This window comes from Phyllopteryx taeniolatus, chromosome 20 (genome assembly GCF_024500385.1).
Source record: "Phyllopteryx taeniolatus isolate TA_2022b chromosome 20, UOR_Ptae_1.2, whole genome shotgun sequence".
NCBI lineage: Eukaryota > Metazoa > Chordata > Actinopteri > Syngnathiformes > Syngnathidae > Phyllopteryx > Phyllopteryx taeniolatus.
In genome coordinates, this window is record NC_084521.1 from 10,135,683 (window position 1) to 10,207,771 (window position 72,089).

Consider the following 72,089-nt stretch of genomic DNA (forward strand, 5'->3'; position numbering starts at 1 on the left):
GTCATCTTGTGGTCAAATGCCTGTAACAGCAACTAATCCCGTCTCAAGAGTTTTTATTGAAGTACAGTACTCAAGAACAGAACCAAGACAATGAGCTCAAAACAGTACTGTAAATACGATCGCTGTGCTAAATATTCTGCCTTCACTAAGATAATGGTTGTTGGCTTTGATAGACATTGTTAAAAATATATATTTAGTTCAACAATATATCAAATAAATAAAATTCTATTTGCAGTGCAACATATTGTGATGTGTTTTAAACTAATAAATTATCTCATTGGGTAGTTTTCTCATTGGGTTGTGCAGGTGCACCGTGCACACAACGGACGAGTGAATAAATATAATAAATTCTTAAAAAATGTTTGTTACATAGCAGATTTCAAGAGACCCAAGGACTATAATAATAATAATTATTATAATAATAATAATAATAATTCAAGTTTAGACGTTGATATAATATACGAATATTCACAGATTCGCAATAGTAGGTTTCCTGTCAACAAGGATAGTCAAAGTCATCGTATGCGCGCAAACGCCATCCGGCCAACCTTCTTTCTATTGGCCTAGGCACCGAAGAGGAGGCTTTATTCGAGATCTGATTCGCTGACATAAGGGACAATCACTTCCACAGTCATTCAATCGATGCAAATGAGCGAATAGATGCGGAACAGGGGAGAAGGAGAGTCGAGCGGGCGAACCGAAGCAGAGGGGGCGGTGGACAGCTGCCCTTCACGGTCATTTCGGCACATTTTCATACAAACGCGGCCATTTCGTCGGTTGTATCGGAATATAAGAATAAACAGTGACGATGGCACAGTCAGACACCAAGAAGATATTCTTTGAGAACCTCTCTGGAGCGGGGAAAGCCATCGCCGTGCTGACGAGCGGAGGGGATGCTCAAGGTACTGTATACAGTGTAAACCGTGCTGTGACACTATCACGTATGGCGCCGCTGTAGCCAGGTTAAAGCGCCTCAGAGACAGTTCAAACACATCACATTCAATGATGGAATTATGTGCCGATACTGTAATATCAGTGAACTGTTTGCGCAGCGGCAAAATACAACGTCTGTCTTCCACTCATTCATTCTACTACTGGTTAGCATGCTAACGAGACATATCCTGCTATTGTTGACATTTTTGTCGCCTGGTCGCGTGAATAACAGCAGCTGAGGGAGTTCAAGGTCGTACAATACTATGATAATGAACGCTCACAAAGCACTCATAACTCTTTGTTCCTGTATTCAATAACGCGTCGAATGAGACCCACGGAGCATCGAGGGTTGTTGTGGTCGGGCTCAATCAGACATTTTCACACGGAGAATAAACAAAATAGCAATGTCAAAATGGAGCTTTTGTAGGAGATGACACTTGAGATTTGCAGTCCCCGAGTGGGCCTGTTGTGGAATGACCTCATCCGGTGTACGTGATGTGCCGCATACAACACGGCTCCTTCTTTGCTGACGTCCGAGAGGAAACCCTAATCACGTGGACACTGGCTTGTCTGCTAAATACCGTAACTCTTATAATTAACTGGAACTGATGAAGTCCAAGCAGAACAAAGGAGCATCTAAAAAGCTATTGCTGTAACCATTAAACAGTAAATCCTTGTAATGTATTCAATTTCCTTGCTTGCTTAATAACCACAATTCCCCATTGCCTCTTTCTAGTATTTGTTTATAGCATTTAAACTGCACACTACCTAAAATGAAGCGAAGAAACGAAGGTGTTCCCATAGTTTTACTAACGCTGTGAACTTAGTAACACAAAAGCAAAATTAACTTATGAGACCAACTGGAAAAAATACACCTGACTTATATGTGGGTTTTTTTTCCGATTAGACAGAATTTATGCCACAAACCATTTGCTGTGCCAACAACATCAAATAATTCTCTTAAATAGCCATGGATGGGGAATATCTTGCGTCTCCGAATCTGTTACACCATCGTCGTTAGTGCTCCCTGGTTCGTGTTCCACTACATAACAACGCTCCCTGTTTTTTTTTTCTGCCTAATAATTCCCAATGACGTCAATCAGTCGAGATCAAAGTTGACTACACCTCTCTTTTTTACATTGTGTTGCCATCCACGGAGATTGAAAAACAGTAACTATTTTGACAAAGTAAGGAGTAGAATGTTCAGATATCTGTTCTCTGTTGTCAAATGTAAACGTTCATCAGAAAAATGAGAACTCATGGAAAGTACAGCTACCTGACAAATCTACTTAAGTGCAGTTATGAAGTATTTGTATTTCGTTACTTCCCACCACTAGACATTGGCGTTGATATGTCACCAAGGATTAAGTTCTCTGCACTGCAGAGACAACAGTTGCAGTGTGTTGTAGATGCGTTGTTCTCAGCCCTCTCCCTTAGTTGGCCACTAAAAAAGAGGATACGCATGCCTGACAAGAGCTGAACGCCAGTGTCAGAAGGCATTATGTCAATGTGGCTTGGTTCTTTCACTCATTCTGCACTAGAAAGTGTCATTCATGCATAATGAGAAACCTTAACCTACTGTTTGAATGAAATGGTGACTGGTTTTCCTACAGTGTTTAAACTATCCGATTTCTCTTTTTCTGCCCTCTTCTGCCTTTAATGGCCTCAGTGTTGCTTAGTAACTACTGTACGAGCCAATTCCTGTCGGGAACACTTCCAGCTTGATTGTTTATATCAGACATTTATCCACCTTTCCTATTTGACTGCTGGGGGTTTAAACATTTTCCTAGCTGTGTCAGTGTTTGACTAACGTGCCGTTGACATTCAAGTCACAGAGCGACATCTTAGCAATTACTGAGTTCATTTGGATGCACCACAAGAGTAGGAGCTGAGAGACTGTAGAAGGAGCATTGAAGCATTTTGACCAAATATGGTTCTTTGCCACAGGGAGAAGATAAAAATGTCCTTGAGCAACACACTCCTAGCACAGAGAGACACAGACATGACCACACTGAATCCAAGCAATTTAACTTTTATAAAACTACTATCTTCAGATTGTCATAGAAGTGTTGAACTTGTTTTATATATCAACTTAGTCTTTACAAGTAAATTACCTGCAAAGAAAAGTTAAAGCTTATGGTTCAATTGGTCATGCGACACTAAAAGACACAACTGGACTGTATGACAAGGCTTTTTGGCCTTTTATTCGAATATCCTGGAAACCAGGCCTTTCTTTTTAATATTGACACACTATTTGATGCAGTAATTGGACTCGTAACGAATAACACACTAGTTATGCTGGTTGAGGCAAAAATAATATATTTTTTTACTAGTAATTATAGCCAAACCTTAGTGATGTCATGATTCACTAGTGCTTGGAGGCATAGTTTTTATTTTGTCTCTAGTAGAACTATCCATCCATCCATCAATTTTCAGAGCTAAAGCTTATCCCAGCTGACTTAATGCCAGAGGCAGGGTACACCCTGGACAGGCCGTCAGTCAACTGCCAGGCACATATAAAAAAAGGAGCTACAGATGTGTGTTTGTCTTCTTGAATTGTTTGACAATTGTCACCAGTTTGAAATGTCACCTTCAGGACAAATGGATGAGAAATTACATGAACATGCAGTGTGAGCCGTCAAGAATCATCAGTTCAGATATTTTAAATCCTGCAGCTGAACCCTGGTTTAACGTACCGTATTTTCACAACCGTAGGGCGCACCGTATTAAAAGGCGGAGTCTCAGTTACGAGGTCTATTTCTGTATTTAACACATACATAAGGCGTACCGTATTATTGGGCGCAGGCATGGTAAAACATACGCTAGCTTAAAACATACGGTAGGATGCATCCACGCTAAAACAATGTTTTTAAAAAGGCAGCGGGAGCAAAAAATAGTTCCGTTCTACTTTATTGAAGTATTTAACAATGTAGTCACGTTATTTTTTTATCCAGCCTCATCCACAAATCCATCAAAGTCCTCATGTTCTGTATCCGAAATGAACAGCTGGGTAAGTTCTCAATCAAACACGCCAGGTTCGAGTCAGTCTCGTTGCTGTGCGGCTCCTCAGAAATGATGCCAGCTTTTACGAAAGTTCAAACAACAGTGCAAGCAGACACGTTAGCCCAAGCATCCACAATCCATTCACAAATTGTGGCGTAACTCGCCCGGCGCTGCCTCCGAGTCTTAGTAACGCCGTGTTCACCATCTATCATCCATCGGTCCCACACCGCTCGCAACTTCACTTTGAACACCCTGTTTACACCGATGTCCAGCGGTTCGAGTTCATTAATCGATTGCTCGAGTTGGTCTTCCAACTCGGGCCACCTCGCCTTGTTTCCATGTTTTGTTTTTCTTTTTTTTTCCGCAGAAAGTCAGCTTCGTCTTCTTGACTTGGCGAAGCTCGTTTTTCTGCTCCCTCGAGTTGGTCTTCCAACTCGGGCCACCTCGCCTTGTTTCCGCGTTTTCTTTTTGGACTGCAGTCAAGCCAGCCTCCACTCGTAAAGTAGCAGTCAAGCCAGCCGCCCTTAATTTTGTTCATACTATGCATTACGGTAATAGGTCGCCAACTCGCGGCGAAAGCCACCTTCAAAATAAAAGCTTCCCAATAATACGGCCGTCAGTGCTCTTCGGTTAAGGAATGCAACTAGCAAAGTTAATTTGAATCTTGAGATACATTAAAAAATGTAGTTTATTTGATATCTTAGGAAAAATAAACGGTAAATGGACTGCATTTATATAGCACTTTATCTACAACATCACAGTGCCCAAAGCGCTTTACAAAGCCTCACATTCACACACACATTCATAAACCAATGGGCGACTGCTACCATGCGAGGCGCTGCCAGGCCCACTGGGAGCAAATTAGGGTTCAGTGTCTTGCCCAAGGACACTTCGAAATGTGGACAGTCGTAGCAGGGATTCGAACCTGTTCTACCTACTGAGCCAAAGCCACCCCAACATAATCCCATTGGTATTGCAAGACAAGTCCAGATATGTGTGACAGACCACCAAGGACTCCACTAAAAGAGGTTTGATGAAGATCTGATATTGTATTTCAAAATAAAAGTCTACAAAAACTAATAAACTACATTTTTTAATGCATCTCAAGATTCAAATTAACCTTGCTGGTTGCATTTCTTAACCGAAAAGCATTGACGTCCGTATTATTGGGAAGCTTTTATTTTGAAGGTGGATTTCGCCGCGAGTTGGCAACTTATTACCGTAATGCCTAGTATGAACAAAATTAGGGGCGGCTGGCTTGATTGCTACTTTACGAGTGGAGGCTGGCTTGACCGGCGCTATGTACCTACTGGGGGTGTGCCTTTAGCGTCCTCCTTCACGCGCACCCTTCCCCCTTTACGTCCGCATGCTGTCCTCAGCCACGTCCGCTTTTCCTCTGTATAAGCAGCATGTCGGCAGGAAATGCTCCCTGTCAGTCAAGCAGATTGCTCGTCACACAACATTTATAGATTTTGGAAATCGGTGCACACATAAGGCGCGCCGCATTATAAGGCGCCCTGTCCATTTTGGAGAAAAATTACGACTTTTAAGTGCGCCTTATGGTCGTGATAATACGGTAAGCAATTGTATGGCTTTTTAAAACATACGTATTGTATCATTTTGGGGGCGAGGTGGGCACTGGGCAGAGCGCTTTGCTTTTGGATAGCAATATAACAGATATGAGACATTTTTGCCACTGATGTTGATGACGTAATAGTGTAGTAATCTGCTATGGGCGCATACGTGAATTCACTGCTGCTGCTGTGCTGCTGGTAGTGCGTCATCAGTAGTTGTTTTGAATGGGCTGGAGGATTGAACACCACTGGCCAAATTGTCTGGCAAAAGCAGGCCCTGTGCAACCTTTGACACACAGATATGGACACATACATGTAAATAAATGTATATCAATCTTTTTTGTCTGTCGGTATTGGCATTATGGAATATGCATGACAACATTTGATTGTAGCAGTGAAATGATATTTTACATTGTGCAAGATTCTTCATTTTGTCCTCTACTGTTTGTTAATTTTGTTTTTTGTTTCAGGGATGAATGCTGCTGTGCGTGCTGTGGTTCGAATGGGGTTATATGTTGGTGCAAAGGTTTATTTCATTTGTGAGGTAAGTCAGTGCTGCTTATTGTAGGATTGCAATGTACTGTATCTGTCAATGCTCTGGTCTGTATAAAGTCTACAAGTTGTCTGCCTTTGTTAAAGACTGGGTAGTTAGTTTGCTATCACGCAGGAAACCATGCTCAGCACACACAGCCTTTGTTCCCACCCATCTGTGTGCGTGATGCTGCTCCTTGCTCAGCGTTTGTTATATAATTGACTTGATGCCTTGTTTGAAAGATTCCTCCCACTCAGGGACTCAGACCTTATATTAAGGCCCCTACAGAAGACTGTGTGAGGATAGTCTTACTCATTTGGTCAACATTATTGTCACGCATGATCTTTGCCAAAGGCTACCGACAAAACCAAAATATATATATATTTTTGGGGGGGATAAATACACACCAGAGTTTTGACAAAAAAAAAAAAAACACCTGCGTACCCCACCTACATAATTAATTTAATTTTAATCATGATCACAATTTTGGGTGCCACAGTTAAATGAGACTGATTGTCAACAATATTTACATTTAGAATGGGCACTCTACTGTACATCTAATCGAGCACTTTCTCAACCAGTAGTCAGCCAACCACCCAGGGGCGAACGCATGCGTAAGGCTTCATTTATATTGTTTTTATTTTTTAATTTATATGTTAAAACTGGGTCCCAATAACGGTGGCCAGAACCGCATATACTGTACTTTACAAAATTGTTGGCTTACATTTGGCTTGATTGGCTGGCTCCAACAAAATATACAACAATTTTGGGGTGCATTATTAAATTTTTTTTGTGACAAGAAAAAAAAAATAATAATAATAATAAATATATATATATATATATATATATATATATATATATATATATATATATATATATATATATATATATATATATATACACACACACACACACACACAGTATATATGAATGGAGGGTCAGGAGGCTTTATTAACTCTTCTTCAACACACCTCAAAGATTCTCAGTTCATTTTGGTTTATTCTATCCTGAACCATGAACCTCTCTTTGAGCCCAATGAATTGTGGCAAAGACAATTTGGAATCGGCAGTCTTTCTCTCCCGAGTTGTTTTCTTTGCTTGATCGAGGCCAATAATTTTACCCTTCTGAAATGTGATTGTTTAAGAAATGAGAAGCACTTCACTCCATTGTTTGCAATACATGACTTGTTAAAATAATAAAAAAATGATTGTACACAATGGAGCACCATTAACTTTCATCCTGTTCAGAAAAAAATATTTTTACATCACATTTACATATTGTTTTTAATCAGGGGTATCAGGGTATGGTGGACGGTGGGGAGAACATAACAGAAGCCACATGGGAAAGTGTCTCCAGCATGCTTCAAGTGGTAAGTAAAAACAATAGGTAAAAAGGGTCATGTTTGGATTTCTTTTGAAAGGACAAGAGACAAATACATAATAATAATAATTTTCACAAATGTCCTCAATCTGGATGATACAGAAATAGTGTTTGTATTAGCAACGAGGCCACAAGGGAAAGGAATAAATTAAAGATCCAAAACATGTTGCTGGACTGCTATTGTGTTTAGAGAAGTATTTCACAATCACCCCAACAGGCTCACTGTAATAATGTGCACCCATGTATAATACGCACCCCTAAAGTTGACCTAAAAAATCTGGAAAACCCTTCTACCTATGTATAATGCATTTTTACAATGCATGATTTTGAGTCTGCCCATATGATCAAAACATGAAGTATTATCTGTTTTTTGTTAGTTTTTTTAAAGAATTATTCAGAAGTTAAGCAAAGTTTGAAATTCACAGCCCTACTTTTATTTAGTAAATGAGAAAACACATAGTTTAAAGAAAACATGAAGGGCCAGGCAAAACACATTTAATTTTATTTTAATGGGATTCAAATTAAACTGTCAAGCATTTCAGAAAAGCATTATCATTAAACAAAACATAACCATGAAGAAATTAATGATGGTTGTTGTTCAGTCATCAGTTGTATTTAAAAATATATATATATTTCACAAATTCTGCTTGGGTATGTAAACTTATGAGCACAATTGTACATATATGCAGTCATATGTAGCCCTGTCATATTGGAATGAAAGTGTAGGCTGCACCTTTTTCATAACCTCTAGGTGGCATACTAGAATGAAAGTGTACAACTGTTTCATAACCTCTAGGGGGCGATGGCATATTGCAATGAAAGTGTACAGCTTATTCATAACCTCTAGATGGCGACATACATTTATAAAATGAGAAAGTCTTTTTAATTTTCCCCTATACCTATGTATAATGTGCACTATTGACTTTTGACAATGTTTTGGGGGGGGGGGGGAATTATACACATTATACACAAGAAATTACGGTATGTAAAAGTCAGTGTAAACTTATTGTTAACCCCAAAGTCCTCCAAATCGAATAATTAATGTTTCAGGTGACTGACTTCTGACTTATTATGTTTTTAAATCAACAGGGTGGGACAGTTATTGGCAGTGCCCGCTGCAAAGACTTTCGCACCCATGAAGGACGACTGAAGGCCGCTCTCAACTTGGTGAAGCTTGGCATCACCAACCTGTGTGTGATTGGTGGAGATGGCAGCCTGACGGGAGCCAACCTCTTCAGGGAAGAATGGAGTGGGCTGCTGGCAGAACTGGTAGAGCAAGGTACAGGAGCAGGCATCGTCAATAGCACAGAAAAAAGATGCAATGGTATGGCCTTGACTTGCGAGTTTAATTTGTTCAGTGATCAAGCTCGTAACTCAGTTTACTCACTTATCAAATCAATTTACCCCATTCAAATTAATTGTTAACTGTGCAGCACCCCAAAAAACACCACTATTTTTGTTACATTTTTAATAACAGGAAATAGAACAGTACTGTAAAATATAAAAATGAAAATCTCGCTTATTACTGAAATTTGGGCTTCAAGTCAAAGCAAAAAAAAAATCGACCAAGCAATGGCTCGCAACTAGAAAAACGAATTTGTTGAAACACTTGTAAGTCAAGGTACCACTGTATATAGTATACAGGAGTCCCATATGTACAGTATTTGGTAAAGGAAAGGGTATTGCACCTGTGTAAGAAACAGACTAAACCCAGTGATTTTTAGTATTGTTCTTGAACTCAGCAGTGTCTATAGCTCAGAGCTATGCGGCTTATTATGACAACAGACTATTTTGGAAATACACTGGGAAAGACAGAGGGACTTCGTTTGACCACAGCGTGTGTACTTCTTTTCAGGTTCTATTGAAGACCAGTCTGTTCAGAATTACTCCGCCCTTCACATTGTCGGGATGGTGGGCTCTATTGATAACGATTTCTGTGGAACTGACATGACAATAGGCACAGATTCTGCTCTACACCGAATCATTGAGGTGGTGGATGCAATTATGACAACCGCACAGAGGTGAGAGCTGGTTGTGTGGGATTTTGTTTGTGCATTAAGTTAGGTGACTGATTGACCCCAACTGAGTTTTGGGGCTTCCCCATATTTTTCAAGCCTTGGTACTCAAGCGAATAAATAATCTTTTCACATGTTATGGTCTTATTTTTCAGTCACCAGAGGACATTTGTTTTAGAAGTAATGGGCAGACATTGCGGGTAAGCGTTAGAGTAATCACGTCAGTAGCAGATTCCCTATCATCAATCATATAGCAGACAAAATCTGTGATTATGTTTTATATTAGCTACCTGGCCTTGGTTAGTGCCTTGGCTTGTGGAGCAGACTGGGTGTTAATCCCTGAGATGCCTCCGGAGGATGGCTGGGAAGAGAAGATGTGTCAAAAATTGTCTGCGGTAACACAGTCTTTTGCTGATCCCATATGTAAAATATTGCAACACCTTGAACTCAATAGAAATAAAAAATACTCTTGCTCCCATTTTTCATTAACTGTATTTCATCCTACATGCAAACAAAAAAAAAGATCCTCCTCAGGCGTGTTGTCCTGCTTTTCATCCCACAACACCGTCTCTAATTGCAGCATAATAAAAGGCCTGTGTGAAGCTTTAGCTCAGTCACAAGTGAAGGTGTTTATTTAAGATAAAGTGCACATTTTAGAGTGGCCTTTTATTGTGAGGCACACTCTATCATGTTATAATCCTTCACTTTAATCAGTAACTTGACCGCTCTCACTTGCCAGGTTGGTGAATTAGTCAAGTCAAAGTTAAGTGCTTACAATTGCATATGTTAATACATTTGTGAAGTTAACCAAATTTTAAATAAATATGACTTTTGTCTGCATGTAGGAAATTTCACATATTTTAGTTTAATTCATGGAGTATTGGATTTAAAAAAAGATGGCTTGTATACATTGATTGCAGAGTTTAGTATTTTGCACAATCTCTTCAATTATGTAAAATTTTAAATTTTTTCTCAGTGTTTGTCTTAATCATTTTAAGTGTTTTTCTGTTTTTGGAGAAATGACATTGTATGATTCAGACCCGTTCTAGGGGCACAAGACTGAATATAATCATAGTGGCAGAGGGAGCCATTGATAGGCATGGGAAGCCTATAACATCTAGTATTGTCAAGGATGTGAGTACATTAATGCACAGGAAAAAAAGGGGAAGCCAGAAGCATGGAGCCTTGACTGGTGGGAATCCGCTGAGATACAGTACATGAATAACAATCCAAATGTATCTTGTGTGTCATGATAAATTGCATCAATATGTTGGGAAAAAGAGCCTGCCAGAAGGTATACACTATGCTGTATAACTAAGCCTGCAATAATGTGACGGCAAAACAGCAAGCTAGGCAGGATATTGCTAATTTGTATAAGTAAACATTCTGCAAACGTTTAAGCTGTTACAGTGAAAGTGACAACTCCCTGTCTGGCCCCTGTGCTTCTGAAAGCCCATGTCACAGCCACAATCAGAATTTTTCTGTCATGCTGTCTCTCCGCCACACCTGTAGAATCGAGCAGGGATGAAAAGGCTGAATATCATAATAGTAGCCGAAGGGGCGATTGACCGTAACAACAAGCCCATTACTACTGACTGTATTAAGGATGTAAGTACAGTGCGTACACCGTTTGACCTCCGGCTGCCTCCTATGTGACCTCTACTACTTTGTTGCTGCCCTTGTGTGGCTTTGACTTTGTCGCTGTGTTTCTGGAATGCTCTGTCCGGCACTCTAGTAGGGTAAGGCACCTTTCACCACTGATCCTGCCGCTACTACGACAAGTGCTAATATTACTCTTGCCACTGTATTAGGACACTGCTAAAACACATGTAAAATGTAGCGGCATTTATACAAAACAACTATCCACATTATTGTTGGCTTTTTGTTTTGAGTCTGCACTATTGATGTGGAGTTCAGGTCCCTGCCCCTCACACCCTGCACATGACTAACATGACTGAAAAATTAGAATGGCTTGCTTGTGCTTTGCTGTTTCCCCTTCTCTCCATTATTATTTTTTTTAATTATGTGCTGTTTAAGTGCTGTTTGTGCTTCTGCATTATGAAGTACGTATTGTTTTTGTTCTTTTTATAACAGTTATTGAGATTTTTAGATACCATTTTAAATAAATCATTTACTGGTAGACATTTTATTGGAATATGCCGTTTCAGGAATCAGTTTATTTGTGTTTACAGATTAATTTCTACATTTAATTCCTCTAGCTTGTTGTCAAATGTTTGGGTTTCGACACACGGGTGACAATCCTGGGTCACGTGCAGCGAGGAGGGACCCCTTCTGCTTTTGATCGTATCCTGGTATGTTCACTGCATCAGTAGCTGCCCCATCTTGCTCTGCAATTTACATGCTTAACCAGCAATTTGACCTGCTACTGCTCAGAAAATCAACTTTCTTTGAACTCTTTGAAGAGTCACAGCGTCAGTTTCAACAGGGCATTATCTATTTAATCCAAGTGTGTCTGAAGAGAAGTGGCCTCAGGTTTCATGTTAAACCTATGACCAGATAAACACTGTATGTCAGGCTAAGAAGGACGAAGACCTTAACAGAAAATAAAACTAAGTTATAATAATAATACATATTGATTTGTATGAAGACCTTGGCTTTCTCAAATGTTGTTACAGGAGTGCCATTCATTTGTGTAATTTTGACTCTAAAGTTTTGTTTTGATGCATGTTTTAGTCCAGTACTGCTGGCTTAATGTTCATGTCAATAAACGGAATTTGTAAACTTTTGACCATAATAAGAATAAGAAAGAATTGTGATTAGTAGTGTTAGTGTTAAGTATGCAGCAATATTGTTCATTTTATGTTCATGCAGGCCAGTCGAATGGGTGTGGAGGCTGTTCTTGCCTTGCTCGAGACCACAGCCAACACGCCAGCCTGTGTGGTCTCTCTAAGTGGTAACCAATCAGTGCGCTTGCCTCTGATGGAATGTGTACAGATGGTAGGTACTCAATTGGATGGCAACACAGTCCAACATTTACAGTAAAAATAAGCATTCATCTTTAGCTTTATTGTTTATTGTTTGTTGCACTGCTTCATCCTTGAATTTCATAGTCTGTTGCATTGTATCTCTTGATATATGGTATGGTTAAAACTTGAGACATAAAATATATAAATAATAACTTTGCAGTGTGACTGTGGGATTAGTTTTGCTTATTAATGTGATTGTAGTCACTTGTTTGCTGAAGAGAATATTTTTTGACACCTGTATTCATAATTTGAATTACTATTCAATCCTGCTGTATCCCCTTAGACTCAAGAGGTGCAGAAGGCAATGGACGAAAAAAAGTTTGAGGAGGCAGTTAAGCTCCGAGGCAGGTAAGACAACCATTTTGATGTTGCATCACTTTCCTTACAATCAAGTTTCCAATATACGGTAGTTGGCTGGCAACCAGTTCAGGGTGTACCCCGCCTCCTGCCCGAAGATAGCTGGGATAGGCTCCAGCACTCCCGCGACCCTTGTGGGGATAAGCGGCTCAGAAAATGGATGGAAGGATGGATGGGTGGTAGTTGGTCTTAGAGACAAATAAAGCTGAACTATGTGTGAAATTATCGTTCTATATAGAAATATGTGCATATACAAAAATGTATAACAAGGAAACCCTTTCTTTTCACTTTAACTACATAATAATAATAAATATAAACATTTGTCTTATCAAAAATACTAAACTCTAGGTCACTGACATCGTATTGTTGTGCATCCAACCTGAGATCAATTTCTGTTCAGTGACACTTGTATGTTCCCTGCAAATGACTTGACCAATCCATTGTGGAAAATTTGCCTTGGTCAACTGGAATCGGCTCCATTTTTTTCCTGTGACCCTGAACAAGCTAAGCGCATAGAAAATGGATGGAATGAAACTTCTTATTTGTTTTTTTTTACTGCAGGAGTTTTGAGAACAACCTGAGGACGTACAAACTGCTGGCTCATCGTAAACCAGAGTCTGAACTGCCGACTGTAAGTCACAACAATTTGTCCTGACCTGATGTGTAGTTGTTGCTAAGTTAACTTTCTACCTCCAAACCCAAACAATAGCACACACTCACATGCATTTAATGCATGTTTATAGTTAAGTGCTTGTCAACATGTAATTATCAGGTCAGGTGTTCCGTTCTGTTACTTGTAGAAGACCCAGTTTATATCAGCAGCAGTGATCGAAGACACCTTTACGCCATACTGAGGGGGTGACTGTGCTGATCTCCCCAATGGGCTGCTGCAGCCTGCTGCTATGCCTCGCTATGGAGGCAGCTTTAGACAGAAAATCAGTGAAGTGTGGAGGCAGCATGCCCTGGCTCGTGCTGTGGCGTTCCCATCAGGGGCACTCCTGCATCTGTGGTAATGATCAAGGCAGTTCGAGCGTGTACCTTGGAGCAGAACATGACGCATATATTGATTTCTTCTGTAGTGCCTGTCCGTTAACTGTTACAACAAACCAAACGAACTTGGTGATATACTGTAGCTCCAGATGTTATGTTTCAAATATTTGAGAACTGTTTACTAAAAAAAATATTTTGTTTCTGATTATACAAAGGATTTTTGCTATGATTCTTGTGCCATCAGAGCAATTTCAACGTGGCAGTGTTGAATGTGGGCGCACCTGCGGCAGGCATGAATGCGGCTGTCCGTTCAGCTGTCAGGGTGGGCATCTCAGAGGGGCACAAAATGTTTGCTGTCAATGATGGGTTTGAGGGATTCTACAAAGGTCAGGTAAGTAGTGGAACACTTTCCCATTGCATGTCATTTATTTCCTCACAAACCATCACAACCACACTAGATTTTACTGTTGCAATGGAAATTAAACTAGAATGGAACACTTGATAGAAACACAGAGCTCTACCTTAAGAACAAATTGTACAACTTTAAACCTGTAAATACTTACCTTCTGTATATGCTTTATCCGTCTCTCCCTTTTTGCTCTGCTTAAACTAAACCTGGTGTAGTATCAAATTAATCCAATAGAGGTCCTCGTAGAATAACATACAGACTGCCACTGCATGGCACACATCCTGTGAATTATGATAACATCAGTAGATTTTTGTGAACCAAATTAGCAATTACTGAATAGTAAAAGCAGGCAGACGTATTGAGGTGATTATCTATCTGTTGTGTGACTTGGCCGTAATCCGGTAAATCGTGTTTTTTGCCTGTTCCTTGACTGGTAATACTGGTGGCACATCTCCTTTTATCTTGTCCTGACCTTTTCAAAATCAGTAACCTTAATTCCCTTGACAGCCAACTCTGGCAGATTCAAAGGCCAGCACATAATGAACAATGTGGCCATTTATCTTCACCAAACTGTCTCCAATACCAGTGGTTAGTTAAACATCCCTTGTGCACTCTGTGCTATCTGAAAACTGGCTGCTCCTATTGACCCGAAGAAAATGAGACCTGCAGGGAGTAATAGATTTCTCTACTTCAGTGCTCTACAGGTCCACTTCCTCCTCTTGTGAAAAAAGAAAGTGTACCAAAAAATCCCTTTTCATTTAACACTGTGACCCCAAGGAGGAAATGTTTTATATGCCGTAGACTGCAGCAATCAGTAGGACAAAAGTCACTCGAAGTAAAAGTAACTTGTGAAAGCAAATGTTGCTCCTGTTTTCCCTTCAGATTAAGGAGATTAAATGGTCTGATGTTGGAGGATGGACAGGACAGGGAGGATCTCTGTTGGGAACTAAAAGGTAACATCACCATTACTTGCGTAATTGTTTCTGTTGCTTTTAAAATGGGGCATGCAACTTGTAACAAATGATTAAATTGTGGTGACATCCATTGCATTGATGGATTTAAGTTTCATTACTGCAGCAAACATTTTTCAATTTAGGGTAATCTGAATTAATGTTTTCCTTCATAGAACACTCCCCGCAAAACATGTTGACAAAATTGCTGAGCAGATGCGAACTCACAACATAAATGCACTGCTGGTGATTGGTGGATTTGAGGTATGTGACAAACTTCGAGTGCGCTAACATCTTTCCTTTGTACCTATAATCTTACAAACTGCTTTTTCATTATGACAGCAATTAATGTATACAGTATATAAATTACAACAGTGATGCCATTCATTTCCCATGACAATGATTGGTATATTTTGTATTTTGTTATCTATAAATTATACCAGAATATCTAGAGTTATTTATTGTATTTCAAAAGTAGAATTTTGATGTCAAAACAAGTACCGTATTGATTTGAGATGAAATGTAACTATTGATGGTCTATATTGTAGTTTATTATAGTATTTTCTTTTTTACAATTGATTTCACTGAATTCAAGGGATTGTTTTTTTTTTTTTTTATTGCTGTGGTATTTGTTGCTCATTCCTGTCAGTCCTCTCCTATTTCCAATGTTTGTTTTTCTGTTTTGTATTCATGTTCATCATTATTTTTCAAACATTCTAAATTTGATTTATTTTGGGGGGAACTAATAGTAGTCAAATGTTACAGTTAATTTATTAGTTTTTGCTTTTATTTAATTTCATAAAATCCTATCTGTGTCATCTGCTTTGTCCTAAATGAGATGTTTACAGGTGTATATCGTATGTACAGATATGTATTTGCGTGTGTAATTGAGAGACTCGCAAATGTATGTAGAGCGGTATCTGTCTTTTCGCTGCTTTCCGTTGTGATAGGCTTGGCTCTTCCCCTTGGCACCCTCCACATTTGTCTTTTCCCTTCCTTGTGGCAAGTAGCACCCACTAAAAACCACCCCCCTCTCCCAACCCCACAAAAGCGCCACCCACCGCAAACACTAAAGCACTCGGCTCTGCCCTGCAGGCCTTCCTGTCGCTGCTGGAGTTGTTAACGGCGCGCGGGAAGTATGACGAGTTCTGTGTGCCCATGATCATGGTCCCAGCAACAGTCTCCAACAATATACCGGGCTCAGACCTCAGCATTGGGGCTGACACAGCTCTGAATGCCATTACTACTGTAAGTCATGAGCCTGGCAACTAGAGTAGCTGAGCAGTACACAAATACACTTAAAATACACACGTATGTACTCGCCGCACTTGTTGGAAGAATCAACCACTCAGAATATGTTGCTATAGAAAATGCCATCTGACAGCCACAGCCTCCCTATAGCATGACAAAGAGAGCAAGATGAACATTGTCATTCTCCTTTTGAGGCAAGACTCCTGTCCCTCTCAGGTAAGTAGTACAGTGACAACATGGAGGCATGGTGCAGGAAGACCACCGCTGCCTGACCATCTCAACAACTGGGTTTATGTTCTCCTGCACTCGCATCCAAAGGGGGGTGCAACATCATGGCTATGTTGTTGTCTTTGGCTCTCGATACACGCTAAATGCCCATTTTATAATGCATCTGCTCAATTTCATCATAAACACTTTCCATCAATATTATGGTGTGGGATGTCTTGAAGCCACCATCTGCCGCATTTGCTCGTCTGTTTCCTTCACTATGTACGCTATGCTGACTGTATCAATGCTTGCCTTGTCTGTACTCCCTTTGTACAGCAGCTATGGCAGTCTCATCGTTTGTGATGGTTCCTCACTTAATGCTGCAATGAGCTCGTCATGCTCCGTTTGTCTCATGTCATCTGGTGTAGTTTGACAACTTTCCACACCCCAACTTCTTTATCTTTTGTGCTGCTTTCTTCATTCTTCATTCCATTCTTCATGTTTGCTCGTTCATGTCCATTTTCACGCCACGTTAAAAGGGGCAATCACACGGAAAGAGGCGGAAGGGCAGATACCCTCTCGAAAACCGAGAGGGTTCTACCTCTCAGTTGGCTCTAACACATATTTAAACGCTGCCGCTTCAGGCGCTTGAGAGTCTGCTGCAGCTGTATGAGGCACGCGCTACCTATGAGGAGTTTTGCATCCCGATGTGTATGCTGCCTGCCACCATAAGTAACAATGTACCGGGTACAGATCTAAGTATCGGTGCAGACACGGCCCTCAATGCCATCGTGGAGGTAAGGCGGTTGACCCTCCACACCACCTTGTATAAATGTTGATGAGAAGAGGATGCAAATGAAGGGGTTAGGGTCGGGTTAGGGGAAGAGACCATCTAGCAGTATGAAATGCTTTAATGGGACTCTTTCCATTTCAGTGAGAAATTGACATTTTACTATTTTGAACAGCAATGTGGGAGTTTTGTTGTTGTTTTTTTTTTGGGGGGGGGGTGTCGATGAAAATTCATGGATAACAAAAATAATTATAATGTATCATTTAAAATATTTCAGTTGAATTAAAGAAACCAAAATGTTTTTTGTGATGACCAATGATGCTACTACTTTTAAGGCAAATGAGGCATAAACCTTAAATTGGGTGGTGTTCCAATAAATGTGTTAAGCATTGTAGCTCACTAACCTATGTGCACACATAGATAAAACATTTCTGTGCACATGAAAACTTATCTGTCTGCTGTCCAGTGCATGGAAAAGCAATGGGTGGCACTTGAAGTAATTTCCAGAAAATACATATCCATACAGTTCACCTCTTAATAAAAGGAAAACAACAACAACAACAAATTGGTTTACTAAAGGCACATGCTCACTATGACGTCATAGAGATAAGACTTTTTTTGTGTTTGCTTAAGAGTGTTCCAAAAAAAAAGCTTTGTTTGTGAATAAAAGGCCAGGAAAATAGTATATTTGTATTTATACCTGTTATATTTTGAACATGGCCTTGAAAGATGTTCACTAAAGTCTCTCATTATTTTTAAGGTTCTTTAAAGCTAACACTTATGTACTGGAATCTTGCACTGCCAACAGAATCCACTGATTAAAAAGTCATGCTAATGGATACAAATACTGCATAGTTTTAGTCTTGATAACATTTTTTTATATTCATTACTCAGTACTCAAACCAAATATGAATTGCATTTGAACTGTAATTGTGTTTAAAATCTGATGTGGTCTCTTATTTTAATGCAGGACTCCTGTCGATAGCGAACTGATTCCGAATGCTGGATTTGAAAGGAGAGAGCTATGCTATTGCCCTGCATTTTGTTGCATTGCATTCCATTTGTCGTGCATATGAAATACAATTACTGTAGTTCTCCTTCTGGCTAGCTACATTAGGATGTGGTTTGAACCACTAAATATTATATTAAGACAGAAGGTGATTTGATCATGTACCTGGAGACAGTCAAGTAGAAATTGCTAAAGTTAATTATTAGTCTCATTTTTATCAAAACATGTCACGGAGACTTGAGCAAGCACAAACAAATGAACATCTGTCTACTAAGTCTGCAAACCGCATTTCTGTATAACAGCCGCATTATACTGCATGTTGAATGTCCTTTAAATGTTACTTAATGCTCATTAGATGCTTGTTTGGTTATCCCCTTTTAAAACACTAAACAATTGCTTTCTATGATTTGTGACCCCAAATAACATTTAACTTGTGTAATACACAAGTATGCGGAAACATCGGTCCATGAAAACAACTCAAAGAAATTTGACCTTTTTTATAAAAAAATTATAATTATTAATAATATTATTCCAATTATGTGAATAAAGTAGAACAAATTTTACCCTTATTATTGCCTCACTAAAGAGTTTGCCTGCTAACATATTTAACAACAAACATTTAATTAGGGAAAGCTCAGACATCTGACCAGTGTGCAGTAATAAACTACCACATACTAACATTGCATATGTGCATGCATCAGACTTGCGACCGCATCAAGCAGTCAGCCAGTGGGACAAAGAGGCGCGTGTTCATCATTGAGACCATGGGGGGCTACTGTGGCTACCTGGCCACCGTGGCCGGTCTGGCTGCAGGAGCCGACGCCGCATACATCTACGAGGAGCCCTTTGACATCAGGGACCTGCAGGTGACCAATCATACAAATCCTAACACGCTAAATCTTGCCCTCAGTTGATTGTTAGTCTGAGTTTTTGTCTGATCTTGCTAAACATATTAATTATCATATTTATTTTGTATTCGCATGGAGCAAAGAACATTCAAATGTCACAGATTTGTTCTTGGGTCATCAATTTTTATTTAAATTTAGGGAGTCACAGAGTAACTGTAATTGTTTTTGCCAACAATAATTCAAACAACAGAGTTTGATATATTCTGAATATATATGACACAGACAGTGTCCTCCCACATATTCACCATATGCTCCTGGCAGATTGACCTATTTTTAGATTTTTGGGGTAACTAAAAAACTCACTCATTCCCTGAGTTTCATTTCATGCCTAAGCACTCAAATAAAAAAGTACTGTTGTGGCACCAGCTCGGTGCCAAGGACCTATGTTGAAGTTAGGTGTGGCGCTTCATTTCGACAGGACATTGCCCTGTCTAATAGAAAAGTAATGCTTTGCCGTCATCTTGTGCCAATTATTGTCAGTTCTTTGTGGATTTTCACTTTTCGCAGCAGGGCTTGGTCCCTTTCCCCACAAAAAGTGATTAAAAGAGTGAATACACTTTTCTCCCATAAAGTTTGCCTGAAATGTTTAAAGCTTCAGAACACACGCAAAGATGAACATCCGGGTAATAAGTGAGTCTCCTGTTTACGTCTCTCAGCCTCGATGACAGATCCTGATGTATCGGGGCTGTAAGGTGGAAGATAAAAATATGAAATGTCACCATATCAATATTTTGTCCCACTCCTCATTTCTTTTTTTTTTTTTTTTTTTTTTTTTTTTTATATAAACTTCAATGTTGTTACTTCTCATTTTATCCACCAGATAGCATCTTAGCAGATAGCTAATGTTACTATTTATTACTTCTTCCTCCCACAGGCCAATGTTGAGCACTTGACAGAGAAAATGAAGACAAGCATTCAACGAGGCCTAGTACTCAGGTAATAAAAACCATTGTTGTGTTGACAGTCGTACAAAATAATACTGAACTTACAGTAGTTTAAATATTCAAAAATGCATGCACCTAACCAAGCCATTGTCTTTCATGTTAGAAATGAGAACTCTAATGAAAACTACACCACAGACTTCATCTACCAGCTGTACACTGAAGAAGGCAAGGGTGTGTTTGATTGCAGAAAGAATGTGCTGGGACACATGCAGCAGGTAAGCTCTCAAACTGCCATTTGACTGAGCACAATCAGTGTTTATAGAGGAGTGTAATATCTTCTATATTTGGGGATTGCGTTTTTGTCAATAGTTTGCCCCGTTTCTCACAGATGGGCTTTGTTTTGTTTTCGACTTTGTGCGTCTTGAGATTAGCACAGATAAAACTGGATCAAACAGTGTTTTGGTGAATCCCAGGGGAGACATTGGCTTTTCTCTGCAGCAAGTGAGGCGATACAGAAACAAAATAATAAAGCACATTTGGGAATTAGGACCGTAACTAACAAGTGCATACCGTACATACATTTAAATATGGAAAACAGAGAACCGAGAGTTGTTGGTGTGTGATGCACCATTAGCTTCTTTGTCTCCTGTTTCTCTGCTGCAATTATACAGTCAAAGGTGCAGCTTTTAAACTTGAAACAGTTCAAGAATGTCAAAAAACTAATTTTAAAAAAATAGTCGAGGTAAAGGAAAATGAGAGCAATTCAATCTTTCCTAAGGAATTTTAAGGAAAATTTACCACTGATTTATGAAACAAAGTCTGCGAGGATGTATGCCTTACCTTCCAATATGTCATGTGTCGTGTTGGTCTTCAATTATATTATAATATAATAAAGCATAAATAAATTCAACTTAACCAACAGAATTCTTAATTTACTTCACTTAATTACTATGTCCGTCCGTACTCGAAATAATTGTTGTCACTACAAAGGAATGCCAACTCATTCAATGCTTTAAAAGGGGGGAGCTCCATCTCCATTTGACCGAAACTTTGGGACCAAGATCTCTGCCAAGGCAATGCAGTGGGTCACCAAAAAGCTGCTGGAGACGTTCAGACAAGGTGAGACCAGAGTGTCTTTCCTTATTAGAGAAATGATCTATGCTAGTCGATGGTCCCTCCCCAGTGAGGCGTGGTATTTATTGAGATCTGTCATGGAGTCGCTCTGCCTAGCATCTTGATGTATTTTTGTGCGCTGAATAAGAAATTATTTATAAATCATTTACATCAATTTGTGTCGATAAATGAAACATTTCCCTGAGCTCATGGGTAACACTTGCATGTTGAAGTATGATGAGTCTTAAAGCAACACATGCATTAAAAATTCCATCTAAAGTCCAAATTTCTCTCTTTTTTTTATATATTTCATATACGCATGGTGGATGACATAAGATGAAGGTAAATGTATGTTTTGTTTGTCAAGCTGGCTCCATGACATCTTCCTCTTTTTAGCTCCATGTCCTTGTCAGTTTGTCCCATCCATTGTACTACCATGACAAGCACTGTAGCCGCCTTTTGCTGCCAGTCTACCACGCACTGCATTTTTGTTGTAAACGTACTATACTGGTACACTGCCCATCCAAATAAATCACACACATTTACTGCAATATCATAACATTTATTTCCATCCAGTGTCTTTGCCAGCATGTCCCAAAAATTCCCAGTGGGCTCATGATCAATCCTTTAGTTACTCGTGTCACGGTTCATCAGTTGCAGGGTTTTCGTTAAAGGAAAGAAAACAGTATCCACTGAGCATTCACGATATTCAAGCATGCAATGCTAGCCATCTGTATTTAACATATTTTCTATATTTGTTTTACACAACCAAAAAATTGGTGTTGTTCACATACGTAAAGCAGAAATAGGAAATGTTTTGGCTTTTTAATAAATGTATTAGCCTGTCTTATAAGTGGCTCTTACATAGTTGTTTACACACAATCCCTTCTGTTCCCTTTGCCTTGTGTTGTAAAAAAAAAAAAAAAAAAAAGTATTATTTTCTCAATTACAAGTTATACAATTAGGTTTCACTATGAAGTAAGAGTATTCCTCTCATAAAACTTATACTTATTTTGTTTTCATCAGGCAGTGTACCAGTATGCGTCATACAATACCTCTTCATTGCTCTTCCAAAACCATGTGCAACATGCACATTTCGTGTAGCTTGGCAACCATTTGCTCAATGTTTCATTTGTCTCTTTGTAGTCATGCCTGTTCTCTCATCAGTTGCTATGCCACTGTTGACTATCTGCTGCCGCTACCTATAAATACAGCAAAGTCTATTTTTGACTTCTGTGATTTTTTTTTTTTTTTTTTTTTTTTTTTTGCAGGCAGAGTGTTTGCTAACACTGAGGACAGTTGCTGCTTGCTGGGAATGCGCCGTAGGGCTCTGATCTTCCAGCCAGTGGTACAACTTAAGGGGGAGACTGACTTTGTGTATGTATGATATATCATTTCATCAGTTGTATGCATGGAATCCTTATTCATTTGGATGATGAAGTGGCATGAATTCAGAATTCACTCCACATTTTTTTTTAGATAAGCTAAAGTCAAAGCCTTTAATGTCCAAGGACATATCAGCAAATCTAGCAAGACATCAGTTCAGTGAGCATCTAAAGCCTCAGTTGGCAAACCTTTTTGTTCAAGGGCTAGTTCATGTTTAAAATTGGCTACGCTATTCGTCAATTAGGTTAAAAAATAAATAAATAAACATCCATCCATTTTCTTTTTACTGCTTATCCTCATTAGGGTCGTGAGCTGCTGGAGCTTATCCCAGCTATCTTCGGGTGGGAGGCGGGGTACACCCTGAACCGGTCGCCAGCCAATCGCAGGGCACATAGAAACAAACAACCATTTGTGCTCACATTCACACCTACGGGCAATTTAGAGTCTTCAATCAACCTACCACGCATGTTTTGGGATGTGGGAGGAAACCGGAGTGCCCAGAGAAAACCCACCCAGTCTGTGTCTTTTTACACTTTTATGACAGTCAGCAATGTTAAAATGTTACTTTAAATTGCCTGTACAGTTTTTGAATGATAAAATTGTATTTAGTGTCTAAGTCTTCATTGGGTTTTTGAGGATAATAATCACACAAGCCAGGGAGTGACGTGCATCTTTGGTCCCGTGTTTGTCCACAGTCACAGAATCCCCAAGGAGCAGTGGTGGCTGAAGCTTCGTCCTCTGATGAAGATCCTCGCCAAGTACAAGACGAGCTATGACGTCTCGGACTCAGGCCAGCTGGAACACGTCGTACACAACAGGCCAAAAGACTCGGACGCTTCTGTGGCCATGTGAAGATGTCCGGCCGCAAAGACCAAGCCTGTGTGTTAACTGAGGTGTGAGCTCCACATGTTGTCTAAGCTCCAGTAACAAGGCACCCCTATGTGGACGTAGTCATTGACCTGTAACCTAACCTCAGAAATGTTCCTAGTAACAAATGCAATTACTGTACTCTCACTCACACACACGGCTTCTCTGACACAAAGATGTCCTGGATGTTTATTCATGTCATGTTTGTTTTTAAATTTTGCACTTTCCCTGGCTCCAGTTATGTAGGCAGCCTCTGAGGCCACAGCTGCACAAGGACACTGCTCCCAAAACAGATAACTTACTCATAAAACGTGAGGGATATTGGGCTTTGTGGTGGACATTTCAGGATGAACCTAAAACAGTTGGACATATGCATTCAAACTTCACCTAAAGTTATAGTGCATTTTAAGTGTGTCCTGAAATTTCACCCCAAAGCTTTATATCTTTTTGTAAGCAATGTACATTGTGTCTCTGTCTTTATTTGTAATTAGTGTGAGGCTCAACATGCATGTGAAAGGCATCACTGCTAACAACGCAAGCAAAGAGGAGTGCGTGCCAGGCTGTGTACACTGAGACCTAATATTTATCTTTTTAACATAGTTTATTTTGTGTGTCAACATGGGTATATCGTTATCATGAACTGTAGGCACTGCTGTAACTGTCTGACACAATGCACAAACTTGTTAGATGTGAATAAGAATAAACAATTTAACATGTGTGCCCTATTTATTAGTCACTGAGTTTTGTTCATTTATCACCTGTTTATTTCCCACTTGTACATTTAAGTACCATTAAATATCTTATTTGTTTTCTGTTAATGAGTCACCATCCCATCTGTTGTTGTCAAGCATAGTTTGTTTCTGTGTGGTTACATTATAAATGCACTAGAGGCACAAATACTGCCACACTATAAACACAACAAAAACAGTTTTATTAACAAAATGGATGATGATGTGAAAAAGTTTCATGTGAAAATTATGAAAAACTAAATATTTTAAATTGTGCCAATATTTTGATTTACAGTATGTGGTTGATTTTGTTTAGAATTGTACTACAACCTATTGAGAGTTGCTTCTAATAGTTTGCCGCTAAATAAAGCAACCAAAATCTTACGTCACTATGAGTGTATGGGCTCAGCTATTCACCACTGCAAAATACAAGCACTAGTAAATTATTACCTCTCTCTCTCTGACAGTCCATCCATCCATTTTTTTTTTCTCGATGGCTTTTCCTCACTCGGGTTACAGGTGAGCTTGAAGCTATCCCAGCTGACTGGGCAAGAGGTGGGGTACAAGCCTGACTGGTCGCCAGTCAATCGCAGGGTCTCCGACTGTCAGTCAAAACTGAAAATTATCTTTTTGAAGGCGAACCTTTGGATGATAGTGTATGGTACTTTTATTTTTATTTTTCTAAATCTATATTGATGTTTATTTTAAAGGCCTTTGGACTTGGGTGCTGGATAGAGTTGATGTATTGCTGCAGTTTGTTGTTAATTAATAAAGTGTGGTGGTGGGGGGGATCTGTTTCATTAGTTTCGGATTTTTTTATGGAAGGCTATTACACAAATCGAGTTACTGACTGTGTAGTGCTTTACTTGTCTGACTTCCGCAAAGGCAGTGTGGGTTCAGTTCCCACTCAAAGTGTGTGTCACGTGTGTATGATTATTTGTCGGTATACGTGCCCTGTGATCAGAGGTGGCTCATATTCTCTACTGGTACGTAAGTAGAAGTACTGATTCAAATACTGTACATAAGTAAAAGTTAAAAAGTACAGCTTGAAAGTAAAGTAAACCTGAATTGAATGAAGACGTCTAGACAGAAAATACTCTTATACTTTTATTAACTTGGATAAAAGGGGATGAAAAATCATGTCAGATTTTTTTTCTTTTAACAAAGAGGTAGGTATGTATATTAAAATTATTAAATATATCAATACAAGTCTGTTTCCTCTTTTTTAATAGAGAAATAAAATAAAAGTAATTATTCCAGTTTACCTTTAACTGTTCTATATCATTGGCTCAACCTTTATGCTCAAAGCAATGTGTTGCTGACTTGAAGTGTCGACATCATCCAGCAGTTCTTTCAAATGAGCCCATGGATGGGGAATATCTTGCTTCTCCGAATCTGTTGTATATGCCAAAAAATATGCATATTTAAATACATTATGGGGGAAAGCGTTATATAAAATGGATCAGTGAAATAAGAATGATTTTTTTGCCCCCCAAAATATCTATATACTGTACCAACCATGTACAAAAAAAAAATAATCCCCAATATTCTGTCGACACGTTCATGTCACAAACGGACAGCAGGTGGCGGCAGAGCACCACCACATCCGCTCAGCTTCCGGGTTCATCGGGTCCATTATGACACGGATTCCTTCCTCCCATCAGTCGCTGTCCACTTTGGCTCGGGACCATTTCTGAGATGAGTAGCTTATTCCCGACGCAGATTAACGGTGTGAGGCCGTGTCTGCTGCCACAATTAGGGAATTAATCTTATCATTTGAAAGAAAATTTCAATTTCCCACAGGCGTATTAATTGGGCTGCTTTCCCCTTATTAAACAGTCTCCCTCCCCTCCCCCCCATCCTAACTAACAGTGATTACATGCATATATGGTCAAACTCAGACCATTGCTTAGTGACAATGTGAAATGTAATTTGAAAGCGGTAAAAAAAAAAAAATTCAACCTGAATCACCTTTCCTCCCCACAGACCCTCCCAGAATAATTATACTTAACTTAAACCAGCATGCTTAATTTGTTTTACCTCCTCCGCCTGTGCACATAAAAAAAGACACCTTGTATCCCATCATTGTAATTTCCTCACACACCAATGGGTGCACGGTTCACTGTGACTTCTCTCCCCATCTGCATGAAATTAGTAAATTCAATAATTTGGGTTGATTTAAGAATGCATGGGGAGACTGAAAGGGTCATATGCACATAGGTAATCAATACTAATTACCATTTCATTTCTCCACCCTCACTTTCTTTTCTGCTGGAATCTGATCTCATTGGGCTGATTAAAGGTTGCAAATGAAGGCTCCTCACTTTAGGATTCTCATCAAATCCCCCGCCGAATTGTGAGTAACTTTATCTTCATTTAATTCTACATCATCTTCAGACAAGGCTGCAATTATAACGTCGGCATGGATATTCCAAACTCGTGTTCATATTGACCTTTTTAGATTAAAACACATTCTGAAGATCACATTCTGTATGGTTTCTAGATGTTCTGGTTGGATTAAAATACAGTAGAAATCCTCCAAAAGTCATCATTTTAAGTTAATTAAAAATAAGCTTAAATAGTCAAACAAAACCACATCCACATCTGTGTTTTGTGTTATTCATTTTTGTCTGTTGCTACCACAGCAGCCAGTGATGGCATAATGGAAACGTGATGATAACCGTAGAACTACTTATCGTGACACAGCAAAGCTGCTCAGTAGAATATGAGCAATATAATTGAATAAATATAAATACTATACGCACAAGAAAAGCACGCGCTAAAATAAATGGCGTGACTGGAATGACACTGACCAGAGAGGCTTAACGACTAATGGCAAATCGTTTACTGCACTACCTGTGTCACTACCAAATTGACTAGAAAGTTTTTAATAAGTACAATGAACCCGCCGCATATTCACAGTTCAGCATTCGCAGATTTTTCTAGGGAAATCTATTCTCCGTTATTTGCTGAAAAACTCACTAAATGTGTTTTTATGCCCAGAATATTGCTTCAGGGCCATCTTGGGGCCAAGGAACTATTATGTTGAAGTGAGGAGAAAAGATTTCCCCATTTCTATGAGCTTTGTCTAATAGATGTTTTGCTGCCATCTTGTGGTATCAAGAGGCAATTACAAACCTTTTTGGGCGGGCGTCAATTGCCGATTTTTGCGAATCACAGCAGGGCTATCCCCAATAAATAGTGGGGGAACGCCGTACAAACCAAAGAATTAACCTTTACCTAAACTCAAGATGTGTTATTTTATGGTGTGTCAGCAACGCTATAGGAATGATGTTGCAAAAGATGTATTTCAAACCCAAACTACAAGTTTTCCCCCTCAGTGTGGGGGAGACAATTGACCAGCACGTTTACAAAGAGATCCTTTGCTTCATTCCGTGTGTGAGAAAAGGCAAGAGTTGCGGCAAGACATTTTGTGGAGACCAATATTTGTTTAGGGGGGCTAGGACAATAACCCTTCGCCAATAACACATATTACAATATATTTCTGGTGGGCGGGGGGGGGCTTGAGAAGTTTTAAGGGGGGGCTGAAGCCCCCCTAAAATGGGCCTAGTGACGCCACTGGGACAGGGTCGTCCTCGCAAACGGGCTAATTTCTGCAAGAAAATAAATCGTAGGGCTATTTTGACAAAATCATGTCACAGACGTGTTGTGTTGATGTTATTTAGACGCCTGGGGAAAACTTTAAATGAGGAAAAAAAAAAGAGCATGGCCTGTTTCCTTTGATTACGAAACTAACTACCTGTGCAGTTTTCTATGGGAACAAATTGAAAGTCAACCATTGTCACGAATCATGTTAAACTTCGGAAGTTCCACTGTACCTCACTATAAAGAGCGACAATAAGTCACCTTACCTTGAAAGAAGCAATCATTCCCCCATTTAGATTAACAACAAAACATGCAAAAAACAAACAAGAACCTCCGGAGCTCGAAGTTGCAAAGCTGTAAATGTACAGCTTTTTCAGTCACTGCAGTCCCAATTGGCTGCGTTGGAAACTTTGCTGCTTCCAGACACTGCATAAAGGATTTGATCCAGCTTACGCAAATGAGAGGCGCTCTGGCTTAAAACAAGTCCAGCGAGTTGCTCTCCAATTTAGGCTTCCCGCAGTACTCATCTGAGAATCTCCTTTTGACAATTAAGACATCCATGGAGGCATGGAAAGCTCTCAATTCCATTAGCCTCTGTGCTGTTTCACTCTATCTATCCACTGAGCCTTAACTTACTTATTAGTACAAGGCTGCCGTATTTTGTTAGGGAAGCGATTAGTGAAAACTACATGAAAAGGCAATTTCCCCCCTTCTCTCCCTTCACTCTCATTGAGATGAGACAGATCTAAAGAATGGCATTTGCGCGCTAATGAAATTCGCTCTGCATCATTTCAGATGTTAATCTTTGGGAGAAAGTGACTTGTGTCTTTATTTACTCGTTTCTGGGTGACAAATGGCCGCAGTTGGCTGAAAATTACATCGGCGGCTCAGACTTGAACCGGCGGCTGGGAGCGTCAGCTTAGTGACTGCAGCGCCACTTTGATGCATTGGCGTTAATATCTGCCTGACATTTCTCAGCACAGATTTTCATCACTGGATTCATCTGTACATTTGGAGCAATGTGATAAATGAGTCAGGACTATCATTCCCCCCCTCTCTTTCCTCTCCTCTGCATAGTAAGGTTACGTGTGTTTGTGTGCAAAACGTGGATTTAAGGATTTAAAACATTTCGCAAGATGTTCGTGTATGCGATTTAGTTCTTTTTTTCCTCGTATTTTGTTGTCGCCTCCACACCCTGATGTGCCAAAGCAAACGGCAATGTGGCGTCCATGCACTTGTGACACAAAATAGACGGCGGCGTTAATGGAACTGACATTAATTTGACAGATCGCTCACTAACATGCAAAGTCACTCGCAGTTCATAAGAATAATATTAACTCGGAATTAACATGCAAGGCTGTCTGTTGTGCCAGATGCCAGGCGATTTACAGAGCTGGCGCTGCAACCTGTCTTTCTGGGCCACGAGTGGATCGTGAATCATACCCAAAGATTGTGCTCGGTAAGACGAGCTTAATTCTTACTGTCTGCCAGTGTATGCGCATATACAGTATTTACATATATCACTAGACTGCTGACACACTGGCTGCAGGGAGACACTTAGTTGCACAGACACCAGCGAGCATTCTTGAAAAGCTAGGATTCTTGGTGAGAATAGTCTGCACCAGTAAATTACGATAACGCCGTGAGAACTCTGTGGAAATAAACCCTATTTTGGCTGCTGGCGTAGTAGTAGTAGTGGCAGGCCAGTGTACACTGGGTAAGCATGTCTGCCTCATGGCTAACCAAAAGTGTGCAAATAATGTGATGCATCCATGGATTATTTACATAATGTATTTAGTTATATATCTATTTACTCAAAATTTAAGGTTTTCTTTTTATTTTATTTCCTTTTTTTGCTTTGTGTTGCAAGTCAAAATTTGTATCAAAAAGAGGTCAAATACAAAATGAAAACAGCTGCAAGGAGCATGGAGCAGATGCTAACACTTAAGGCACACATCAACATACATTGAACCCATGCATATTTGCGGTTCAGCATTCGTGAATTTCCCTATTTGTGTGTTGTTGTTCTTTTTTGTAACCTATCCTCCGTTATTCACTGAAAAACTCACCTATTAACTGTTTTTTGTTTTTTGCAAACGCAATAACAGTATTGCTTTGACACCATCTGGTGGGATCTTGCTGTCCATGCGAGTTGAGAGCTTCATTTAGGCCAAAGCAGTCCTTTGGCCCCTTCTTGGGGCATCTATAGGCAATTACAGTACAGTATAAACCTCTTAGGGGTAGGTGTCAATTCCTCGCAGATTTCACTGTTCATGGCAGGTTCCCTATTCCCTGCCAATAGCATATGTGTCGGCTTAATTACACTTCATAAAACCAGTGTTTTTCTTTAGATTTCTTTCATCCATCCATCCATTTTCTGAGCCGCTTCTCCTCACTAGGGTCGCGGGCGTGCTGGAGCCTATCCCAGCTGTCATCGGGCAGGAGGCGGGGTACACCCTGAACTGGTTGCCAGCCAATAGATTTCTTTCAGTGTTTTTTTTTTTTTTTTTTTTTTTTTAAAGGGCTGGATCGAGTTATTGGCATTTGAATTGAAATGGGAGAAAATTGGTTTAATATGCAAATAAATAGAGTTACGAGCTTGATCAGGGAACAAATTAAACTCGTAAATCAGTATATTCTGTTGGAGATACTTGAGTTTCAAGGGTGCAAACAATTACGACCACCACTGCAGTTTGGGTGAGACGCATAACATGTTGATCACTGCGACGCGAATATAGTTTTTCCAGCATGATGAACCGCTAGCGTGCCCTTGAGCCCAACATGCACACACAAAAACACACACTCACACATATATAATAGGTGTAGCCAACGGCTGACGGCTATTTAGTCCCAGCCATTAACACTAATCAAAACCCCCTTCACCTGATAAGAGCCGTAGGGGTCATCTACCAACTACGAGCGGACAGTTTACTCTTTGCTAATACTGACCAGGCTTAAACAAGGTGCCACTGGCGGAACGCAAGGAGGTGATGAAGAGATCCGAGTACAACATTAATTCTTTTGGAAAGTGAAAGAGAGCACAATAGATTGCAGAGATTGTGTCGCAAACGGGCAAGAGCACATTTGAAATACATTTATTGAACATGCCCTCACAAAGACACAACATGCAAGGTTGCACATATCACATCAAAGCGCACACATTCAACCAAAGACAAACAGTTTCCATGGTTTCAGAGGAAATTGGATAATGTTGGTATCCTGACGATTTTTACGCCAGGAATTTTATGCCTCTGATGAGTGTAAACCACACAGAAAAAGGTAGTACATGGGCGCCACAGCCTACAGTCCATTGCAACGTGACCACAATCCGTTGGAGGCTCTTTGAGCTTTGATTTAATCATTTTCGATATGAATTTTCACCATAGGAAATAATGGGAATAAATATTGTACATTTAAAGGATCACATTATTGCCAACAAAAAAAAAACCACTGTAAAGGTTATATCATTTGTATTCAAACAATTGTGTCTGTGTGAGAATGTAATGATTGACATGACAGAATAAACAATGTCGGCACGTCAGATTGCGTAACAGAATTCACCAATGAGTGGTCATGCTTGTAATGATTGACACATAAACTGCCCAATGAATGCATGAAATGTGAGTGAGATGCCAGAAGGCAGGACAAAAAGAGATATGTGGTATATGGCAACATCCATGCATCCCGTCTCTTTTGGCAGCATACTTTTTGCTTCTTGCTTAACCATGACTATCATTGTTGCCTCTCTTCGCAGCATGAAGATTGGTCTTTTTTTTTTGTTGCTGTTGCGACAGTGTGCGTGTTGAAATATGGATTTTTCAGGATTACAGTATTCACGCTAATCCAGTCACCGTACAAGGTTAGAAAGTTACACACTAGGGTGACAGCATGTTGATAAGGTCAAGGATTACAAAATAAAAATAAAAAAACCTGTTGATTGACTCACTTTTAAGGAATAAATTCTGCACAAAATAACATTATGCTGACCATAAACATTGTTGTAAACTGACCAAACATTAAGTCTAAAATGTTATGTGGTGTTGTGGAACACTGACTGTGTCGAGGCAAGTCCCGCAGCGAGTCACACATAAATGTACGCACAGGTGCCTATACAATATGGATTGATTATTGACCATACCTCATGAAAGATGCAGTTATGTATATGAGCTTTGGGTGAGTGAGTGCAGGCCACAGGGTCAAAACAACCCACCGTACTCAAACTTCAGCTCTTCCCTGCGACACAAACCCTCCGGTGTCATGATGATTTACTAAAACAAAATCACAGACTGCAGTCTTCATTTCATTAGTCAAAACTGTCACAATAAATATTCCTCAATGATTTTCTTTTTTCACGATGGAGATGAGACACTGACTGATTGCAGCAAAGAGTCGCTGTTTAAATCTCCATGCGGGGGAAAAAGGGATTGGCATAGTGGAGGCAGATAGAGCAACAAAAAAAAAACATTATATTCAATCGTAAGATTAAAAAAAAAAAAAAATAATCAAAAATAGAAAGTATGATATTAAATATTAAATGGCATCTGCCCTTTTGCCCTTGATGCCCAAGATACCTCTTAGTATTTAACATTTTTATTTCTTTATTATTTTTTTTTAACGTGTGCGCGAGTGTCTGGGACGTTTCATCAACAAAATAAAATGTAACCGTGCTGCGTCAGCTGCTCATCCACGAGTGCGAGTCATGTTTATCAGACATAAAAGTTTCAACAGACTCAGAGGCGCCGTAACAGAGTAGGGAAACAAGGCACCATTGATTATGTCTCCTACTATGTCCTACTCATACACACAAAGAACAATTTTAAAGCCATTAAAACTATTGAATTCATTTTTCACATGTGACTGCACGCAGTTCCGAGCCGCTCGTGAATACATCATAAATTATGGCGCGGACGTCAAGGAGCATCGCAGCTGATCAAAATAGAACAAACAAGCCATGTAAGTGCAGGAACACTTTTACATGTTCATGTAGACAATGTATGACAAAGTAATAGGACATTTTAACGTTCGGTGTTAATGTGGAGTGAATCGGTGATTGTTAAACGGGAGACCGATGAAAGGCTGATATTGCTACCTGCAGTATATTAGCTTGCTTGCTTGCTAGTTATTTTAATCATACAATCTTTGCGCATAGCTAATTATGGAGCATTGTTATGAATATTATTGATGCTAAAACCTCTTCAAAGTTTTTGGTGGGTGACGAGCCAGCACTTTTTGGGAATGACTGGGTTAGTGTTTGATTCAAAACATGTCAGAAAAGAGCCAAAACTGACGATCACTTTACCAAAAGCTCAAGTCCATGAATGTCTTGCATTGCTTAAAACGCAAAGGTAATTGGTTTGCTTTCCAGAGGACTAAGGAAATCAGAAAGTAGTCCAATTTGACAGAAAATCTGAGAATTTGGACTCTTTGAAAATTCCTTCTTATCTTGTGTCATCATTGGACATTTAATTATCGGTCCAGTTCTGATTTATTGTCATTGTATTCAAACTCTGTAGAAGTTCTGAAAAGCTCATTCATGCATTTTCCTTTTATGATAATGGTTTGGTAAATTCAGTCAAGGTCAGGAGTATTAGAAATGTGTTGTTGAGATATTCTGCAGAAGGTGCTTAATTGATGTCTCACTTTACAGTGTAAAAAAACAACAACCCTAAAACCCATATAAGTACAAAGTAATTCAAGGCAGAGAAGCAAAGCTATGCTCTAGATGGAGAATGTGAGGTGGACCACATTCTAACATCAATTTCTCTACAGTGTTTCACTGAAAACAACGGTTTTAAAGAATAAATCCACTAACATCTACGGACATCCTTTCTTATTCTGTTTTCATAAAAAACTGAATAAGTTGGCGTTACCAACTCTTATTCCATGTGCTCCCCTTTTAACTTTGAGCACCTGCCCCTCCAAAGGTCTTTTCACGCTCCTGATGTGAAACAACATAGACGGGCCAACGAAAGTTAGCATGCATTTTTAAGTAGTTACAAACCTTCAAACAATTGCTACTTTAACACACACAGAGCAACAACACATACAAACAAAGCATACAGCAATACTCACAGGCATATACTATATTCTCTCTGCTCTGTGGGAACGACGACTATTACTGAAGCTAGGTTGGGGACCTTCTTAGGTGGCATCCTTTCTAATAGACCTGCTTGTTGTGGCACAATATGGTACTACACTGGCGGTGTGCAACAAGCGACAAGACAAACACTATGAGAAAAATTAGAGATACAATATAATAATAACGTGCATGCAAGGAGACAACCAGGTTGGTGGCTGCTAAGAAATGCCTGACTATTTTTCTTAAGTGAGGTCTGTTGCTTTATTGTTGCTGCCATAACCAGACAAGCTGTTCAAAGCTATGCTCTCGCTCACTGATGCCCGTTTTCTTCAAACCATGGATGGATTTCTGACCTGGAAGCAAGTTGGTGTTTAACAAAAACTGAAAAGTTGCACAGAAAGCGGATTGATATACAAGAAAATTGCAGGCACAATGAAGGTTAGATAGTTCAAAATGATACCCCCGTGGCTGTAACGGAAAAACACCTTTGAAGCAAAACTTATTTTATTTACTGCTGTGCAGTATTTCTTGAAAGCGTTCTTGTTTTATCCAGTAACTTGCGTTGACTTCCCCTCCTACCTGACCCGCTCAACCAGGCTTTTTTTTTTTTTTTTTTTGGTCTGCAGTGTTTTTGATGCTTTCTCACTTGCACACACTCTTACCTGAGGAATATAGTAATTTGCTGTGGAGTGGGATGATGGTATATCAGCACCCACGTACTTGCTCACGTCTGGAGTCTGGAGGTTGTTCGGGCATGTATCATGAGCAGAATTAGTGATGAGTTGCCAAGATCATGTTGCAGAAAAAGAAAAAAAAAAACTGCAGTGTCTTACGGTAGATTTCCAATGCTTCATACATGCATAATTCCATTTAATATATGATTTTTTTTTTTTTACTTTATGGGCCTAAATATTCATACATGATAAGAGCTTAAGGCAAATTTAGCAAAACTTAGCATGTGTTTCAAAACTCATTTTCTGCGACATGCGTTTCAGCCAGTTGTTTTCGTGCATTAATAAGATCAATATGGCAACCAGCACATATTGTGTTCTATTACACCATCACCACCAATTGAAATAATGAATTTCCAGCCTGACACAAAGGCAGATGAAGGCATATTTGAACATTCAAAGAGCGAGCGTGGCGAGGGGAAAAAAAGAGGTGGGGAGAGGAGGGGGGATAAAACATTCCCAAAATTAATTTTCATCTCCAGGGTTCATGCATATTTAATAGAGAGCGCTTGAATATCATAGGGTAATACTAGCCCGGCATGCATACAGAGGCCATGCTGCCGCGAGAAAATAAACGACCATGATCGTTGTCATGAGCAATAACTCTCTGTAGAGCCGGGAAACAAAATAGCCCGAAATGTTTTGATGAAGGCGGGAAAGGGGGAGAAAGAGAGAGAGGTAGCAAAGAGAAGCAGTAACAGAGGTTAAATACTGGTGGAGTGATAGGCCCTTTGCAGCTGCTGGGGATGCTGCTGTCTTTGTTTTGAAAGAGCTGGGGTGGGGATGACGGGGAGCAGGGGAGTACGGGATTGGGGGGGAGGGGCTGACATGTGAGTGACAGTAAGTGACAAGCCCTGTGGACGGTATCCCAAGAGGCTTGCTGTTGCCAACAACCACCTCCATCACCTTTCAGTGAGTAAACACATCACAGAATCAGCACATGAAAGCATGCGACAGTGCGAACGTGTTCGCTTGTCGCACAGGTGCGTGTGTTGCCGCGATAAAAACCCACGCTTGCACACACCTCCGTTTTTAGCTTGTAAAATACATGTGAACAATTAAAACTGAACATGCTGTACGTCTTGCTGATAAGGCAGTGATTGCACATGGCACCTCGATTCCTACTGTAGCCCCTTGTGCACTCAAAGCTCATCCCAGCAGTGTCTATTCACCTATTAAGGCCTCTTTATCCTCTTTTCATGTGTGGCAGAAGAGAAAAAAAGAGGCATGAAACAGCGTTGTCATGCTGAACAGAATTTTAATTACCAGCCCCTCTCCTCCCTCTTGCCTTGCGAGGGATCCCAAATGGTGTGAAATAAAAGCAGGAAAGGAGATAGCGAGAGAGAAAAATGAATGAAAGGAATTCATGTCTTTCTGAGGGATAGACAGTACCATTAACATACGGCAGTATCACAGCTTGATGGAAAACGGACAATATCACAGACAGTATTCGGAGAACACAGAGTGGATCACTTCAACCACCTGAACTTGAAGGTAAAGAGAAAATAGGTGTTTTACAGATAGTTTATGGGTGTGCTGAAGTAGTATTAGTAGTTGCTTTTCTCCTCACACAATGGCAACATACTTTAACAACGCCGAACAACAAATAGACCCACCTTTAGCAACATCCTCTGAAAATTAATTTGTAACACTGGCCACAGCATCTCATGGGGTTGAGGTCATGACTGACGGACCCCTACAGAAAGAATATTTTCTTCTAGAAGCTATTCTTTGATTTACTTCTGGGCGTTGGGTCATTGTGGTGTGATATCACCCATCCTCCATTGAATTTAAATTGGCACAGATGGTGTTAAGTTCGACTGCAAAATATCTTAATAAACTTGGGAATTCATTTTAGCATGCGTCCATGATCTGAGGTAACAAAGGAGTCCCAAATCATGAGCCCCCTTGTTGTGAGTTGTGCCTTTTTTTCTCTCCCCACATACTGTACAGTAGTGTTGTGTGCACCTTCCAATCAACTCCACTTTGTTTTAATCTGTCCACAATATAGTTTGGCAGTAGAGCTGTGCAACATCCACATGCTCTTTTGGAAACTTCAAACATGCAGCACTATGATGTTGTTGTTGTTGTTTTTACAGCGGTGGCTTCCTCTGTGGTGTCCTTGAATGAACTTCCATGAACTACAGAAAAACAAGAATGGGGTTCATGGGATTTTTAATAGTTGTACTTATCATATATTTTGCAACTGAGACGTTAATATGTTCCTAAGGTTTCTTTAAGTCTTTGCTTCATTGTTTCTGTGCTGTGCTCTTGCTTAAGAGGATGGCCACTACTCGTGACAGTAGCACAGTAGTGAACTTTCTCCATTCATAGAAAAATCTGGCATTCCATTGATTGATGAGGATGAAGGTTTTAGGGAGACTTTTGTAACCCCTTCCAGCTTCATGCAAGTCAACAATTTTTAATCCTAAGTCTTCAGAGAGCTCTTTCGTGCAAAGCATGTTTCACATTAGGTAATACTTCTTAAGAATAGCCTAATTTATTACTACTTTGTCAGATTCAAGTTATTTCTGTGACCACTGTGGGTTTTTCTTTCATTAACATCTTAACAGAGGGGTAGCAACTAATTTGTCCGTGTGTACATATTTTTTTTTTCTGTTCAGCAAATCATACATTTAGTAACATTACTTTTATTATTCTGAAGCTTCTTTGGGATCCTTACCTGGGAGGAAAAAAATAGAATTGTGTCACTTGAACAATGTAGTGTCAATCCAGCTTTAGTCTAGACCAATTTGATTCGCTATTTATGGGTTGCAGTAGTTTGACTTCTAACCCAATTACACAGCTGTGTTGCAAGAAGTTTTACGTGTATCCTAAAAGCCTTGTCAGACCATCTCAATCATTTGATATCCTTTAACGCCATGTGGCCTGTAAACTAGCTCAGGGTTTACCCTCCAAAACCATAACATGGCAAACTGAACATTCATTTTGATGAAAATGTGATGATCCCTTCCAACCTCCCCCACCACCTTTTTTTTATTCCCTCGTTCCTCATGATCCAGCCCCCACACCGGCGCTGTGAGCTCTCTGACAGCTAAGGGACTCCCACTAACTCATCTTAGCCTTTGGAGCCGCGACATCCTGCTTGTTTTATTTCCCACACGCTAAATTGAGTCGTAAAGACTAGTAAAAATAACGACAGGCCACGTTTTATTTTTTTTATTTTTATTTATTTTATTTTTTTATTCTTTATTTCCTCAGCCCACCTCCCTCTTTCTGGCGAGTCCCAGGGGGGCTGTTTTGTCAACCCATTTAAAAGGTGTGACATGTTAACAAGGCTGGGGATATTTACGGAACACTGACCGGGGACTGGATTCGGCAGGTGCTTTCAAAACTTCAAATGTATTTACCTCAATCAGTTATGGGGAGGGAGGATGGAGGCAGATCCAAACCCACAGTCAAAATGTGTGTAGGGGTCTGTTTATATTACACCCCATTTTCCCGGGTCATGGTGTGAACATATGGATGCAAACAAACACAGTAGTATAGAGCGTGGGGTTAATCTTTAGGCTCAGCATGAGAACACATGCTATAAAGCACAAGAGCAGATCAATCTTGCATTCTCTCAATCTCATGCTGGTTACTCATTAACCCTTTCAGTTCTGATTGGTAGTCCCATCAGCACTCCACATATGTTAAACAAAGGCAGTAAAATAGAAGAGGGTGTTAAATTCAGCAAATAGCCATACAATTCATTAGGTGTAATTTGGTGACTTTGCATCTCATAAATCTCACTGTGGCGGTAGAGCTGCACCACACTACTGTACATATAGGTATAGCCACAATAATAAAAAATCCTTTCTCCCTGAAGCATGCGGTTGCTCTCAGTGACTGGTGTACAATAGAGCCACAAAGAAGGATGACACTGTGCATAAAAAATACATGGACTAAAAATGTCCTGCAGCACTGAATCGCAGCTTTATTGAAGTTTTTTTTTTTAAATGCATGATTTTCTTTCTTGAAGCGTATTCACATCTATTTAACTGATTGTTCAAGGAAGACACATTGCAAGAGAAGAGCTTGACTTGTTTGACAGCCAACAAGGTAGATAGCTTCAATTTAAATGGTTCTCTTGCAGACTTATAGCCTACTGTAAAAGCTAGGGTGAAGCCACTTTCATGCTTAACATGTCTGTGAGGACTCATTGGACAAGACATTAGGTACACTTGCACAATCTGAGACCCAATTTACGATGAAGGTCCTCAAAGAATTTCTGTCTGCTGACAAAAAGTAGACTGGTTTGATAAGTGTGAATTTAATACTTTCTAATGGTTTGCTTTGATCTAGTGTTTGAAAACAAACTGTCAAGAGTAGCAGGTTTTTGTGGTGGAGCTTGGCGTGAAGGTGGTGGAGGCAAGGTGAGAATGTAGGAGTCTCAAAAATTTATTTATTTACAAAAACAAAAAAGGCAACCAAGGCATGTGGAAAATCTAAATACTCACTTAATGTCCCCAAAATCAATCATCAAAGTAACAAACAAACACTCAGCGTTAACGCCACAAAACAGGAAACAAGACATGACCAGTGATGTGACAAACTGCAACAACAATGAACAGAAACAGACTGAAAGAAAGCAGGGAACGAAATACAAACAAATTGATGAAACAACGAGGAACACCTGGACAAGACACGAGTGGCTGGAGGGAGCTGATTGGTTGACACAAGGTAGAGGGCTGACGAGAGCAGGTGGAAACGAAAACCTAACGTACTCAGGACATTGACAAGGGACACGGGAAAAACATGACATGAAACAATAACTAAATTGAATAAAACAAAATGAAGAAAAACACTGCTCATGACACAAACCCTCTGATTCGCAGGCCATTATTTTAAATGCTTTCATTGATTATCTTTTTGACCTTTTAAATTGTTGTGTATCTGCTGTTCTATGGCTTTACAGTCTGGTCTGTGTTGAAGTTCTCAAATGTGGTTGGATTCACAGCATAGGCTTTTCTAGACCATTTTTGTACTATATGTCCTTTTTTAAACCATCTAAAAATGTATAACCATACAGTGCTTGGTTGAAACGTAATATTTTAACAATAAAAATAGCCTACATTTTGTGCCCCACCGCTTAAAGAAATTTGGGTCAAAATTTAAACTATGGATTATGACCTTTTTATAGCTGAATTTTCAATGCAGCTCTCATTTTTGAGGTGCAGGTGTACCTATTGTTGACTGTCGCTAGTTAAGTGGTGGGATGTGCATGTTTGTAAGCTTTATCAGCTCTGCCCTTTTACAAGTGGACATGCCAGCCATTACCATTCAGGTATGTTGTACTGTCATCTCCTTGAGGACTCAGCCATGTGTAAAAGAGGGGACACACTCAGCCTGCTTGTTGAGGGGGGGAAAAAAAAGTGCTTTCTGCGCTACCAGTGTCAATATGGATCTTTGTCACTTCTCTGCACTGAGCAAAGATGACACTTATTTTCATAGAGAGGTTTGAGCTTGTGCATGGTACTGTAGTTCCCATTCAAAAAGAGAAATTAAGAACCGAGCAAGTGTTTACTTTAGTCCCCTGGAGGCGACAGGATTACATAGGATTTGGCCCCCGTCCAAAGTGGTCTCTTGTCAGTGCTCCACCAGACGCACTTCCAACTCATCTTCAAACTCTTAGCGATAATTCCTCTATGTCAAAGCAAGAAATGTATTGATTTTGAATGGCAGCCAAGACAAACTGGCCAAGGTAGCCGGGTTCAAAGATCAAATCACTACAGCATGTTCCTTTCCAGAGCTTCAAATGCCTTCTTCAAACTGTCAGGGATTATTGTCCTAGGACACAGCAATAAATGTATTGATTTTCTGCAGTTACAGTATCTGACCTGTGATGCTCTGGGATATCTGAGGCCTAATCTCAGATAAGTAGGTACATGCTTCTTGTCAAACCCCTGTGCCCAATGCAAGCAAACGTCAACCGGTCAGAGGTTATGTCGGTATATAATTAGAGAAACCTATTCATTTGGAATAATATGCAATTTCAACACTCTACAATTTAATTTCCATCTGATTATTTAGCTAATCTGCATGGCTGTTTCTAGTTTGGAGAATAGAAATCGAAAAAGCAATTTGATCATCTCAGATTGATCATTTGGACCATCAGTAATGGTGTTTAGGAGCGAGGCTGTATAAAAAGGCAGAAAAGAATCAACTGAAGAATGTGTAGTGATGTGAGCAAGCGTGAAAGCAACACTAGAAGACATGCCTCTTACAGGACAGCATCCAGAGACTAATAGACATATTTTGTGAGCAAAAAGATGATTCAACAAGACATGAATTGTGTATGAAAGGGTTTTGGCAGCGTGGGGAATCTGAAGCAATGGGTTGAATCAAACAAAATGAGGCGGAATTTTGGCCTTCATGATTAACTTTGATCAAAACATTTGTTAATGATTCTTCATGCAGTTTTCCTCTCTGCCATCCAGATAGAACTTTGAAAAGGAGACACTGCTGTTTGACTTGCCCAGTATTTGTCTTCACTAAGTTTTTTAACAGGCGACCAAGTTAGGTACACGTCCACCGTCTAATAAGAATGGAAATTCTGGCTTTTCAAAGATAGACATGCTTGCTTTTGAGAGCGAGAGAGAGAGGCATGATTTTACAAAAAGTTTGTTTAAGTTTATCGTTAACTTTTTTTTCATGCTTTTTCGAGCATTTCCAATTTTAAATATTTCATGCACTGTACGCTGTTTTAATTGTACTTTTTATTTATTTTGTCTTTGTTTTAAATGTTTATAAGCTGTTTTTTTCTTTGTATTTAAATACTTTTAATCTAAAGCAGATTGAGTTACCTTGTGTATGAAATGCGCTATATAAATAAATTTGCTTTGCTTTGCTTACTTCTATGAAAGCCAAAGGCAAAGTAATTTGTTTTCATTGCTTACTTTGATTTATTTATAATTTTGTGATTTTGTCAAGTCCTTAAGTGAAACCATTTGAAATAAGAAATGGCACCGCCATTGCCTGTCTTGAGGTTTTGAATCCACCTATAGAACCAAGAAGCAAACAAACACATCAAGAGCTGTTCTCCAAAATGTGGTGAATGCTAGATTAAAATATCAGTCTGTTTTTAGAATGTGGGGGAATCTAGCGTACCCAGAGACACTCCACACAAAGACGAGGAGAACATCTAAGTTGAGCAGAATTGTTTTAATTCGATATAAGAAATGTTCTTAAAATTTAAGTTTTTTTTTTTTCTCGAAAAATAATAAAAATGTGTGTTTTGGAAGCTACATCTTTAAACATAAGTTAGGGACTCCAGCATTTAACTTTGGTTATAAATTTGGCCTGTGCTGTTTTGAGTAACATTATTTTGATATTGTAAATTTATTTTACAATATTTTTTAAATGCATCATTCTGAGGAGTTTCTAATAGTTGCTCGTCCCTTGTAGGCTAATCAAGTAACCACATTAGATTAGACTAGATTAGAACATTAGGAGGTTGTTTACTACTGCAAACTAAAACCAAAACAACAAACACACAGTCAGTCAACAACTGAGTGTTAGAAGTGATCAAATATTTTGGATTCAACTCTTTCATTGACGATTCCAACGTATGAATTTTACTGTTTCATAAAGTTATTTTAAGATTTCATAAAACAAAATCATTGAAACACAGTTTGAATGCAGTTTACACATCTTCACGTTATAAATGCTTGATCACAAATCATATGCAGTGTATACTGTAAATGCTATATTCTTTGCAAAGACACGCTATTGGTGATAAGAATCAAATCATTTGCTTTCTGGCTAGTAAGCTTAAACAAGTTGCTTTCAAACTAAATGGTGTGCTGCTTATAGCTACCCATTGCAATGCACTGACACGGTCATCTGGATCAAAAAGAGTCACACTTAATGACCTGTGTTTTGAGATGTCATCACAGACACTTAACAGATCTTCTGTGCGATTCCATTATTTATATTACTACACCTCCATGGTGAATCTGGAGGCTGGAGCAGAGTAGTGAGACAATGAATTGAAATTAAATAGTAAATATTTGGGACTTAATAAAAAAAAAATGACAAGAAAGGACAAACTGTCAAATCATGAGCTGTTCATTGGTCCCATTGAGACAGACGGTCTTCTAGTTTACATCTGTACCGCTGTCTTCTTTTACAGTGAAGAAAGGGGCACACATGCCGAATCAGCAAGGAGAAAATAGAGTATCATCCTGAACTCGAGGAACACGATTCAAAGGAGCTTGTTATATTTCCGGCACTTCAAAAATCTTTGATTTAATCTAGAAGTTACTCTTTTTATCCTGCGTTTCCATGGAAACAAGTGAAGTTGGGGCAGAAAGGAATAAGCAGGGGGGCCTGATAAGGGGAGGATGAGAGAGGAGTGGAAGGGGGAGGAGTGACGAGGAAGGGGTACTTTCATTTAGGAATTGAGGCAAGGGATGAAGGGATGAGGATTAGCTGTCACAATGAGGAAAAGGTGTCTGTCCTGTAGCTTCCTTTCCATCGCTCCACTTGCTCAAACTCCCTTCACCTCTGTGTCCTTGACAAGTCTGCTCACAAAGGTATTTATCAGCCCCCATTCCATTAATTACCATGCAATTAGCTACTCCCACAGTGGAACTGCTGCAAGACTGCAGTGTCGAGTCGGTTCACTTAGCTAGTCTTGACACCTTCATGTTTTCCACTTCCCTCAAACTCCCAGCAAGAGTGTGAGGGGTGTTTTCACAAAGAATCCCGAAGCCTGCTAATGGATCCATTTAAACTGCATTCATGCCGACACCAGATTTGGCACTAAATAGTTATTTTAGCTAATTGGCAAGGCGGCTTAGCTGTGTGTATTTGATGTTTCCTGCTTGACGTTTTGCATGTTATTGATACAAGCTTATTAAATGCCCCCCTACACTTCCTTCGTTCAAAATCCTCCAAGGGAGGAAAGGGCGCAAAGTTAAGAATGTCTTCGAAGGAGGGAGGGGAGGGCCCAGAGATAGTGGTGCTAACTGGTGTGCTTTGAGACTGGTCCAGTCGGGCTGTGGGCAAGGACAAGTGTGCGGCGTCTCTGACTCGTTAGCACGGAATTAGCCTATGACAGTGATTTCGACCAACCGCCTCCAGGCAGCGGCCGTCGAATGGGTGCATTGTGCTCCTCTCGCCTTTCTGACAAGTGCTAAACAAACACACTTGTGCTACCATGACACGCACGCACACATCAATAGACACACTCACAAACTCATTAAGTCTATATGCCAAAGACTAAATAACGTAAGCGCTTTTTAGCTATGTACATTGCATTCACAACAAATCCAATTCCAATTTGTCATAAGAAGCTCCTGCACACTTATCTCTTAACCCAATTACAAAATGGCCATGCTCGTGGGGAACAAGCATGTTTGCAGGATAAATGCAGACAGTCAGCATGTTAGTATTTGTACAAGTTAGCCCATGATGTATGTGGAGTTTCTGCAGTACCTAATGCCGCAAAACCACACAGCGCCTCAGGCTGTTGACGAGTTCTTTTTCTGTGTACTGTCCCCCAACCACCAAAAAAATGTTTCTACCACCCACCCCCAGACTTGGAGTATGCTGACAGAGCAGCTGCTGAGATGAACACGCTCACACACACACTGATCTGCGCTGCTTTGTGCTTTGATCAGACAGGCATGCAGCATTTGAGTGCAGGAAAGATAAGGCAATATTTAAGGTGATTGGGAATGTGTAAGGGAAAAGTGTGTCATCTTTCAATTAAGATGCAGGTCGCCACTGAATAGTAACTTAGTTATTAGCTCCAGTCAAAGTAAAAGGGCAGCACGGTCATGGAGTGGTCACCACATCTGACTCACAGTTCTCAGGTTGGGGCTTGAATCCATTTTGGAGTTTGTATCTCCCAGTGCTTGTGGTGGGGTATCTCTGGGTAGGCTACTCTGGCTTCCTTACACATTCCAACAAACATGCATGATCGGTTCATTGAAAACTCTAACTCAAGCAGATATCAAATAAAATCCAAACACTGGAACTGCATCTGTTCAGAGAAAATTATCCATAATTTTCTGTCCCCATTAGGGTCTCAGGTGAGCTGGAACCAATCACAGCTGACTGGCGAGAGGTGAGGTAAACCTTGGACTGGTTCCCAGTGAATCAAACAATACTCACTCGGATTCACACCTATGGGCAATTTACAGTCCAAGATATTGCAAACACGATAATTATAATTGCTACCTTGTCAAACTTAATGACCGGCTCCCTTTTGACAGACTTGTTCCTAATTGGTGTGTCTTCATCCGATGGCTCTTCCTTGAGTCCTGCTGCTCCCAGTACTTTAAGTTAGCGGTGTTGTCCAATATTTATTTTTGACTCTTCTCTGACCTTCAAAAACCATGTTAAAAGACCTTGAAAATTCAACATACACAACTCCAGATAAATAAGAACATCAACTGCACTTGTGCAGTGCACAAGTGCAGTTGACCCTGCAGGTGGTGCAGTGCACAAGTGCAGTTGACCCTGCAGGTGGTGCAGTGCACAAGTGCAGTCGACCCTGCAGGTGGTGCAGTGCACAAGTGCAGTCGTCCCTGCAGTTGGTGCAGTGCACAAGTGCAGTTGACCCTGCAGGTGGTGCAGTGCACAAGTGCAGTTGTCCCTGCAGGTGGTGCAGTGCACAAGTGCAGTTGACCCTGCAGGTGGTGCAGTGCACAAGTGCAGTTGGGGCAGTGCACAAGTGCAGTTGACCCTGCAGTTGGTGCAGTGCACAAGTGCAGTTGACCCTGCAGTTAGTGCAGTGCACAAGTGCACTTTACCCTGCAGTTAGTGCAGTGCACAAGTGCAGTTTAACCTGCAGTTAATGCATCCTCACTGCTTAATATGGTAGATGAAATAAAGAAACAGACCACAGTTTTTAAGAGGAGGGGGCAAAAATATCAATAGTGTAATTTTGCTCTCCCGATGGAATTCAGCTTGGACTGGAAAAGTGTCACTGAATGCTTCATCTGGTGAGCTGTGGGGGTGCTTGGTCTTGGACACTTCAACAGTAGCCAGGAAGCAGGCTAGCATCTCTCTAACAAGTAGCTATTTTTACATTTGTCTGCAGCGTGACCCTTCGGCTCCAAAGCACAAGACCTTACAGATGAGCTAGTGCCGCCCTCATAATAAACAGTAAATTGATTGATTGATTGATAGATCTCAATATGATGGCAAAACAACGATAGTCATATTGAGAGTTACTCAGGAATTCCCCACCCCTACTAACAATAGCATTTTTGTGGCATAATATTGCCTTCTAGTGCAAAATGTCCATACATTTTTTTTTTTCTGTTAAGTTGTCATCCGGGAGGATCTCAGAGTAGAGCCGCTGCTCCTCCGCATTGAGAGGAGCCAGATGAGGTGGCTGGGCCATCTGATTCGGATGCCTCCTGGACGCCTCCCTGGTGAAGTGTTCCGGGCATGTCCCACCGGGAGGAGACCCCGGGGACGACCCAGGACACGCTGGAGAGACTACATCCTTCGGCTGGCCTGGGAACGCCTCGGGATCCCCCCGGAAGAGCTGGATAAAGTGGCTGGGGAGAGGGAAGTCTGGGCGTCCCTGCTGAAGCTACTGCGCCCGCGACCCGACCCTGATAAGCGGTAGAGAATGGATGGATGGATGGATGTTAAATTGTCCAGTTCAAACTTAATATAGCTTTTAACTTGATACGATGAAACACATTAAGATGCAACTGCTGGTCTAGCTATGGGATGAGGGAGTCTTTCTTAATTAGTGCTGTCAGCGCTAGGTGTAATTGTGATTGTGTCACCTGTGTCCCAATAATCTACAGAATCTGTAGAAATTATTCATCTCTGACTGCGCTGTTGGCGATGCTGATCACGTCTTTTGAGGATAGTGAAATGCCTTGGTCTCCAAATGGGGATGTGAGGTCATTAGCATCCGGAAATCTAAAGTTAAGCACATCTGATAGGTGCAAAGAAAAAGAAAAGAAAAAAAAATGGACTCAATGGACTGATTACAGCCGTGACCTTTAATCTGATGGCTCACTAATTGAATCGTGGTAAATAGATGATGATGATGGTGGCTATGGTGATGATGATGGTAATGAAGAAAATGGCTTTTTTCTAAGGGAGGAGGTAATAGTAGTAATTGCCTTTTAAATGGAGGGCTCTGTTAGAAAAGTCAAAGACATAGGATGACATGAATAATACAAGAACTAGTGAGATAAAACTAGAAGCCCTGAGCTTGCACTAAAATAGAACTAACCTCGCAATTATTACTGACACAAACCGAAAACGATCATTATGGGGAACATATACAGGCCGTTAGTAATTTAGAATGAGCAACTGAGCTCAAAGGTAATAGCACTGGAGGCGAGGAGAGCATGAATTTTTAAAAAGTTTTTCCTACTGTAAAAAATTACAATACCCCTCGAACAGCCATCAGACGCAGGAGGGGAAATCAAAAAGCGTGAGAGTCAAGCTACTGCTATTTGATACCACATGGTGCAGAGAGTGAAATGATTGACATAATCAGAATCGTAATAATTGCTACGGAAATAGCGGTGCCAATCAGGCAATCATGTCGGTGTGCAGGCTGTGGTAATTGGGAAACATGGTGACTGACAACATCAGTGTGAGCTGTCCCATCCAACACCTGCGACATTGGCACAATTCAGTCATAGTAAAGTTGAGTCACGCAACACTGACAGGCAAGCCTTGTCGTAATAAATAATAGTTACACAAACGGGCAACCCTGCTTGTTTCTCATGACTGAGAAATTGTACAGTTCATCGAGCAGTTACAAGCTAATGTTCCTTTTCAAGTTGTCATACCAACAGAAAGGGGGTCTGCAGGCTGCAGCAATCCCCAACTCAGTAGAGCGTTACTGATCAGGATTGTCAGATTGTCAAGCGCAAGTCATGTTAATTTTCTTCCACTTACGTTCAGCGTCATGGGAGAGTTGGAGCCTATTCCAGCTGACTTAAAGTGAGTGGGGGTACACCTTTGACTGGTTGCCAGTCAGTCACGAGTATAGACCATTAGAGCAGTGATTCCTAACCAGGGAGCTGTGACACACTAGTGTGCCATGAGAGGTCATCAAGGGTGGTGCGGGAAATTATCCAATCTCACTTAATTTGTCAGAAAATTGTTAATTAATTGCAAAGATATTTTTGTTTGTCGATGGCAGAAGTACAATAAACCTGTGTACCCACCTGTTGCTATTCATACAACAGAATGTCATGGCTTTTTGTGGGTATCAGCTTTGTGTTCAATTAAAAAGGCCTAGATTTCATACTGAGTAAGTATTTCAGTATTAATACTTTTTGTGACATTTGTTTGGTGGCGTTCCATGAAAATATTCAGACGTACAATAAAATGGGCGCCTTGGCTCAGTGTAGATAAGAAACATGATGATATGATTCCATCCATCCATTTTCTGAGCCGCTTCTCCTCACTAGGGTCGCGGGCGTGCTGGAGCCTATCCCAGCTGTCATCGGGCAGGAGGCGGGGTACACCCTGAACTGGTTGCCAGCCAATCGCAGGGCACATAGAAACAAACAACCATTCGCACTCACAGTCATGCCTACGGGCAATTCAGAGTCTCCAATTAATGCATGTTTTTGGGATGTGGGAGGAAACCGCAGTGCCCGGAGAAAACCCACGCAGGCACGGGGAGAACATGCAAACTCCACACAGGCGGGGCCGGGGATTGAATCCAGGTCCTCAGAACTGTGAGGCTGACGCTCTAACCAGTCGGCCACCGTGCCGCCGATATGATTCCACATTCAAATATTTGTTACACAATTCAGAAATGGTATGTAATGTGAAATGTATGTCCAACATTAAAAGTCCGTTCTTCAGCACTTGCTGTGCGTAGAGAAGTGAAAATCCCCTTAAGATTTGAATCTCCCTGTCATGATTATCTCTTTCCAAACATTGGAAAATAATAATTTGGCGCTATCCAATTAAAATCTGTCATGATTATCTAGTTCCAGACATTGGTAAATAATAATTTGGCTCTATACAATTCAAATCTAGGCTACAGCCGTTTCATCCTATTGTAAAGGTCAGAGAAAACCTTGGGTGGAGTGCCTTTCAAAAGCGTCTGGCACCTTGACCCTTTGAAGCGAAAGCCCAAATCTCTCTAAAGAGGCTGACCTTCAAGCATTTGCTAAGAGAGCAAGTGACCTTGCTGCCCTGGCCCTCTATTAGAGAAGATGCTAAAACGAAATACCTCCTTCTTACTAACAGTCCTGACCTGAGAATTGTTTCCCTTGATTGTTCCCTCATTTCAGAGAGCTGAAAGTGAGGGGATGTCTCAGGTGTGCACTCTGTCTTTCTAGCTTTTCTCCACAGAAAAAAAATCATGTGGCAACATCTTTTTTCTTCCATGCATGTTGTAAGTTGTCTGTGTGTGAGTGACAAGACAGTTTTTTTTCTCTAGACAGGTCCACTTATTAAGACCTAAAAAAAGGCATCCTGGATTTTAAAATCCATCCATCCATTTTCCGAGCCGCTTCTCCACACTAGGGTCGCGGGCCGTGCTGGAGCCTATCCCAGGGCGTGGTGGAGCCTATCCCAGGAGGGCAGGAGGCGGGGTACACCCTGAACTGGTTGCCAGCCAATCGCAGGGCACATACAAACAAACAACCATTCACACTCACATTCACACCTCCAATTCATGCATGTTTTTGGGATGTGGGAGGAAACCGGAGTGCCCGGAGAAAATCCACGCAGGCACGGGGAGAACATGCAAACTCCACACAGGCGGGGCCAGGGATTGAACCCGGGTCCTTAGAACTGTGAGGCTGACGCTCTAACCAGTCGACAACCGTGCCGCGATTTTAAAATCATCCATAATTTCATTACCTCTGGTAGATGTTTCATGTTTCAATATAGGATATGTAAGCACCTCCTGTATTCTTAACTGAATACTAAAAAAAACATTAAGTGCACAGTAACTTTCTGAACACCCTGAAATATGGCCTTTGACTCTATACAGTTATTGGCCGGATAACATGACAGTTGTAATACTTTGTGACAAGGTTTCCCTACCCACCAGTTTACATTTTTATGGTAGTATATACTGTAGCTCCTAGCCAGTATTTTATTTAGGGACAAACATTAAATAGAATTAATGAAAGCCAATGGACCTCTTTTTCAAATCACATCAGGTGGAGTGAAAGTGAAGTGTTTTTTTTGCAACTGACTTTTAAATGTTATTTTAATGAGTGTAAATAAAAAAAACTAATTGATGTTGTTTATTACGTATAAAATATTATTTGGCCATAAGACCTGTTGTTTTTCCAATCTTCACGATAGGAAATAAAAGGCTATGAACTTTAAATATCACACATATCGCAGTTGTAAGACGCAAATTAAAAGCAGTGAATGAACATTTGTGTGTACTGTAAAGGTGCTTGACGATGACCGTGGACAAGTTGTATGAACCCTGGACAATGTAATTTAAAAGGTGTTTTCTGTTTTCAAGCCATATCTGTAATTAGCAATAACCTGAAAATACAGCAACCAAGACAGTGTGTTCCAATCGTGTTAACATTACCATGTATGAAAGGTTCTGTGTTCATTTCTGTTTGTGTGTTTGTATTTATGTTTGTCCACTGCATGCGCGACAGACACGGAACCACACTAATTGAAGTGTAATTTGGTGTCGAGGTGATGAAGTGCCACTTCCATGGGTGAAAATAGAGTTGAGGCTTCTGCTTTCTTTCTCAGGTACTTTTCTTTTTTTCTTCAGCCTTGGGGCTTGGGCACAAGTTGAAGTAGCCACTAGCCACACCCCAGGTCTGTCCCTGGTCTTCATGGGAACACAAAGCCATACTCATGTTGGCAGACCCAGCAGTAGAGGTGAAAAGTGCGCTGTAATTCTTCATCCTTGATATTTTGACAAAGCAGGTCATAGACATGGCATTGAGACACCTGGGATCTGTTTCAATTTGAGGGAAATACGCATGATACGTCTCCTTTAAATAATAGGATTACACAAAAACAACTGAACTAGTTTGTACATTACTTTATGGACTATTTGATTCACATACAAATCAGGATTGTTTGCTCCTGGCAGAAGTCTGTGCTCTACTGATTGTCACATGGTTGTAGACATGTTGAATATACTCTTAAATGAAACATTGGGAAGCATGATGGTTTATGAGTTTTAAAAAAAAAAAATTGCCTTATTTACAATGAATTTACAATGAGTTTACGTTGTCATTGTTTCACGGGCTGTGCATAGGCATAACCCAGTCAACTGTTCAGTGAAGCAGCAGGAGAGCTTCCAAGTCTGTTGGGCATCCAGGCTCCCTCCATGGGAGCCTTATTCCCATTCACAGCCCTCCTGAGACAGAGAGCAGCCGCATTTTGGACTCCTCTATGTGCCTTCATCCGTTTCTTCACACTCAATGTCTCTAAGTCCTCCTTAACTTTTTAAGCATGTTGAGATGCGAATCACATTATCACGGATTAGAGGGCTGCATGGGACTCCATTACGATACATAATCGCCTTCTACAGCGGCTGGGCTGTGTCTAATACTATTCGGCCTTTTTCCTCCACGGAGGGCGAGTGTGGCGTGAACAGCTGGCGTCTCCCTGTGTTATTATGCCTTACATTACAAGGTTTGTGAAACTGGTGTACGGTGTGGGCTTATGGGCCATGGTGTCACATTGCATTGTCCATATCCACTTTGCACTTTTGACCCTCATTCATTTAATAAGTATTACTTCCACTAAGTCAAATCACATAACTTGAAATGTTATTTGATTTCAATCTGTTGGTCGTTATTAGGATTATGTAAAAAAACAATGCAAAAGCTGAACTTGTCACGTGGACAAAGGAAGAACCCTGTAAAACTTTGGCACAGCTCGGAGTAGAGGTTCAGTTTAAGGGATTTAAAAAAAAAAATAATAATAATAATAATTAGCCGCCTCTCTCCTGCACAGCACCTGTTTGACTAGCCTCAGGTTGGGTCAGTCGGTTTTGCACTTCAAAATAACAAACAACGGTAATAGAGGGAACAACTAATGTCTTTTTTTTTTCTATGCATGTGGTTGGTTGTTGGCCACAGGAAGAAGACAGATTTAATTTCGAGAGGACACTCACAGCGGCAAGAAAATAGACTACTGCAGCATAGTGGAGACTGTGGAGTGCAATATTGCATTCTCCAAAGCTAAGGCACAGTGTATTTATTTTTGTCATTACTAACTGTGTATCCTCAAATGTTACAACAATAAGCAATGGTTTATATCACACATACGGTTTGTTCTGCACACTCCAGCTGACTGGATACTGTGTTGGTAAATTTTTAAATACTACACTATTCAGAAAGCTTAGGGCGGTACTGTTGTCAGTCTCTCAGTGAGGATAGGAGTGTGCTAAAAAATAAAGAGTTGAGATGTTGTTACACGTTGCTGTTAGTGGTTTGTCTTAATAAGAAATTTATAGCAAGAGTTATAGTACCTCATTTCACCTGGTATCCAGTGGCGGTTCCTGGCATATGTGACATATGTGCAGCCAGGCATTGCCCCCGACCCCAAATTGAAAAAAGAAAATTCTGCCTGAAATAGCTTTCTATCGCACAAAGGCATGACATGAGTATTTAGATAGCTGCACGGTGATGCACTGATATTGCACTCAGAGCTGACATTGAATTATAGATTGCTTGATATGCAGACATCCATATTCTTCCCTAGAATTTCCACCCTATTTTTAATATAGTGGTTTCAGGCGGTTCGGTGGTCGACTGGTTAGCACATCTGCGGGACGGTGGGCGACTGGTTAGCATATCTGCCTCACAGTTCTGAGGACCGGGGTTCAAATCCCGGCCTCGCCTGTGTGGAGTTCGCATGTTCTCCTCGTGCCTGCTTGGGTTTTCTCCGGGTACTCCGGTTTCCTCCCACATCCCAAAACATGCGTGGTAGGTTGATTGAAAACTCTAAATTGCCCATGGTGTGAATGTGAGTGCAAATGGTTGTTTGTGTCGATGTGCCCTGCGATTGGCTGGCGACCAGTTCAGGGTGTGCCCTGCCTTTCGCCCGAAGATAGCAAGGATAGGCTCCAGCACTCCTGTGACCCTTGTGAGGATAAGCAGTACAGAAAATGGATGGCTGGATGGATAGTGGTTTCAAAGTAATACTATATTTGACAACTGTAGGGTGACTCCTCGAGGGAAAAAAACACCACCACATTTTGATTATTATTAAAGGAGGGTCTTGCACAGGGCGCCGTTCAAGCCAGGACCGCCACTGCGGGTAGCACCTGATTTGTCAATGGAAAAGTGTTACATTATCGTGAGTACAACTTTATAGAATGAATAAGTACCATGGAGTAGAAAAAGGACAATAGCTGGCTTGTTCAAGTGTTCAACATCCAGCATGATATGATTTATACATCAAATGAGTCAGACAGACATGTCCAGAATTGTTGGCCTTGGTAGAGGTGTTTGTAAAAACAGATTTAAAAAAAAAAAAAATGCAACTCTGCTAATAGATTGAATTATATAGTTAATGATGTTGCCATTTAGTGTACAACCCCAATTCCAATGAAGTTGGGACATTGTGTTAAACATAAATAAAAACAGACTACAATGATTTGCAAATCATGTTCAACCTATATTTAATTGAATACACTACAAAGACAAGATGTTTAATATTCAAACTGATAAACTTTATTGTTTTTAACAAATAATCATTAACGTAGAATTTTATGGCTGCAACACGTTCCAAAAAATGTTTACCACTGTTTTACATCACCTTTTCTTTTAACAACAGCCAATCGCAGAGCACATACAAACAAACAACCATTTGCACTCACAGTCACACCTACGGGCAATTTAGAGTCTCCAATTAATGCATGTTTTTGGGATGTGGGAGGAAACCAGAGTGCCCGGAGAAAACCCACGCAGGCACGGGGAGAACATGCAAACTCCACACAGACGGGGCCGGGGATTGAACCCAGGTCCTCAGAACTGTGAGGCTGACACTCTAACCAGTCGTCCACCGTGCCACAGTTGTATATTATAAATGGCAAAAAGCAATGGTACACACATATGATAAATTCTTGTATTTTCCAAACCAAATAACATAGATTTACTCTCTCGCTAACTATCTCTCATCCTCCACCCTAAAAGTCAGGCTGTCCTCAATATCCCATTGTGACCTCAAGTTGACTCAACCTTAAGTTCACCCCTCTTTGCACACCCCGATTTCCTTGCCACGCTAATCTCCCGGGTGCATTTTACTGTGCATGGCTCGCTGTTTGTCTCCGGCGTTCACTTGCCACCTCAGGGCAGGTATCATTAATGGCCTGTACAGGAAACATTGAAGCAAGGCCCGGTAGTGTTGATCCAAATGAGAGCAGGAACCAACAGACACACACATAGGCTTACAAAGCTGCAAGCACACACATTTGTATAGCTTCCTATTGTTCTTACTGGAGCCACAGGGGAATTTGATTATTAAAAACGGTTCTTTGCAGCCACATGACAGTTACTAGATTCTCAGGGCTTTGTAAAGTTGCTCTCAGCCAGAAGAATGTTCAATTGACAGCACACGGAGTTTAAATATATACACTCAGCTGCACTTTCATTTTTCTTTGCAATCTAAATTAGTTACAGTTACAAAAAGTGCTGCCATCAACTCAACAAATGAGTATAACCAAACAATTATTTAAAATACATTTGTATAGCTCTTCTACATTTACAATCCATAATGAGAAATACCACCTTTACAAAGATGCAAATTCTCAGTAAAGGTAATATTAATGTAGAATGTATATTTGGGGGCACTTTTGACCCAATGTGCTGCTTTTTTACCCTAAGCGCCCCATGTGTGGGACAAAAAGTTCCTTCGGAGCGGCCAAAATTGCCCTCCGAACGGACATAAGTGCCCTCCAAGCAGCAAAAAGTGTGTCTTTTGAATTCATGTGTTTCCAAGGCTGTGTATTTGTGTCAAGGGCTTCCTGCACGTGTTTCCAGCTGAGTGACAGATTGTGGTATGGCATAATGAGTTGTCATTTATTTTTAGAAATGTGCATGCACTCTCAGGCTATTCATAAAATGTTTGACTCCTAAGTCCCAAATCTTTGCCAACAAGTCCATATTTTTTCACTCAAATAATTCGATATATGCTGTACGTACATAGCTCTTCACTGTCTGTTGTACAGGTGCAGAGTGTCAGCATAATTTTTTTTTTTAACATACAAGTTGTCAACCCTTCATGCAAAAAAACCAACAACATTGCAACATCCAAAATATTGTGCAATGGCTTTACAGAAATTGCCAATTTGTAGTGTCTCTTCTGCAATGTCATCCCATTATGAATTAATTTATCAATGCCAATGTAAGTGCACTGTGCCAACAAAATACACACAAACAAACCTATTAATTCAATAATTAATCAATGAATTTTCTTTTTTCCAAGATATTTTGGACCATTCCATGTTTATCAGCGTGGGAATCATGAAGTTAATATATGACCGTTTAAAATAGTGTCAAAATACAGAGGTTATGAGATAATTAATATATTAGAAGAAAATCAGCTACATCAGGATGTCAATGAAAGTGAAGAATTAAAACCCTGAAGAGATATATTAAGCATACACATTAAGTAAACTAAATAAAACTCAGATTCCTGTCATATAATAGTGTGATGAAACTGTGTCGTGTTCAATAATTAAAAAAATGCAAAGCCGATTTCACTGTTCAAATGTACATCTACCTTTCCTCAGTCGCCACTGTATGTTGTTTTAAAATGTTTAAGTAGACTTGAGAAAATGCACACATGGCAGATAAGAAGCCAAATGTTACAATGTATGTTAAAACAATTTCACTGGTTGTTTGGCTTTACAGTTTTGGCTGGAAAATATTAAGATTCATGTCAGCCACATCAGTGACCTCTGACCTAATACATATTTGATAAACTGACAAGTCACATGTCAAACGTATTGGCAGAAGTTTTTTCCAAAAGATTAAGCCCCAAAAAGATAAACATGAGTTTTGTTTCATATTTTAATAGATGTCTCAATATTTTTGCCCATTTAGAGTATGTCAGTTAAAACCAGTTGACATTAATGAAATAATTATTGAAATAAAATTGAATTTTAACATCTCAGATGAGGGTAATCGAATATTAATGCAGACTTTGTTTGAGGGATGTTTTTCCTAAATGCAAAAGCAAGAGAAAAAGCTTTTTTTCCCTTGGATGATCGGTGGCTTTAATATAATTCATGTGAATAATTACAGATAATCACGCTCAATTATGCACCTAATGCTAATATGACTAATAACGTGGTTTAATGAACACAGCCCTGACAATTTGGAATAGACCAAAGAAGATTATCAAGTTAATGAATGCAAGAATTATTGCTGTCATTTTTTTATGCTGTCTAAATCCCTGTCCTGCATCTCCATTTGTTGAGTGCACATCACAACACTCTCACTGGACACTTCATTAGGTACACCAGTAAGATGAATATCTATGTAGATATCTATATTTACTTTGCATATCTAAGGATGAATATGGTATAGTTAATGATGAGAAATGTTGTTTTGTTGATCTCTGTTGTTTGATTTGGTGGTGTATTTCTGGTCTTTGGTACTAAAATCTGCCCCCTCCCCCCCAAAAAAAAAAATTAATTATAAATGCGCAGTATCTCCTTTTCAGTACAAGTGATAGGAACATTTGGACCACAGTAAAGGGGCAGAGCTACGGGTATGTGATGGGAGTGGAAGTGCAGTAGGCTACCTTAAGAGCTGTTGATACTGAGTGTATATATTATTTATATATACATACAGTGGGTACGGAAAGTATTCAGACCCACTTAAAATGTTCACTCTTTGTCTTTGCAGCCATTTGCTAAAATCATTTAAGTTATTTTTTTCCTCATTAATGTACACACAGCACCCCATATTGACAGAAAAAAATTTTATTGTTGAAATTTTTGCAGATTTATTAAGAAAGGAAAAACTGAAATATCACACAGCCATAAGTATGCAGACCCTTTGCTGTGCCACTCATATTTAACTCGGGCACTGTCCATTTCTTCTAATCATCCTTGCGATGGTTCTTCACCTTCATTGGAGTCCAGCTGTGTTTGATTATACTGATTTGACTTGATTACAGCTCCCAGTGCATGTCAGAGCAAATGACAATCATGAGGTCAAAGGAACTGCCTGAAGAGCTCAGAGACTGATCTGGCCAAGGTTACAAAAAAAATTCTGCTGCACTTAAGGTTCCTAAGACCACAGTGGCCTCCATAATCCTTAAATGGAAGACGTTTGGGACGACCAGAATGGTGGGGTAGAGGATTGGTGAGAGAGGTAAAGAAGAACCCAAAGATCACCGTGGCTGAGCTCCAGAGATGCAGTCAGGAGATGGGAGAAAGTCAATCATCACTGCAGCCATCCACCAGTCGGGGCTTTATGGCAGAGTGGCCCGACGGAAGCCTCTCTTCAGTGCAGGAGATATGAAAGCCCGCATGGAGTTTGCTAAAATATATATATATAATATAAGGGCTGTACGATTATGGCCAATCGATTGTTTTGATCAGTATTGTGATCACCAATATTAATCACAGTTATTCCTCGTGAGGTAAAACTATCTTTATTGCTCTATTTAAAAAAAAATAATAATAATAATAATAAATTTAAACAATTTTCAGTGTATAATGGAACTTTAAATACGAATAAATGATACATAATGAAATACATACACACACACACACACACACATCCATCATCATTAATAGAAATTTGTATTCATCCAATGTCCTGATACTTCTATACACGGTTATTTTATTTAAAAAAAATATTTTTTTTTTTTTCTTCCCTCAATGTTTGCTCCCATCTCTAACCAGTGGGTGTCCCGTTAACACAATGATTGTGGTTAGTTGAAATATAAAAAATGACCTTTGCTCGGGGGTGCCAACGCCATTAGCTAAAGGTCAAACGAGACAACGCATTTAACATTAGCCACAGAGTCAGTAGCAAGCATATTGATCACATTAAATCACACTGGACCCCAAACTTCATTGGTCACACTTCTAATGAATAGAGCTACAGTACTTGTTTAGCACATTTACCTTAGTTTGCCTTTCTTCACATTACATATTCATTTTTGGATAAAATGTGTGTAAATAAGCGGCACGGTAGACGACTGGTTAGCACATCTGCCTCAAGTTCTGAGGACCGGGGTTCAAATCCCGGCACTACCTGTGTGGAGTTTGCATGTTCTCCCCGTGCCTGTAAAAATGCCTGTTAAACATGAAGAAAAATTGGCCTGTATTCTAGGCCATAATATAAAACAACGACCGGTAAATGAAAAACAATTAGTATGTTGGTATCTGAGCATGCTGTCTTGTGCAGTGTGACAGTGCTGCAAAAACTAGATAATTGCACGCCTTTTGTTACCTCGACGCAACGTACGCTATGTCGGTACTGTCATAAATCGAGGACCTCCTGTACACGTGTCAGCCAAGCTGTGGCAAATTTACAAAACCTTCAGTCAGTTTTGCATAGATGCATGTCAGACTGTAATGAAATTACATTCAAATCAAATTTTACATTACCTCTTATCCAGTCTACTCTAGCTCATTTAACAGGTATACAAATTGCCTCAAAGACTGCATGTTCTTCCAAAGGTCACTAATCCGTGTGAAGTTGAGGTTAGCAGTGGGGTTACCATGGAATAATGCATAATAACTAGGTTTTCTAGTTGGTCCTGTTTTATTCACATTGCAGGAATGCAGCTTTCACAAATGCCCATGTCAGCCATTGTATTATACATGTAAATTAACAGAATGAGACTCAAAAAGACATCCAGGTATACAAACAGCAGGACAATAATCATCCGTAGTATTTTATTGCAGTATTTCCTCAGCGTAATTGGTAGTGTGAAAGTGGTAAGAATTCAAAAAGGCCAACATAAATAATGTCTCAATCACATGCAAATAATTTTCATGATTTATAATTATTGTCAAATATTAAAGATGTCTCTGTCCCTCATAAAATATACAATACTACCTCATTTTCAAGTATTAAAACTTTTGTAGTCCCTTCTGAATGTTAGTGGCAGCTAAAACGACACGGACATGTCCTCGGGTGAATGCATTGTGTTGGTCTGTGTCTGGGTGATGTTGACCTCTAGATACTATTAACAAATATGACATTGCCATGCTCAGACTTGTGTTTATAATAGAGAAAAAGGACGACCTTTATGTTGAATTAATAATTGATAGAGTAATTGGTCTGGCCGCTGACTGGGTCAAGGAAACCCAAGGTTTTGCCTCTTAAAGAGAGCCATTATTCTGCTTTGTGTGGCCAGCAAAGGGCAAACAGCAGATCAAATATTCACCATGAAGAACGCACACACAATTAGCCCTGACCTAATATGGCTGACTTCACAGAAAGTCTCAATGCAAAGCTAGCCACATCTACTGGCGGTCACCTTGCAGGAGTTGGTCAACACTGCTGCTAATATGACCACTAACAACACTGGCGGTGAAAATGATGTTCATCAGGCTGTGTCAACAAAGTGGCAGACAAATGGTTGAATATAAATGGGTTGGGGAAGGGGAGTGTTTTCACTGCAATTAAACTGGATCGCCACAGAAATGCCTAATGGGAGATGCACATGAGCGTAGTGCCACAGACGTCCCAAGCTTGTCCCTCTTGTTGTCATCCCTCTTCCAGTCTTTCTAATACAGAGATAAATGTGACACCCCCATTCCCCACCTTAAAATGCCAACGAGATTTGCATGTCAACTTTTGACATTGCAGATTTGTCGTCCATTAAGGCGTAATGACGTTAAAGATCGACTATTATTTGGTGCTTAGCTGTGCACGCAAATCACACGGAGGTCAAGTGTAATTGAACTCTGGTGTCTGAGTGCCTTGTAGATTTTTGTAGTCATCCCTTTGAACACTAATGTTACGTTGTGATTGATGAGCTCCTCAGTTTGAGGCTTGATATATGAGGTTGCCTGTTAAGACAATAAACAAAACCAAAGACTGTTTTTTTTCTGCTATTGGTTGGTTTATAGAACGGAAACTTTATGCAATGGAAGACAGCAAGCGAGACGTGAAGAGAGATCATGGGCCAAAGGCCTCTATCGTGGCAAAGGTAAGGGGCTCGAAAAGACATTTGATATAAAAATGTTATAAAACATAATTCAGACTTTCAAACGCCAGACTGCATCATTTTTTAAAAAAAAAATGTACAGTGGAAGCTCGAATAACCCTTTTTACAATAGCCTTGGCATGGTTGTGGAAGGCTCCGAACTTTGTGTTTTTCTCATGTCGCATGAACATCATTGACTCTGTGCTTCAGATATCTTTGTTGTTTTGCCTAAAATGTCCTCCACATCCCACAATGCAATGCAAAAGCTGTGCTGCATTGTGAGAGGTGCTGGCCATTTAGAGCTAGCAGTAACCACAGTGAACGTAAACATTACTGTCCCCGAAAAGGCTTAGACACTTTCATCATCAGAATTGGTGTTTTTACCTATTTCTACATTACACAGTATTTTTTTTAACCACACAATGATCAAAATAAGGCAAATATAACGTTGTTCTTTGGCTGCAACGGAGTAATTGCATCAGCTTTGGGAAAGTTCATTTTCTACGCGAACTAGTTGAAAGTTCAGTTCTCCATTCCAACAATGAACTAGTTCAGTTCATACTTCAAAAATTTGAACTACCGGAAGTTCAGCATTCCAAAAATGAACTAGCTCATAGTAAACACAGTATAACAGGAACGATGGTGAAAGGACGTTTATAGCTTTGCATTCCTCGCAGCTCTGGCTGACTATATATACTGAATTGCATTTCCATTCATTTCAATGTGAAACATTACCTCGATTTGGGAACTTTTCAGTTTGAGAACGGTCCCATGGTACTAATTACTGTAATTTCTCGTGTATAATGGGCACCCATGTATAATGCGCAGACCCAAAGTTGACCTCAGAATTCTGGAAAACCCTTCAACTTATTTATAATGCATTTTTACAATGCATGATTTTGCTTCTACCCATATGATCAAACCATGAAGTATTATCTGTATTTTGTTCGTTTTTTTCAAAGAATTGTTCTGAAGTTAAGCACTTTACTTGAACACATAATACTTTTTTTTTTATTTACTTGCTCTTATTTTGAAATTCACAGCCCTACTTTTATTTAGCAAATGAGAAAACTCACACTTGTGCTCATATGTTTGATTACCCAGGCAGAATTTGTAAGATGTGTACAATTATTTTAAGAAAACATGAAGGACCAGGCGAAACACATTTAATTTTTCAAATAAAACTGTCAAGTATTTCAGAAAAGCATTATCATTAAACAAAACATAACCATAAAGAAATTAATCATGGTTGTTGTTCAGTCATCAGTCGTATTTAAAAACAAAGCAAAACAATATTTCACAAATGAGCACAATTGTACATATATGCAGTCATATGTACACCTGTCATATTGGAATGAAAGTGTAGTCTACACCTTTTTCATAACCTCTAGGTGGCATACTAGAATGAAAGTGTACAACTTTTCATAACCTCTAGGGGGCGGTGGCATAGTGGAATGAAAGTGTACAGCTTTTTCATAACCTCTAGATGGCGGCATATATTAATAAAATGTGAGTCTTTCATTTTCTCCTATACCTATGTGTAATGCGCACTGAGTATTTTTTGGGGTAAAAAATTATTATCGCGCATTATACACGAGAAATGACGGTGAATTTATAACTCGAGTTTCCACTATATAATAAATATTTCCGTTATAAGTTGTAGGGATAAACTTTTACTAAATTAATCAACAATGAAGAAACCGAACAGTAATTTAATTACTTAATTTTTATATTTTCCAAATATTTGCATTCATTTTATATGGTAGAAAACACAAGTGGGATTTTTTTCCATCCAGGTGACTTAATTTTAGGAATATGTTTTACAACAGCAATTTTACAAATTACTCATTCAGTGACTTGTGACAAAAGAAAACACCACAAACATGGATTCATCCTTGCTGTAAAGTAATGCACACAATGTTGCTTTAATTGCTTCAAGTGAGGATAAGCGGTACAGAAAATGGATGGATGGATGGATGCTTCAAGCTTAATGAATTGGCAATTCCATAGGAAACAGACTCCAATAAACCAATATCAAATGTTAATAATTGACTAATTGAACATTACCTGATAATAAATTTTAGGCATGTAGAATGACAAAATTTCCTTGATCTGTTTAATAATGGGTTGATTGATTGTTGTAATGTAATTTGCGTTCATGTGTTCTGGTATTGTTTTAAAGCTGTGAGCTTACTCAACTAACCATCTCTGCAAAAGCATCAGAAGCAAGTTAACACACTGCTTTTGTTCTATTTCCACTGCCTGACTCATTTAGCTAAATAAGGAAGCTTAAATATTAGAAACACCTCTCACTCAGTATGATGCAGTACAGTTGTACACTACTTAACTACAACCACAAAACCAAACATTAATTGTTTAAGGCAGTTTTGATTCAGCTCTTATATTGTATCTAATTAAATGTTGGGGCCTGTGAGTTTATGTAGTCCTCCCCCACCTAATTATGCATTTTTGAAATAGGAATAAGAGCTAAGAATGGCTTTCTTTTCAACAAAAATGGAACAGTCAAGCCTTGTAGCCTAGACGTCTGCTTTGAAATCCTTTTTCTTGCAGCTCAGAGTTGTGTTGGCGCTCAGTCGATCACCTTGCAAATATTCTCTCAACAACATGACAACTGATTCCAACAGATGTGTAGAGACGAGGGCAGATGAGTGAACCGATAAAGAAAAAAAAAATCCTCTCCTCTCTGAATGGGACTCGAATTGAAAAGCATGCATTGCGACGTGCATATCAGACGCATGCAAACTCAACTCTAAAACCATCCCCTCCTTTTCTCTTCTGCTTCTGTACTGAAGAGGGAGTCAAAGAATGCTTACACATTGAAAATTTCAAGGCTTCATGATCAAGATCAAGTAGAATTTATACTTTACTGGTGTGCAATGAGTATCCCATGCTGCATCTGCAGAAAGGGCGCGATCTAATTAGCTATTCCAGTCCATCTCTGAGATGGTGCTTGGGGCAGGTGGGCCGTAAGGAGCCGTCTGGATCCCTGCTGTGATGAAAGGCGTCTGGTTGTCACACAGATTTGATTGGATGGTGTTTAATTGTTGCATTCTGGTTGGATGGCACATCGGTTAATTGTAACTCAACCCGGTCTGCCAGCTTGGCGTAAATGCATGTGTAACATATGGCATGAGGTAAATATTGCAGATACTGAATGTGTATGTCCAGTGTGAATGGTTGATATCTTTCAGCAACACAAACATCCTTTGCCTATCTGTACTTAACAAGCCAGCAAAACCTCAAAGCACCTGTACATTTCTTGATGGCAGATTTTTTTTTTTTTAATTAATTTTTTTTTGGGGGGGTCGGTTAAGCGCAAGTTAACATGCAGATGATCTCTTTTTTGTTTGCTTTAAGTGGAAAACGTCAAAATATTACAGTTCACATGGGCCTGTAAAAAGCATGCCAAGCCAGAAGTGAATAAAATAAAATAAGTAAAAGAAATCCCATGTAAGTAATAATCTTGCACATTAATAAACTTTAATTGGCTGCATGGCGACCAGTCCAGTGCTGCATCGCTACCAGTCCAGGGTACAGCCTCTTGCTCAAAGTCAGGTGGAATAGGCTCCAGATCACCTCCAATACCAATGAGCACAAGCGGTACAGAAAATGAACAAAAACGTTCAGCAAACTAAAAACTTTACATTCACAAATGTACTTTTGTCATGTAAAAGGCCAAAATGACACTTTAAAAAAAAAAAAAAAAAAAAAAAATCAATTTTCAGTCAAAAAACTGGCGTAAAACACCCCTAAGCTTCTGCCATACGGAGAGCTGCAATCAATCTTCAGTAAGCTACAACAAGACTTGAGTGATCAGAATCCAAAATAATAAAACAGGAATCCGTGGACAATTGACCGACAGTGCAAACGCAGGATCTGGGTCTTATTGACTTACTGTCGGTGTAATCCATATCATAACCATCTGCTCTGATGGAAACACCACGAGCATATTAGCTGTGTGTCTCCTGTGAGGGTTTCAGCTGACAATAGCCCGGAGGGCTCTGCGGAGTCATTTGGAAGAGTACCTGTAAAGCCACACAGCATGAATCCTAATTCTGCTATTGTGTCTGTCTGCTGAGAACTCAACACTTGTCTACCTTTCCTTGGACACAAGGATGTGCCAGGGTTGTCCTGTCTCAAGATTGAGACAAGTCTTAGGATATTTAGTGTTTGAAATAGTTGCATTTCTTCTGGCAAGGAGGTTATGTTTTCACTGCGGTTTATTTGTTGGTCATTAAGATGTTGGTCGCTTGTCCACAATGCCAAAGATTCTTCTGCTTTTTTCATTTTATTTTATTTTTTGGTGCTATTATGTCCTACTTTGCCTGACACCGACCAATAGCAGACAAAGGCAATGACGGATGGTTTGTTGTGACACATTTTTGCTCTCTTGGATTTTTATTGTGTGAGAAGACATCAGTAGGGAAATGGGCCAAGTTTACAAACACTTCAAGTTATTCAGACCATAGAATGGAGCTGTGAAAACAAATCAGAATCTAATTCAGAATTTTTTCCACTGTTGTTACCAATATGAAATAGGGCATTTTTGTAAATTCTTTGGGAAGTATTGCTTCTCTTAAAGGGGTAGTTTGGAGTTTTTTTTTTAAGAAACTACAGCGCCCAAAGAAGAACCTATCAGAGACAGAAGAATCATTTGCCAATCACTGACACACTCCTAACCGATAACCAGCACATCCTCATGCTAACCTCTTAGCTAGGGCTTCAGGAGCTTTGCTGAAAGTATTTCAGAATCAATGGAATGCAAAAAAAGGGGGGGGGGGGGCAAGGGGCAGTAGCCCCACGCATCCAACTCAGGGGGTGGGGGGACGAATGTATTTTGGTCGGGCAAAAAGTCTGACCCCACTGACAAACATAATTCGATAGGAAGAAATTCTGTCAGCATTTAACTGGTCATGTTTACTAGATTGCAGACTAGTAGATGCTGCATCAATAGCACCTCTGCTGGTTGTAACCATGCAAGCAGTGCTTTGAGACCTTGAGGCAGCACAACGGACAACCACAGCTACTTAACAGTTCTGAGGTTCAGGCTTCAAATCTCAGCTCCGGCCTTCCTATGTGAAGTTTCCATGTTCTCCCAGTACTTGCCTGAGTTCTCTTCGGGTACTTCGGGTACTGGGGCTTCCCCTCAATATGTTAGGTTAATTGAAGACTCTAAATTGTCCATAGATGTGAATGTGATTGTGAATTGTTTCTCTGTATGTGCACTTTTTTGCTTGTCGACCAGTCCAGGTTGTACCCTGCCTCTCACCCAAAGTGGGCTCCAGCTCACTCCCGACCCTAATGATGATAAGTGGTATCGAAAATTAATGGAGGAGTGCTTTAAGATGTGATTAATTAACAACCACTTCCACACCGAATTCTTCCAAATTAGTCCATCAAATAATCAGTTACAACTACCGTCCCTAGTGATGATACAAATTTGGTGGTCTGGGCTTTACTGATTGCTCTTCCCGTTTGCATTGGAATTATATGATGATGTAGAAACATATTCTAAAATATCTTTTGAAAAGCTTTGGTTGAATTGTCGACTGGCAAATGCCTATTGGTTTCCTCAGCTCCTAGATGGTTCTGTTTATATCAGCCCAGTTCATAATAAAAGAGGCAGATCATTCTGCAGTCCAGGATGTCCCATTGTGAGCTCTTGGTACAACAATATATAATAAGCTCTGCAGGCAAAAACACACTGAGGTCATCCGCTGTCAACCAACTCCAATAACCTGCTGTTCTGTGCTTCCCCGAATCCATGGATGAGCTAGTCGCCTGATCAAGTGTGCAGCCAACTGTCCCATTCTGGGTTTTTTAATGAAACATGGCGAGTTGCCCTAGTCCACCGTGACATGAGTAAAATAATAGAACAAGTGCATGTCTGTCTGGAGGGCTATTTATGCACCAATCATCCCTCTGGTCCTGACTTTGACCCTGGCGTGACTTTGAAACCCGGAGCAGCACAAATTTCACCTGATGTTTGCTGAAATTTCACCTCACTTTCATCAGCTTGTAACGAAAGATTTCTGTTTGACTGCCTGTATGTCACAGAGTTGATGGGGCTTGGGAAGGGGATTCAGAGGGGGGAAGGATGTCACAGGGTGTGCAGCATGATCGGTGGGCAGCTAAGATCTTGTCTTTGTCACTAAATATCAAGTAGACTGCTGGGATAACAAAGCGTGACAATGCAGGATAAAGTGTTCCAGTGGGGTGTTTCTTCCACGTCTGCTCTTGTTCACCTGTTATCGCTCTCGATCCCGCTCTCTATTTTACCCCCTGCACTTTTATCCAAGGTCTGATCCCTGTTCCTTGTTTTAATATCTTTCCCTCCAATGGGTACATTTCAGAAGATGAAACAGTTTTTAAAATCAAAACAAGTAGGAGCACTAGTAACAGTTTCATAATCTAATAACTTTATAATCGAATACAAGAATCGAATAGAAAAAGAGAGTGTTCCATTTTTATTGAGAAAATTAGCTTTATTAGGTAAATCTGTCTAATCCTTTACTTTGACAAGCTGTGTCAAAAATTCTACCGTCACAATAGTGATGTGATCATTGCTATTTTTTGCTATGACACATCATGATATCTACGTAATGCATGGAAGCAGTCAGAAACAGTTTTATTGCAAATTAGCATACAAAGAAATTTACAAATGATCAAATACAATACAAAATACATTCCCAGTCCAATGGAGAGCTGTTTTTTTCTAAGGTAGGGGCAGGGAAAACCAATAAAAGAGTCACTGTGAAATATGTTAAAAGAACACAAAACAAACACCTGTTATTCACATTCATCATTGTATGTTATATATGTACATTTATTATTTTCATTCATTCATTTTCCGAACCGATTCTCCTCACTAGGGTCACTAGGGCCTATCCCAGCTAACTTCGGGCGAGAGGCGGGGTACACCCTGAACTGGTCGCCAGCCAATCGCAGGGCTCATATAAACAAACAACTATCCGCACTCAACATTCACACCTACGGGCAATTTAGAATCAATGTTTAATTAAGCAGACTTATAATTCAGAGCGGATTTGAAGAAGTATGGCCATATAAGTTTAGTTTGTGTAATAATATTAATAATTAGAAGTTCAGTTACTCTGATAGATACCATGGTGTTAATATTGATTTCAGATTATTGAACTCAGCAAAATTCGTAGTTTAATAAAGATTTTCTATGCTCCATTTTGAACTGCATGTGTCTAAAAGCCTACCCTCAGCAGAATTATTTTGTTATTAATGTCAACCAACAGCAGACATGACTTTTACAGTATTATGTTTTTTGTCACTTAGTCTATTAAAATGCATTGGCTCCACTCTTGATGGTGACTTTTTACTCTTCATCAAAACAAAATAAATGGAGCAGCGAATAGCGAAGCAGCCAAATGTTAAAAACATGAGTAATAAAATCACATTTTATTGGTCGTTCAGATACGTATGAAGTGTGAACAGTATGTGGAGGAGAATACTGAGATTTATGTCATACTAAAACATAAAACCTAGTGCACAACTTGACTTGATCGGACAGTGACGGCACTGCTATCTAACTTTGATGTATCAACACTACCAGGAAAGATAATATGATATGATGATATAGGATCCTTACTTTACAATAATAATAATAGTAATAATAATAATTGTCCACTTTTTATGTAGAGAGGTACTGTATTTATTTAACAGTATGTGGGTATAGTTTGCAGTTAAGTGGAACTGCACTGCATCATACAAAAAATCTCAATACTCTCTCTTGCCTAAATATTAGAAATAACTTCTTGGTGAATGTATACTTTTTATGATTGTTGCAGTATTTTTATAATTAGGCTCAGCACATTTGTTTACTTCAGCCAGTAGCCGAATGCTAATCTATGCACAAGAAGGCAATAAAAAGGCTTTTCTGGACAAGGGAGCTCTCTGGCTGCCCCTGGATCAAAAGCAAATACATTACCTCACCTTCAACTTGACAAGGAACACGCACACACAAGCTCATATTGGCCGGTACAGGGCTTTTGCCTCAGAGGGGAATTAATTTGTTTCTTTTAAGGGGCCAAGACAACACAAGCAGCCTGTGGTGTTAAATAGAGATGATCATCGAGCTGTCCAAAAACATATGGAGATGGACCCTGAGAGACATGGGCAATGAAGATAAAGCTGTTCTCCAGCAGCCATGAGCACTAATGTAATAGGCTTGGCTAGACAGATAAACAACATAGCACCTCTGGTGAGTCGTCAACCCCCTTATAAATAAAAGTTGAGATGGATCCTCCTTGTTCTGAGTCATTATAGATTGCCTCGCTCAACAGTCAGCCCCTCCCCCCACCGTGTGCCATCAATCTCCCTAGCTCTCCATAAATGCCGGCAGCCGATAATTAATGATAGATTGGTGGTTAATGAAAGATTTAGTTGGCATAAAGGATGCTTGGCAATCCGCTGACGTGTTTGAGGCTTTTGAGCTTTGATATCCAATGGCCCATCAATTGTGCCCCCTAAGACAAGTGAAGGTAATGGCCTGACAGTCAAAGCAATGACAGTTGTAGGTAAAGGTTAAGAATAAAAAAGCAATAAAAAGCAGCCACGCGTCCCGTGGTCACCATTTGTGACACACAGCAGAAGGCATCACTGCGAGTCCTCGTGACAACGCAGACAGCCGTTTAACCTCCAGCCCCCCTTTTAAGGCATGCAGAAGAAGGGTGCAATCACTGTGCCACATACCGTTGAAAAAATATTTAATTCCGACATAAAAGGTTACTTTACAATAACACATCCCTCTTTCCAGTTTTCTCTCGCTGTCTTCCCCTCCACAGCATTCAATTTATTTCCTTCAGATGCATGGTTCACTAGATACTGTAGTGACCCCCCCCCCCCCCAAGACAGACACACACACACACACTTTATACAACTGCTGGCTTATGAAGTTTCCATGGCAACTTGTCGCATCCACGCGTGTTTTATTCCAGCCTGTTGGGACCCCGTAGGGTATACGGCTTCAAGCTGAAACACCAGGAAGCAGAGTTTAGTGGGGGGGAGAACAACCTGCAGCAGCACTGAAGAGAGGGATTGCTGGAGAATTTCCCATTGCCCCCGCTCCATTTAACCTGCTATGAGGCACTGGAGCTGAAGCACCACTATTTTTTATGTCATTGGAGTTCCTTGAATCTGGCCAAATATGAATATACAGTATATATAAAACGACTCGAGCTTAAACTGCCCACAAAGAACATAGTATTGTTGCTCCAAAATAAAACTAACGCTCATAATAAAAGAGAATATATATATATATATATAAACAAATAATATAACAAATGCAGGTAATAAGAAATATATGGACGGTGAACCAATTAGTCGACGAGACAACTTTACGACTCCACATCGACGTTTAATGCTTGAAGTCGACTAATCACGTAATTTTGGGATCTCGTCTTTCAATCAACCAATTTACTGAGGACTTTTTTGTTATACATTTTTACGTTGCATTTTTATTCCATTTAAAATTGATCGAATACTTTCACTAGTATATAATATACTTTCATTGCTATCTAAATTGCATTATTACATTAAATATTACATTGTATTTTTTTCCACTCTGGTAAGCCTCTATGTCATCGAGCTCCATCACTAGGTCAAAGGTTTCTCGTAATCTTGTCCTGCCTTTCAAGGCAGCTGATGTAGCGAGAATACATTATTCTACACTATTACTATAGAATACTATTCTTCACGTCCAATTGACTTGCCTTTTCGCTAATGTGCTTGTGACCAGACTATTGCATACTTTGAGGAAATAGTCAGTAGTTATGGGCTTGGTTAAGATGTCCCTGAAGCTAGAAATAACACTGAGGAGATCTATCAGGAATATGTTTACTATACAATAATGTATAGTCTTAATTTTCGGAAAAGCATGACAGCATTTCTGTTTGTTACATTTAACACTATTGTCTGATTTGAGCCCTTATTTTGTATTTGAGAGCGGTGTTTCCCAACCTTTGTCACCTCGAACCACATTAGAAATTAACTAACCCTAACCCAGAACCCAGAGTTTTAGAGAATCTGTCTGTGCGCTATATCTTTACACAATCTACAGACTTGCTACTTGTCAAGCTTGTTTTATAGTATTCTCTTTTAGTTGATGTGATTGTATTCCTACGACTGGCTTTTTTTTCCCGAACAGTTCCTATCAGCTCTTTCCCAGATGGATTTGTGAAGTAAATCTAGCATCTCAGGTTGCTTAAATCACATTTTCACCAAGCAAGAAAGTTCATTTTTTTTTGCTGTGCTATACTTTGGTAGCAATGGTTGGAATTGCATTGCAAAAAAAACAGTCAATACTTCATCGTGACGTTTGTGAAAAATTACAAAAAAACGTATGTGAACCCTTTGAGTGGCCTGGATTTCTGCATACATGTCATAAAATGTGATCTGTTCTCCATATAAGTCACAGTAATAGAAAAACACAGTCTGCGTAAACGAATGCCACAGAAACAATTGTTTTCTGTACTATTGGACACACCATGTGAAGATTCACTTTTCTCCGAGAGCTAATTGTAGTCAGGCCAACAAATAGTCCAATCAATGTGACAATATTAGAGGTGTTCGTTAGAGAGCACATCCTTAAAAACACAGACCACACGCTTTGCTCAAGAAGCATTACCCGATTTTGACCATGATTTTGATTGGCTATAAATGGAGAAACTTTAGCACATTTGCTCCTCTCCCTTGGTGTGGCCGTAATGTAAAGATGATTGCAAGAGCACACTGCAGAATGCTCAATGAGGTGAAGAAAACTCTTTGAGTGTTGGCTAAAGACTAACTGCCAACATCTGTTTTGACAAATCTGCAATAAGTAAAACACCCAACAAGAATGGATATCATCGGAGGTCCACCACTGAGGAAGCCACTGATGTCCAAAAGCACTTTGGTATTAATTTGCAAAAGAGTTATTGGATATTCATCTCTACTGGCTAATTATTCTGTGGACAGATGAACCCAAAGTTTAGTTTTTTGGAAGGAACAGACAATCCTAGAGGAAAAAAAAGCACCGCGCATCACCATCGAAACCTTATCCCAACTGTGAAGAATGGTAAAGGGGGAATCATGGTTTGGGAGAGCTTTGCTACCTTAGGGCCTGGGCATTGGTATCATTGCAGAAAAAGGAATTCCCAAGTTGATCAAGAAATTTTGCAGGAGAACTTAAGATCATCTGTCTGCTAGTTGAAGCTCAACAGAAGATGAGTAATGCAACAGCACAGAAGATCCCAAAAACAATTAACAGAATGGCTTCAACCAAAGAAAATACACCTTTTGGAGTGGTCCAGTCAGAGTCATGACCTCAACACAATTGAGATGCTTAGGCATGTCCCGATTCACACCAGACATCTGAAAGATTTTGCTGAACCGAAACAGACTTTACAGTTATTAAATCCAGAAGTAGTTTTTCGACCCCACACTGTGATTTTGTTCCAGTCATCTGAGTAAATTGAAATAAATGGATTTTTGATACAAACTGGGTAAATATTAACATGCTAAAATGCTAAGCTAAACATATCTGATCTTTAGCTGTCGTGAAAACATCTAATAGATAAAAGTACAAACTCGCTTTGAGCTCATTAGCATAAAGTTTCATGCCAATAAATCACAACCCTAACTCAATTCTCCCAGGCACCTCACATTAACATTTGGAGAGTGGAGGTGCAGTTCTTATGGCATGTAACATTAGAATAACTACTGCTGAGCTATTATGGATATCTGATATAAAATTAGATCACACAAGTTCATTTCATTACTTAATTATCAATTCAACTCTGCAGGACCTTCTGAAAGAGGATAGATGTAATCTGCTACGGTATAAATTGGTATTTCTAATTTGATTTTACAATTTAGAAAATTTTAAATGCATATTAAGTGGCCTTGACCAGTTATTCCTACGGATGATGTTAACAATTATATGAAATACCAGAATCATGTTATTTTAAAATTGCGATTCGATGCACATAACCCCCCACTCTTATTTGAAGGAGTTCTTCCTACGTACAGTCTTCCTGAGGTGCAAATCCTATGAAAGTGTGTTTATTTCAACAACAAAACTTGACGCATCTTTTGAATAAGTTGGTGTGATTGCGCACACATCCCAAAAGCTATGCAGGATTTGAGACATTTCACTGACACTTTCCCGTTAATGGTAATTTGATCACACCGACCTGCAATCAGTGTAGAGTCAGTGGGCTCAGTCTAAGGTCAAGTTAAGTGGGGGGTGATGTTGAGAGATGCCTTAAATTAAACAATATTGATGAATA

General features: G+C 39.8%; 1 protein-coding gene across 7 annotated transcripts; it reads left to right on the plus strand.

The window, feature by feature from the left end:
- The first annotated feature begins 617 nt into the window (after positions 1–617).
- Positions 618–24,363, plus strand: pfkpa (phosphofructokinase, platelet a). Of its 7 annotated transcripts, XM_061758317.1 has the most exons (23): positions 619–902; positions 5,981–6,054; positions 7,334–7,411; positions 8,512–8,701; positions 9,278–9,443; positions 9,593–9,637; positions 9,724–9,832; positions 10,950–11,045; positions 11,657–11,749; positions 12,270–12,395; positions 12,708–12,772; positions 13,343–13,412; positions 14,016–14,162; positions 15,063–15,133; positions 15,307–15,394; positions 16,226–16,378; positions 17,233–17,385; positions 19,089–19,253; positions 20,170–20,231; positions 20,343–20,454; positions 21,199–21,298; positions 22,564–22,669; positions 23,374–24,363. In XM_061758317.1, exons 1-23 carry the CDS (start codon positions 809–811, stop codon positions 23,528–23,530), a joined length of 2,520 nt encoding a protein of 839 aa, XP_061614301.1. In that variant the 5' UTR covers positions 619–808; the 3' UTR covers positions 23,531–24,363. The 7 variants fall into 7 exon arrangements, 6 of the variants coding, with proteins under 6 accessions (XP_061614301.1, XP_061614298.1, XP_061614297.1 ...); XM_061758314.1 differs by lacking the exons at positions 10,950–11,045; positions 17,233–17,385 and adding an exon at positions 10,476–10,571; XM_061758313.1 differs by lacking the exon at positions 17,233–17,385.
- The last annotated feature ends 47,726 nt before the right edge of the window (positions 24,364–72,089 follow it).

Excerpts from the sequence above, each read along its gene's own strand:
- pfkpa (XM_061758317.1), top strand. The coding sequence starts at position 809 with ATGGCACAGTCAGACACCAAGAAGATATTCTTTGAGAACCTCTCTGGA. Across the intron at positions 12,396-12,707 it reads TGATGGAATGTGTACAGATG|ACTCAAGAGGTGCAGAAGGC; the intron begins GTAGGTACTCAA and ends GTATCCCCTTAG. Across the intron at positions 22,670-23,373 it reads AAGGGGGAGACTGACTTTGT|TCACAGAATCCCCAAGGAGC; the intron begins GTATGTATGATA and ends GTTTGTCCACAG.